This window comes from Parasteatoda tepidariorum, chromosome 7 (genome assembly GCF_982258835.1).
Source record: "Parasteatoda tepidariorum strain Cologne lab strain chromosome 7, Ptep-v5.0, whole genome shotgun sequence".
NCBI lineage: Eukaryota > Metazoa > Arthropoda > Arachnida > Araneae > Theridiidae > Parasteatoda > Parasteatoda tepidariorum.
In genome coordinates this window covers 79,361,957-79,434,045 of record NC_141761.1, presented here as the reverse complement: position 1 = coordinate 79,434,045, position 72,089 = coordinate 79,361,957, and the positions used below count along the sequence as shown (strand labels likewise).

Below are 72,089 nucleotides of genomic sequence, written 5' to 3'. Positions count from 1 at the left end.
TTACCTCCAAAAAGCTGCCCTCTCTCCTACAGAAAATAAAATAATTTATTTCGTGCATTTAATACAAACATAACAAAAATATTCAATTAACTTAAAGTGTTCCTAATATTTAGAGAAAGTTACTAACTTTATATGAATATTAAAACACGGATTGGTTACATAAAAGGAAAGATAATACAATTTTAAACAGAAAAACACATATCAACAAAATGCTCTAATACCATTCACATCAGTAAATAAAAAATGTTGTTAGATAGAAAGAAAAAAAATTTTGCCACTACTGGTTGAACAAGACACCATATGTAGAATGGAAATTACTTACTTATGCATTAATTTAGCAATACATTTGGTTGTCTCAGCATGCTTTGTTGAATGAGTTTTTAGCAGAAAATAGGAAATGCATTATAAATAGTAAATAAAATGAGATATTGATATACTTAACAATGACACATTAAATATTCTTCTTAACAGTAAACAATTATTAATTTTTAAAATTATAGGGAAGGTGTGTAGCCTGAAAGGCAAATAAAACATTCTCTAAATTAAGAATCTATAAACTATCTTGAATTATAAAATAGAGAATAAAATAAAAAATTTTTTTAATTATAAAAAATAAAATTAAACAGTACATGGAATTAAATGTAGAGCTCAATGGCTGGAGAGCAAGAATAAGCTATAAAATGTCAAATATTAACATTGCATATTCTACTACTAGGATTTGGCAGAAATCTCTCAATGGATGTGTTAAAGATATAAATTCTTAAAGTTTTGTTAATAAGTAATGTTAGAAAAATAAGTAAAAATAAAAAGGGGTTAGTTTTATATTCAGTTTAATTAACAAGTAGTATAATATCAAAGATCAATTATAAAACACAGAGGAGGTACATATCAAGATATTGTCAGTAGGTTGAATTTTTGCTATTCGAAATCAATTTTGGGCAATGCAGGACAAAATAAGAATATGCAACTCAAATGTTAAATCAGTACTTTTATATAGATCAGAAACATGGTACAACTTGAAAATAAATACAAATAAGTTATACAGGCTTTTATCAACAAACGTATCAGAAAAATTCTTAATATAAAATAGTTTCATAAAATATCTAACAATGCATTATTCTAAATCAGTAAGCAAACACAAACAGAAATAGAAATCAGAGAACCCAAATGGCGATGGATTAGACACACTATTGAACACCCGAAAAAAATTCGAAGTAAAACAAGCGCTGGAATTGACACCCCAAAGTAAACAAAAGAGGAGCAGATCTAAAATGACATAGCACAGAGCTATTATGAATGAATTACAGACAATAAACAAAACACAGAGATAAATAAAGTGTTTGATACCAACAGGGTGAGATGGAGAGTCTAAATATACTCTATGCTCCCTATGAAGTGAAGAGGTAATATAATAATAAAAAAATAACATATCAAAATAAACAACATTTCAGTTATGTATACCTATTTATTTTACACGAACAAATAAAAAATATAAAATTCAAACAAATTAATATGTAAATTACAAAATAAATAATTTTGGTTTATCTGCATTTGCCCATTGAATGTGACACCTTTTTCAAATTATTAGCTGGATATTTAGGAGTATGAGTCAACAGAAAAATATATATTTTTTCATAATAAGATTAATAAGGTCTAAAATACAATATAATTTTATTATGACTGGATTATCAGGAGTATGCCATATTACGAGACAACAAACAGTCAAGAAATATATATCATGCAAAATAGTTTGAAAAATTGGTTTTCTTCAGCTCAGATATTACTGTTAGTAACTCACACAATGATAACAGAATTTAATCATGGCTGAAATTTCACCCCAAATGCAAAATACACGAAGAAAATAATAATAATAATATCCAACAAAGAATAGCGTAATACAATGTGAAGTAATACTTAATTAAATTTGTTCCTCTTTCCCAATTATTAAACCACTTTACATGTGTTTGTCATTTTTCTACAATTATTTGGCATTTAGACACCGAGGAAGGTTCTTGTTTATTAAACTGAAACTATATTATGTTTATTTATGTACTTTCTTTTGTGCTTTAATCAAGTTGCTTTTTGCTTAAAAAAATTTACCTTGTTATTCATGATGAGAAATAGCATAAAGTATGTCTTAGTTACACTACAATTCTAATTATTTTAAATAATGAAAAATCAAGAAACATATTAATCAACTGAACATGTTTCAAACACTCAAAAATAGCTGCCAATTTTCGTGACATGCCAGATTATTCATAAGAATGCTGATACCCTTATTAACAACATTAGTTCCTCACAACCTCTCCATAGCATGTAGAAATGCATTTTACTTTGTTTTGCCCCTCTTGGCCACTGAAGTTTTTTGCTTTGTTCTGTTTTAAACCTTATTTCTCTCGGTTACTGTAGTTTCTCTTGTTTTGTTTATTAATTTTATTTTCCCATTTTTCTTTGGAAATTTTATACTTTTTACTTCAAATCACTTTTGTTTTTTCTCATTCACATCTGGCAAGTCTTGATAATGGGTACTTATTTTTGAGCACTTGAAACATGTTGACTGTTATTTTGAATTTGTATATTTGTGAAGCAAATGAAGTTTTTAATCATTTAATAACTTACCGATTCAATTTCTCAAATTCAATATTCCTATAAATTTTTTAATAAAAAAGATTTACAAGAAAACATACATATGTAAGACAAAAAATTTCCTCAAGGTCTGACATCAGAAACTTAAATAAGTAGATAAAATTGATTTATTTTTTATTTCAGATGATCAGATTCATTTAGATGCAAAAACTTTATATAAAGGACTTATAACACACAATTGTTTTCAATAATGAGCAGGAAGACAACATCACATTTTTGAATACAGAAGTAAAATATAATAATTTGCATGAATTTTTACATAACAAAAATATGAAAAAAAAATAACTGATAAAATTTTCTAGAATTGATTTAAATATAAAACTATTTTGTAGGGCAATATAGTTGTTTCATTAAAAACATCAAATTAAAAATTTTAAAATATTTAATTTTCTAATACTAGTAATAAGTTTTGGTGAGAGAAATAATACCATTTATGAATTTTTTTTAGGTTCAAGAGACTAGTTTTAAAGCAATGCAAAATTTTGATAAGAAGCTGATTGGGAAAAGACACGAGACAACTTTAGTTTTTTCGTGATATTTTTTTTGGTCATGATTGTGTGGTGTATAGAACAATTCAATGAACGAACACCAATATGAACCAATTTGTGATCATTCAGAGCACTCAAATACTAAACTGACCTAACTATCAAGATCAAAATAACATTAAAAATAAACAAATTTTTTTAGATAACTAAATTTATAAATAGAAAAGCATTGCTTTTTACTTTATTTCTTATAGTTGGTTTTATTCCGAATAAGACTATAATGGAAAAAAAATACACCGCTTCCTATAATTTTTAATTTAATATGCAACTATTTTATGAACACACACACACATATATATTGATTAATTAGAAACATTTTCAAGAACTCTAACAGGTTTTACACATGCAGTTACAAATTTCCACTTCACAAAAAGTCACACACAAGTAAATTGAAAGGAACACATATTACAACACACATGGCACATGAAATTAACATAGTAATATAAAAACACATCTGAAGTTTCTTTTAGTTGTTCTTTAAATGTGTAAGCATGTGACCTTTCAGAGAAATCTTCTGAGTGAAACTTTTATTGCATTTGCTGCAAGTAAAAGGACGTTCACCAGTATGTATTAAAGAGTGCATTTTGATATTAGTAGAGACATTAGTGGAATAGGAGCAAAATGAACAATGAAACCTCTTGGGTGTATTCTCGTGATGTAAAGATGATACCCGAGATGAAAAATGAAAATTAGATGCGGCCATTTTGACTCTCTTGACTGCTAGAAAAAAAAACACATAAAAGTATTAAATATGAACTTATCAGAAAAAGTATTATAAGAATTGGATTCCATTATGTTCTTCTTTTTAACATAAATGATAGAAATAAAATTTACCTGGATATTGAATTATCCAGATCAATATAAGGAAAAATAAATCAAATAATGTGGCTATTGTAAATTAGTGTACTATTTGCAATGTAGTAAATGCAGTAAAAAACAAAGATATGGGGCTACATATTGCAATTTTATATCTAATAATATGCAACACAAAATGAAAGGAATATCAAGTTGCACACTTAGATACATAATGAACATCGTTATCAATAAAGTTGTAAAGAACAACTTATATATTATGATACTGTTAAAAATCAATAAAAAAAATATTTTCAATTTTGTTTCATTTATTTCTTTTAAACATGGCAAAAAATAAATCGAATAAATATTTAAAACACTTGAAATTGTTTGAAAAAAGAAACAATACATAGAAACAAGAAAGTAAAAGAGTGTGTGACAAAGAGTGCATCCAAAATAAGGGCATGGGTCAAAATATATTAATATAGCAGCTAAAAAATTATATTTTAAAAGCTATATATTTCTTGCCAAATTCATGTCAAATATTTCCATTGAAGGCTTAATTTTTAATCTAAAGATTACCAGTTACTGCATCAATTTCTTAAAATCTTTAATCTTAGTCTCTAATGCACAAAAACATTAGTTTTATTTATGTATATTATTCATGTAAAATCGTATTTAATGTTTAAACATCTGAATCAATAAAACTTTAAAATTTTTATTTTGAAATATCATAAGAGGACTGAATATACAGCTCACTTGGAAGAGTATTGTCTTTTGGAATCAATATAGATAAAAACTGTAGAGTTAAAAAAATTATGCAGGCCATTCAGATAATTCCATAGATAATTAAAACATCAAGCAATGTCAGAATAGCTATTGGTCATTCAGAATTCTTTTTACAAAGTTAAAAAATCAAGAAAGATAACTTAATCAGCAGTTTTGAACATGTGAACACGCAAATCTTTACAGGACAAAAATAAAAGAATTTAATGTTTTAATAATCCATTAACATAGGTCAGCAATAAATATAGCACATACAGCGCATGGACATGAAAACAACGGACAATATCAGCAGTCTTGAATTTTTACACAACAAAATTTATTCTCTATAAATATTTTACATTATTAGATTAACTGAAACAGTATAAAAAAGGTTTTACATGTCTTTAATATAAATAATTTAGTATTCCATTTAAATGCAGAATAAATACTGGCATACAAGGAGATACATAATCTGATGCAAAAATTTCTATTCTATTATTAAAACACAGTACTTGATATACTATAACTAAAAGACATTAATTTTTTCATAAGACTCTGAGAGAAGAGTTTGTAATCTTTCTCATATTTTTCAATTGACTAGAAAAACTTAAAAAATTTTTATCTCAAAAGAGAACAATGAAAAATAAAATAATCAAAATGCATACATAAAAAATGAATAAAACTTACATGACTTAAGATAAATCAAAGATATGACAAATGATTTTAAAACTTTTAATAGAAATTTAACAATGAAAGAAAAGCTATTCATTCTAATTTTATAAATATTAGAATAAAGTTTTAATACAGCAATCAGGACATTGTAAACTAGTCTCAACAAAATAGATCCATACTTCTTAATTTTGAAAAGAAGTATTTTATACATATAGTTTGTCTATGGTAAGAACTCCTCTCGCCACAAAGTCTGGGGCCGTCTGCTACTTTGAAAACAAGAATAGCACATTTCAAGGAGGATAGCTTCTTTTCACTCTAGGGCTAACACAGAAGACAGAAGAAAAAGATTCCTTATCTTTCGCTGACCTGAGCTGAAACCTGTCCTAAACTATTACCCCCCATCCCTACTTGAAATAGTTATACCTTGTTAGACACCACTGGTCCAGACGAATGGCTAGGGGAGATCTTACTTTAGACAAACTATAATTCAACAGGACTGTATGTGACTTAGTTTAGGAAGTTATTTACAACTTAGTAGCCATAGAATATTATACATAATTTATAAATGAAACAATTTTTTAAATTCATTTTATTTATACGCAACAATTACTTCTAACTTCCATTTCAATAAATGTTCAAAAACATGGCCAGGCTGAGATCAAAAACTTCTCAGAGGTTTATTATGAAATCGACCCACAGTAGATCAACTCGTCCCAGATAGAGACAAGAATCTCGTCCTTTTTTTAAAATGGATATTTTATAAACAAAAAAACTTTATTTAACCTATAACTAAATAACAAATGTTCAAAAAAGTGTAACTTAGAAATTTATTTAACAAAAGTGGTATCAACTTATCAAATAGAAATCGCAAAAACTTTCCTCAAACCTATTCATTTATTTAATAGACTCGTATTTCATGGACACTATTGCCATAAAATTATAAAGGAGAATTTGGGGTCCTTATTGTCCCGAGGGCCGTCAGCATCATTGGTGGAGAGGGGAAAGACAGTGGTTATATGCCCTTCTTAATAATGAAAAATCTAAAAAGTGCCCTTGAATAATTCAGACAAGTTAAGAAATTTTTTATGAATCATCCGACTTAAATTCACCATAGTTAAAAAAAAAAGAAAGAGATAAAAATAGTTTTTTTTTTCAGACATAAGAAATTTTTTTCTTATATGAGAAATTTAGATAATTATTATGACTGTGTATTTTAATTTCGTCCCTTTCAAAAATTTGATACTTGCTATGCCCATGGGGTTGGCACTTTTCTCAAATCCCATTGACTTAATTATTTTGACACAAAATGGCAAGCAAAAAATTACACAAAGTTACAAAATTTTTAAATGATATTAACTTTTTTACTTTTTAAATAAAACTTATCAAGGTTCAAAATGGCCTTAATTATACTTCAATGAAATGTATACAAATTGGAGTTATCTTACAACTTGTAAAGTAGAAGTAAATTATAGCATCAATCAATTCAGATTATCAGCATTTGACATTCAAAAACAAGGATAAGAAGGCAAAAATTATTGAGTATAAATTAATATATCAAGTAAAAAACATGAAAAAGTAAAGTAAAACAGAACATTAAAAATACTTGCTATATTAACAAAAAATGCATTCCTACAAAAAAAAAAAAAAAAAAAAATGCATATAAGTATAAAATAACAAGAAATTTAACAATAATTTATCACAATATAAAGCTAGGAAAACAGAAAAATTATTTTAAGGTTTTAACATGTGAGTAATTTCATGTTGTTTCATATTGCCTTTTTGAGAGAAACATTTACCACAAGTTGAACAAGTGAAAGGTCGAAGTCCACTGTGAGTTAATTGATGATTTTTCAGATTAGTTTTAACATTTGTGGAATATGGACACAAGCTACACTTAAACTTGGCATGAAAGAATTCGTGTCTTGTTATAACCTTGAAAAGGCCTTGTCTCACCATACTATCGCCTTCGAAATTCACAACTGAAACATATACACATATAAAAGTTAAAACACATTTATAACTTAATATTTACGGAGCTGGTTATATAGGATTGTTGAGTGAAAAAATATACATCATATATAGGTGAAATAGTAATGTTCTATAGTATACAAAAGCAACACTGACCCCATAAGTTTTCTCTAGCAGCTGTTTTAATTTTCATTATAAATTTCATTTAAGAATGACAAGTCAATTTCAGAATTTGATAAAAGAAAGTATGCTCAGGCATACAATTACTTAATACAATAATACATTTACTGCATACAAAAGGTGAGGTACTCATGAGATAATATTTTTATATGTTAGAAAACTGGTCAAAGGTACTGCAACTGACAGGGGTGAGGACAATGCTAAGACACTAAATTATCTTTATTGAAAAAAAACTTTTCTTAACAAACTAAAAAAACTTGATGTTTATCCATACTATACTTCCCTAATCACAGATTCAAAAATTTATTTAACAAATCATTTCACGTTTATACAATTACTGCAACTGACTCTTAAGAACTTTTGGTGCCACGCCATGTAACATGGGCATCTGTGATTTACTCAAAGTAAAGAAAATTATCCATTTTTAAAGTGTATTATCAATGGGAACGAAAAATGGTTTTTCTACGATAATAATCTGGTCAATACAAAAAATTTTTAGATAGTAAAACTATTACTTCAAATAAGGCGGTAAAAAATAACAGCAAAGAAAAAACATTTTATGCACGGGAGATCATGCTATTTGTAGTTGTGGAATTAAAATTCTTTAAATTCAAATATATTAAAGTATGAATACATTTTCTTTTTCACCACAAGTGAAATTAATTTCTAGAGCTACAAAAATTCTATAGTTGGTGGAAATGGCGAAAATTCATTAATTATATAGTAGTATAAACGATAATAAAAAATGTGGGCACTCAATCAATGATAGTGTATATAATGCCGGGCAGATATAAGTTAATAAATATACAAAATATACTTGGTAGAATAGGGCATTAAAGGGTTTAACTTGGTTAAGGAGTTTGTTTCTGGTTATCTCTAAAATGTATCAATGTATGCTGCTTCATATTGCTTTTTTGAGTAAATCCTCTTCCACAAATGGAACAACTGTAAGGGCGTACACCAATATGAATCAATTCATGATCAGTCAAATGAGTAGAAACGTCAGTGGAATATGGGCAAAATTTGCATCTGTGTCTTTTATGAAGCTGATCTTCAGTTTCTGGCATATGGAATCTTCTAGATCTTTGTAAATTACTTTCAACCCATCTTGTAACTAAAACAAAGGTTTATATTCTAATATTATTTTGAAAAAAAAGGTCATTTAATATTTATTATAATAACACTTTATTTATCATAAACTTGAACAAAACTTTAAAACATTCCTAAGTAAACACAATTTGTGAAGAACATTTTTTTTCACAGCAAACCCTCTTTTGTTCTTCAGCAAACATATTGAATATAAACGAGGAGGGGGGGGGGGATACGTCAGCAATTAGTTCTATAAGAAAGTGTGTAATAGCTCATACATAGAAATCACGTGTGAATTAATAGATTTTTTTAACTTTTCATGAAACATATTGAATATTACATATTTTCAAAACTGTTTAATCACTAATCATTTTTGAAACATTTTCCCCCCACTAATAAATGTTTATTTACTAAGGATAAAACTGAATGCAAACAGTAAAAAGTACATCAATATTAACATAGTTATAAAGACATCAGATAAATTTATTTTTTCCAGAGTGTAAATAAAATTATAGCCTCATCTAAATATTCTTCAATTTGAAATACATTTTTAAATGTTTTCTCCTAATCACTATGTTCATAATTGTTATCTGACAATATTTTTTTCTCAATTAATTAAAATTTATGACAAAAATAATCAGAATTTTATTTATAAAAAAATCAGAAATTTATTTATAAAAATTCAGAAATTTATAGCCTCAGTCACAACTTTTTTATATAGATTTAAATCAACCATAACTTTTAGAAGTATTTGGTATATGTAAAGTGATAAATTAAAACAAAACTTGCTAAATGAGAAAAAAATTGAAAATTAAGCTTTTTTTGTACAAGAAATTTTTTTTTTTTCATATGTTATAAGTTTTAGGATAATAATTCATCAATAATTTAAAAAACCTTAAAGGCTAAGACAAAAATAAGAATTCAGAATGCAAACTAAACTTTGTACTGGTTGCCAAAGTTTAGTTTTTTTTAACGGCATCAGAATTTTTGACATAATTTAAACAAATGCATTGCAACTCACACTAAATATTGAAAAAGTTTAAATTGACTCGAGTTAGGCAGATATTTATTTAGAAAATTTTATTTAAAAAAACCCACAGATGTACAAGAATAACAATTTACCAAAATACAGAATTACCAGAACAAAATACTGGTTAAATACTCTTTAAATTATAGGGATGGGCAGTCAAATGAACCATAACACAATTAAGATATCATGCACTTTATCCAACCTCACAACATAATTTTTAGGTTATAAGATTCGTTTTAAGTATTTTAGTTCATAGAGTATTTTAGAATATTTGTTATAATTAAATTGATAAAATCTTGAGACTCCTTACACATAGAAAACAAATTTAGCTTCATAAAAAGAAAGTCAATCCGCAACTGCACACTAGTCAGGTTTAAGGTGCTATCCTTTTAGACATAACTTACATTTTTCACATAATTAAAATGAATTTAAAAAAATTTGTAAGGCCATAATTTCGCGGCAAGAAATTATGGCCTCATTATTCACTTAATTTTATAAACTTTAATTATTTTTGTCATCAAATATAATTTATTGAGCAATAAATAGTGAAACATGAAAGTATAATTTTAAAAAAATACTATAATAATATTTAAATATAAATAATAATAATAAAAAAATATCTTATTTATTTAAAATTAAAAAAAAATGTAGGTTATTATTTTATGGAGCACTATATTAAGTTTAAAATTAAATATCTCATGTAAAAAGAAGATAGATTGGCAAGCTTTTTGTGTCCTTTTTTTTTGTTATTTACATACAGAAACGTAATTATACAAAAATGAGGAATAATTAAAGAATAATTTATTTCTATAAAAATCTATCAAGAAAGGGTAAGTATTTTTTCAAAGTTTGAAAGTAACATGAGTAAGTGAATGCTGTTTCATATTTCCTTTGGTAGAAAATCTTTTACCACAAGTTGTACAAGCAAAAGGACGAAGTCCACTGTGTGTTAATTGATGGTTCTTCAAATTAGTTTTAATATTTGTGCAATACTGACACAAATTACACTTGAACTTGGCATCAAGATCGTAACTTGTTACAACTTTAAATGAGCCATGTTTCACCATACTATAATCACCAAACTTCAAAGCTAAAAAATTAAAAAGAAAAAATTTAAGTTTTAAAATCTAATACCAGTGGATAAACAATCTCAAATTTTTTTAAAGGTTCATAGCAACAATCTGGTCATGGATTCCAAATAAATATCATAAAAAGGGATATTATTTGAACCAATATTAAAATTAACTACAATATAAAGATGTTGCAACCATTTAGTAATTGCTTTATCACTGCTAAACTAGTTTAACAATATAATTTCATATTTATAATTTTCATGTAGTCATTATTTTCGAGAAAATTTTTAGGATTGGAAATTGTAGATGTCTTTTTCAAGATTAAATAATTTAAAGGATATTTTGAAACAACAAAGATTCAGACTAAACATTTTTGCACATAAAAGTCTATTTTTGGATTGGGGTCAGTCTATCTCAAAACTAGACTTTTATGTATCCTCTCATGAACTTGAATATATTTTATTCAATAACATCTTTAAATAGTCAGGTTCCGCTGTAACAAATGTTTATTTTTATCTTCTTCATTAGCAACAAGAGTTACTGTTTTTCATCTTAAAACGATTTAATTTAAATTAATTTTATAAAATATCAGTAGAATTTCTATTTAGATAGACGTGGCAATCGGGTAGTTTAAAAAAATAATCTATATGGTTAGCATTATAAGAAAAGCAAGTGTGATAGGATTGTTAAAATAATATGATGAATACAGGGGGGGGGGGGGAAATACATGAAGAGTGGATCGAAATTCGACTGTATTTCGAAAAAAACTTTGAGAAAGTTCATGCTTTATTCTGGATTAACCAAAACTTACTTTTTACAATACTTTCAATTTCGAAATACCAATGAGTTGAAACAGAATTTGTCATGAAACATTTCTCTTGCTTTATAGGATCCTTCAGGAAAATACCATATTTTTACTAAATCTCAGATCGTTTTTATTCTAAGCTTAAGGATCTTGAAAGAGATATATCTAATGAAGCTAAATTGAGTAGAATAAAACTTCATTGAAAATCTACCACATGCTCGACCTGACAGTTCTCAACACAACTTGAATATTCACATTATTTAATAAAAATAACCATATTTTTTCACACTTATTAAATTTGCATTTTTAAGAAACATAAGTTGAATATATACAGTAAAAAAATAAAGGAAAAAAAAAGAGTGACATTCTAGGAATATTTAAAGTCTTTTTTATTAGTATAAAAAAATATTAAAAACATCAAAATATGGAATAGAATGAAACAGAACAATGATTTTTTTTCATATAAAACTACCATGTTAGGAAAAAGTTTCAAAGTCTTAACAAATGGATAATTTCATGCTGTTTCAGATTGCCTTTTAGAGAGAACTTTTTACCACAAGTTGTACAAGTGAAAGGACGAAGTCCGCTGTGCGTTAATTCATGATTCTTCAAATTAGTTTTTATGTTTGTGGAATATGAGCACAAGTGACACTTGAACTTAGGTTGAAAGATTTCACGCCTGGTTACAATGTCCACCGAGCCTCGTCTAGCCAAACTATTATCAAACCTTATAGCTGAAAAATCAAAATATAAAACAATTAAATAATCTAGCAAAATTTAAAATCAGTTGATGATAATAAGCAACTTTTAAAGAACAATCCAGAGAAGACTGGGCACAAGATATAGAAGATGGTGGAGTTAGAGCCAGTTTAGGTATCTAGTGCAATACAATAAAGTAAGGATTTGTTATTCAACACTGTATATGGAGTCCACTGTAGGGAGCATCAGTTCAAACATCACAGTTGAAAGCAGGTATGGTATTTTTGAGCATGTCAGACCTATCAGTGTAGTTGTTATTCATTTTTGGATGAAAATATTGAAATGCAGCACTTCTGAGCAAAAATTTAAATCATTAATATTTTAACAAGCTTTGCAATTCATGTACACCACACCTTATCCATTTAAGAAAAGTGCATTGAAAATATCATAAAATAAATCCAAATAACATTTACTAACAAAATTTCCATAAAATTTTTGAAGTCAGTTTTTTTGCTTTTGAAAATTTTGTTGCTTTATTGAACTCAAAAATTACTGCTCTAGAAACAAATTGCAGAAATTCTGCCATATATAATATTGCATCAAATAGTAAATATATCTTTAATAAGTTATTATCACTTACTATAAAGATTTACTTAAATTAGTAATTAGTGCATAATACAAAAATAAGAAATCAGACATCACAATTTTGCTGATGGTTAATTGTATTTGATATCAGTATTTTATATAATTTGATCAATATTATTATTACAAAAAGAAGTCTAAAAACATTTGGAAAGAACTAGAATGTTTAAATTCATTTATTCAAAACAAATGTCTAAAAAATTTTTGAAATAAGTAAAATATTAAAATAATCTTTTAAAAATAGTAACAAAATTTTACAGGGTGCGTAGCCAAATCTCTGAATCAAAAATAAGCACTTTTTAAAAACTTTTCAAGCACTTTACAAAAATTTTTAAGCACTCAAAAAATTCATATTTAATCAATGATATTATTGAAAAAGAAAAACTTTTTATAAACACTTTTAGCGTTAAAAAAAAAACCAAAAAGTAAATCGAAACAATCAGTACTTTCCCACATCACCGAGTGAATTCAACTTGACCCTGAACTCGGAACAAAAGTACCCTTACCCCCTACGTCAAAAAAAGTGTTAGAAGTAAAATAAAATAAACAAGAACAAAATTAAAATAAATTAAAAAGAAAAACATTTCATAAGGATCTGATATTCTCTATCCCAGTTGGAGCACTCGGGTTTCGGTTTCAAGTGTGCGCGCATGCGCAAGTCATAACGTGGGTACGACATGAAGTCCGTGTGAATGATTACGTAGCGAACTCCCCATTTTTCATAAAATGCATGGGATTCACCAGATATCACTAAAGAGGAAGAAAAAAAAAATTCGGAAAATAAGGACTTTTTAAAAACGCCAGCTGAAAAAAGCACCTTTAAAAGCTTTTAAAAACGAAATCCCCAAAAAAGCACCTTTAAGTACTTTTTACAAATGCTACGCACACTGTTTTAGAAAAATGAAGACAAAAATGCATTGAAATGTACTACAGTACAGAACCCGTTATCTGGAAACCAAAAAACCGGAACGAAATTCGGTAAATTTTCCCGCCATTTTTAATAAAAAAAAAAAATTTCCCCATAAGATTTTAGGATTTTTCGTTCTTTTTTTAAAGATGTTTACCATACCATCATTTTGGAAATAATAATTAGTGTATTACTTCATCGTTTTTTCTTCTTTTTAAGATTATTTCCAATTTTTTTTTTTTTTTTTTTTTTCAGTTGGATTTAACAATAAAAAAAACGGCATTTTGTAACGATTCAGAAAACCGGAAAAATCAGTTATCCGGAATAGCAATGGTCCCGATCGTTACGGATAATCGGTTCCCTACTGTACTATCAAACAACTTTAAAATTTTAAGTTAAGAAGAAAAAAGAATTACATGCTAGTACTAATAGAAAATTTATCACTTTTTACACATTTAACTGCTTATGCAGTTGATTTCTCTCTAGGATGCAAATTGGTCTTAGTTTATGTTAATGAATGGAGAAGCATTTGGCAGTAAGGAGACTTTTTTATAATAATTATTACCAAGTATACTTCAATAGCTTTAAAACTAAAAACAATTTAAATATATATATTAACAAACTAAACAATTTATTTTCATATAAAATATTCAAGATAAATATAAGTTTTTAAAAAGGTTTGAATGAGTAAGTTCATGCCGTTTCATACTGCCTTTCGTAGTGAATTTATTACCACAAGTTTCACAAGTGAAAGGACGAAGTCCAGTGTGTGTTAACTGATGATTTTTCCAATTGGTTTTAACATTTGTAGAATAAGAACACAAGTTACACTTGAACTTGCCATATCCTGCTACTTCCTTAAATGAGCCACACCTTGTTCCACTAACACCTTTGAAACTCACTACTGAAAAAAAAAATATTAGAGAATTAAAAAAGATGAATATAAATGCCATTTTTTAAGCTTTTTGCTGGTGGCATGGTTTTTTGCAGATAGCAAAAATTTAAAAATATAATTTTAATTGAAATCTGATCTACTTTTCAACACTGGTTCTCAACTGAGAAAATTAAAACCAATTTATACAAAAAAAGAAAGTACACAAGTACATAATATTAAATACCCTAAAAATATACTTGTAATTCAGAAACAATGAAAATAAACAATTTTACTAACAGTGATTTAGTAAGAAACTATGATGATTAAATGAGTGTTAATTTTTTCTTACAGTTCAAGTACTTTAAAATAAATAAAATTTTTAAATATTTACATAACAACCTCTTGTTTGTCTACAATGTTTAATTAAAAATCCATGTTGATAAAAATATTTTATTTTCAATGTAAAATACATAAACAAATTTGGGGACATGCACTTGAACATTTTTTTTTTACATTTTGTCATTGATAAAATATTATGTTTCTGGAAATGCCCCTAAAGTTCTTACAAAAAAAAAACTTAACAAGCATTTTATTTTTGAAAATAAGCACTACTTATCATAAAAATATGATACAGCAGTCTCCACTTAATGTGATCACGTTTGGACACAATGATTTCAATGACAATTAACTGATTGATAACAATAAACGAATCATGAAATTTAATAAATTAATCAATTTAAGCTATAGATATCAAGTTTGAAAATAAAATTAAACAAAACAACTCATTATATTATGTACTGTATGTTTCCTTTAAAACATAAAATTTAAACATAATTTTAAAAAAATCATCAATTGTTAATTGTCTAAATTTTTCCAAGAAGCTCATTTATAAATTGTTCATGCTTTAAAGTTATTGAAACAGTATTGTACTTCCCGTCTAAAAGTCACTCTTGAGTTGTCATATTTGAAGGATGTTCTATTATTTCTTCAGTTTTTTAGCAGAGCTAACGTGTTTTAGAAAGACTAAAAAAAGAAGTTCAAATTTTATGGTTTAAACCTACTAAAAAAACTTTTATTAGAACTAATCTTTTTCAAAAATTTTAATAACATAAAAAACATATAAAATTGTTAGTTAATTACTACATTGATGTGATTTCATATTAGAAACAATTTGGAGCATTAACTTGTGCACTTTTGAAATAGTTGAAGCAACAGCTTCTACCTTGGAAGTGTTAAGAACAATATTGTTAAACTATTTTGAACTACAATTAGAAATCAACTAATTTAATGCAGCATAAGTGAATGAATAATATAAAATTAATTATAAATACTAATTCTTCAACTTATTAAATAAAATATAATAATTACTTTGAATAAATTGTAGTTTTATATAAAATGACTAATTTATTTAAAAATTTAGTAGGATTTTAAAAAATTATAATACTGAATCAATTTAAAGCAAAATTAGGATGAGTTACTGATTGAATAATGGGTTTAGAACAAATTCAGAACAAAATGCTCCGTTTTGAAGAAAATATGGAGCAGCAAATGCATTATTAAAATGAATAAAATTTTATCTATTCATGAAATCTGTTTTTAGCTATTTATTATCTATTATGAATGCTCTTTAAAGAGAGAAAAACTAGCATCGCATATTTTACTTATGTTATTTTACTTTTTTGGTCATTTAAAAAATACTAAAAAGTCAATAAAGATTGGCATTTTTTTTTATTTTAAAAAAATAAAAGCTGGTCTTTTTCAGGAATGCCTTTTTGCAACCCTGTTTTTTGATCAACTTTTTTGCAATATTCTGCATGAGAGAAATGCAGGTTCCCGCTGAATACTAGACTTAAGATGATTTTCAGAAAAAGAAATAAAAACACTAATAACATTGAACAGTGTAATAATCACAGAAAACAATAATTTTAACATACAAATGAATAGCAAAAATATGGATCGAGTGATTATGATAACAATAACTGCGATCACATTAAGTGGAAACTACTTTATTAAAATCTAATTAGTGCCATCAAAATTTGAAAAATGAAGCAAAGTAGATTGAAAAAAACTATAAAAATATGCATACTTTATAAAAATATAAAAGAAGGTAAATAAAAATTTTAAGATTTATATAGGCCAAGAAAATGAAAAAATTTCTCCCTTGAACAATTTGTAGTAGTTTACATTGAGTCTGGAGCATAATAAACAAAACAAAAACCAGAGATTTTATAAATGAAAGTAGAAAATATGCATTTTAAAACTACAACGAAACTAAAAAATGTAGAAAAATAACAAACAATATACAAATGTAGAAAGAAAAATTTGAAGTACTTCACACTTGATCTGTACATATAATATATAGATGAAATACATATATAATATGTAACATAGTAAAAATTATCAATTAAAAAGTGATTTTAGAAATCACTGGCAACACAAATTAAACTATAATTTAATTAGAAAGTAAACCAAAACAAAATTTATGGCATAACTGATCAACATCACTAAATGATAATTATGGCCTCTTTTGCAATAACAATTTATAGGACAAAAAATAATTATGAAGCAATTTATTAGAACAATAAAAATCCATAGTAAATAAAAATGACAAATTAGTCATTCAATTCCAGTTAACTTATAAAAATCTTTATCTTTTCTTAACTCTTTTATTATGTTGAGTTCAATTAATTCTTAAAAAAAATTCTAGAAAACAATTTACTAATTGGATACTCTACAAAATCATTATTGCTTAACTTTGCTAAAGACAAAGTAAAAATGGCAAACCTCTTTTTTTTTTTATTAAGCTATTTTTAAACTAAGAATACTTTTAAATTATTGCTAAATACTTACATAAAAATAAATAAAGTAAAAAAAAAAAATAAATTTATTTTTCTTCAAAATTTTTCATATTAATTTTTTTCACTCATTAAAACTTACAAATTGCAAAATTTGTAAAGCCATAAATGTCTATTGATCTGACTTTGTATGATGTCTAAGTAAGTGGGTTTTCATATTGCCTTTTTGAGTAAATCCTTTGTCACAGATTGAGCATTTGAAAGGATGAAAACCACTGTGAGTTAATTCATGATTTTTTAAATTAGTTTTATAATCGGTGATATATGAACAAAAACTACAGTGATAAACTTTAACTCTTCTATAAAACTGCTCAGTCTTTGAAGAATTCAATCCCTGGCTTAGTGGTAGAAATGTGTCTTGCAATAAAGCTGAAAATATAAAAATAAATTAGGAACCAAAGCAAAAGAGAAAGAAAAATAAAAAAAATGTAATTATGGTATAATTAATTTAATTATCTAAACATAGAAACAAGTAGAATTATCTGCAATAAACAACATGATAAGACGTAATAAAAAAAAATAAACATATTTAATCTGGTTGAAGTCATTATGCATTGTTGAAAGACCAAATAAAGACAGACCTAGATTTTCTAACCATAATTTTAAATATACGAAATAAGGAAAAACTTTTTGCATTAAAGACAGTACATTTTAATGAAAAACATCAAATTTTTTACACTTTATACTTCAGGTGAATAATAAATTGGGAAAAAATAAAGAAAATTTTTTCATACATTTTTACCATCTTCATCAAGACAATAGATAAGACATTCTGAAACTGTAATATGATTTGTAAAAAAAAAATGAAGTAATCAATTAGATGACATAATAAAGTTAGTGTCCACAATATGAATGAGGCGAAAAGTTGCAATTTATGCAATTCTAATAGAAGAGTACAAGTCACCTTTTAAGCAATATCATATCCTTGCTGACATAATATAACATAGTTAAATTTCAAAAATGAAATTAGCTTACTTTTTATATATGACTCTTTGATCTTATAATGTATCATTTTAAATCATAAACCATTACACTTGTAAAATTGACATTATTAAGTTAAGGAAAAATTCTTATCAACTGGAAAATAAATATGTTAAGGATTGTAAACATATTTCACTCAAGATGCAAAATTATACAAGATAAATAAAATTTTAAAAATAATGCATAAATAAATTACACAATTTACATGAATGAATTTCTTTTAAATGATATTACAAAAGTTTTTAAAAGAATAATATACATTATGGAATAATATATATATTACAAATGAATTACTGGGAAAATTAAGCACAAAAAAAAAATCAGTATTAAAATCTATTAATTCACAGTTCTTGTTCTACCGTAGCTAACCTTACACACTTTAAAAAAAAACCTTGGCAAAATTAACAAATATTACACTTTTTTAACAAACATAAAACATGTAGCCCATTTCTCTAGTTTTTGATGACAGAACTGAACTTTAAAAAAATGTTATTAACCTCAACAGATAAACCAAAATAAGCAGAAAAACCAAATAAACCTAAATACACATTATTTCAAAATAATGAAATATTTATAAAATTATTTTACTAAAAACTTGTAAAAACAACTATTTTTAATTAAAATTATTTACCTTTGTAAGAAAAAGTGTGATGGAAATTTCTATTACTAGAAATTATTTTCAAAACAATATTAAACACAAACTTATCCTGAAAAAACTAATTGATGAAAAGTTTAAAAAAATTAACACGAAAAAAAAATCACATTTTCGGAACAAGACTAAGAAATCGGAACAGTTTGGCAGCCATGGTAATTTCCTATTCGATAACATAAAGAACCTGTTTTTTGGTGCAGGAAAGCCGGCATTCAAAAGTTTGGAAAAGCTGTGACTAATGCTCAGAGGGTTAATGGGAATAGTGTTTGGTAATCTATTTCCTTACATCTAAATAATTTCTTGCACAGTGCACGCTTTGATTCTCTTAAGATAAATAGAAAAAAACATAGGTTAAAATTATCATCAGTTAACACATGGAGATAAATTTAATAACAGAATGCATGAAATAATTCCGAAGAATAACAAAGCAGACAATATTGTAGCCATATGTTTATTTCAGTGAGGATCTAACACTTTTTGGATATAAAGATGACGACAAAGTGAATGAAACATAGTAAAATTTGAAGTACTTATTTAACCATTTTTTATCTTCAATTTTATAAATATAAGTGCAATAATATATATATATAACAGTAAGTCAATTTTATTAATAAATCCATTAAAGCAATGTACTTTAATTCAGAATAGATAAATCATGCTGAGAACCACCTTATTAAATCTGAGTATTAAAAAAATCAATTAAATTTAACATTTATAGAGATGTTTGATCTTTTTCAAAAATAAATAATTAGAAAAAAATGAAAATGAACCAATTTACCAAACCAATTTAGTAACATTGTACCTAAATTTTTAAATTATATAAGCATGATATGAAACAGTGATGACAGTGTATGAACTTAATGACAGGAAAAATGTTCAAATACTGACAATACTCGATTATTTTTCTTCTCACATTTAAGCAATTTTTGCCATTATATTCAATTTGTAAATAAGATTATTCTGCATTTCTGATTATTTAAATTTACATTAAATAATGTTTTCAACTATTTTTTGTGTACATTTATCAAACAAGCCTTTGGAGTATTAAAACAAAATATATGTGTCAAAACAGAATCATCAGTTTTGAGATTTGTCTTTTTATAGAATGGTCTTTGTTTCATATATAATCTACTTTCAGCTTGCAATAAAAACATAGTAATGGAAAGCAATTTAAAAAACTAAAAAATAAGTAAAGATAATAAAATTTTCATAATCAAACGATTGAGGAAAATAGTTTAATCGAATAAATATATTTTCTTAAATTGAATTAACTAGATGAAGAAAAAAACCTACAACTATAGTAAATATGCAAGATACTGGAATAAATTACCTTTTACTCGAGTTAACTAAGAACCTGTAAAAGTTAACGATTTCTATTCAGACCCCAAAATTCAATTGTAACATACTTTTTTGTCACTGCAGGGGGGATCCGAATCTTAGAGGCCCTCCCCTTGTCTAAACTACAGCTAGACATTAACATTACAATCGATGTTATTAAAATCCCCATCCATTATAAAAAAATTTGTGGATATCTCCATATCGGAACCTGCTTATGCCAACTACAATCAGCAAAACACGAAAAAAAATTTAAAATCAGATTTTTTTTTTAAAAATTCAAAGAAGTTTGCCCGGTTGCAATACAAATTATAATTTTCTAGTTGATCTACTTTTGTAATGTTCATTTTCTTTAAAATTTCATACAGGCTACTTCCTAGAAGTTGCCACAGCTTGGCAATTATTTTGGTGCACATACTGATATGGAAATCTTCTAAACAATTTAGAAAATATGAATACTTCAGGAATAAGAAGCTAATATATGTATTATTTTCAATTCCCTACTGAAAGAAATGCCTTTCCTAAAATATTATATACATTACCCCAGCTTTTAACTCTCAACAAGCGTGACTACGGAGACCTCTAGATAGTCACAGTTCCCTTTAACACCTTAATTACAGTTGGAGATAAAACAAGCATTTCCATTCTTCCAAAATTTAAACTTACTTCAAAGCTCCACAATGATTATTTTCAGTGAATCCCATCCCATGGTGACATCTATGGCAATGGCCAAGCGGTCACTCTACATCCTCCTTGGCTCTTACCTACTTAGGGCATCAATCTAAGGTTAAATCTGAAATTTCAAAAGATTGAAAGACTTCTTCCTGTCACCACTCATTTGCGGGCAAAGAGCCGGGTTTGTCGCTTGCTCTCAACTGTTATAGAGCCTCATAAACGGCATTTTCAAGATTGGCAACTAGACGCACAAAGTCTCTCGTTCTTTGAGGTCAGGAGGATCTTTGCAGTCTGCTTTAAATGTCAAGCACAGCAGGCCTCTGCACAGTGGACAGTTAGGGTATTTCCAGTGGAGACCTATACGTCCCCTTCTGGTTCTCGATTTTCTGAGGGTTAACGGTTTAATGGATCTTGTCTAACTTCATCAGACAGTAGGAGGATAACTTTTAATTCATGACAAATTTTATTAATTTTTTCATTTTCTTTATTACTTTTTCGAGCACCGTATGTAAATACAAAAATGTATAACAGAATAAATTTATTACTCTCGTGATTTTTCTGCAACTGATGTCATTATTTTTTCATACTTTACCATACGAAGTGGCTCGTAAGAAAATGATCAATAAAATTTTCACATTTAAAAATTATGCGAATGCTATAATTTTGGAGGAATATCCTACCGGAGATAGAATAATTTTATGAAATAATTGGAACAAACTAGATATCATTCTAAGACGTTTATTTACTATTTTTACTTCAGCATCAAGAGTGAAATCACAATTTTAAACAAATGATATACCGAATAAATCATTACATTATCCAAAATTTATATATACGTCAATTAATTAGCACAACATATAAAGCAACTTCTCATATAAAAAATAAACATTAAATAATGCAATCAATAGAAAGATAACATGTTTATAAATATAAGAGATTATAAAAGACGATATTTAATTATATTTCAGCAAGAGAATAAAAAACAATAAATAAAGTGTACTAGTAAATTCAATTCAAATTAGATATAAACATTACAACGAAAAGCAAGTTTTTTTTATTTTTTTTTCTCTCTAAAAAAAAACAAATCTTTCCGAAAGTTTAGCTGTAGGCAGCAGTAATTAAAGCTGAGGCTAAATAGATAGCGGATTTTCATACCGGAAAACAATTCAAATCGTTATCTTTATATATTTAATATTTTAATCGTTATCTTTATGAAATTTTTCTATTTCAACCGTTCAAACCATCGAAGTTATCGACGTTCGTAACAACTCTAAATGTAAAGCAATTCAGTCAAACGATTTAAACCCTGTGACCGCTGTTCATAATTCGCATGTTCACTTGTTTTACATGTAAACAAACAAACACAGAGGAACAAAGCATGCTTCGTTCTTGAAAGCGAATAAGGTCAAGAAATTTAGATTTTATTTATTTTTTAAAAATCGAGAAATTCTTGTTCAGTTAGTTTAAAGGATATTTGTTTGTTATTTTCAGTGGTTTTTTAGAATGAGTACACAAAAAGGCAATACTGCCCGAACACGACCCCAGAAATACAAAAATTCTGAAAAATTTAATAATGCTAGATATGATAAAACTAAAAAAACTCAAATGATAAATAATTTAGAATTAATTGCTTTATGTCCTCGATGTGAAGCTATTATTTCTTGGAAGATAAAATATAAAAAGTATAAGCCTCTAACAGTGCCTGGAAAATGGTTTGTAAACCTAATACCTTATTTAACTTTGTAGTTTAGATCAGTTCCTTATTATTACTGTGAACCTACCTCTGTGAGTTGTTGTATGTAATTTGTGATATATTATTACAAAGATTTACTTTGTGATATATGATTTACTTTAACATATTATAACCTTGAAGCACTGCCTTGGAGTTGTCGCTGAAGATTTACTTTGTGATATGGTACCTGTTAAATATAATTTCTTATAATATCGTTTTTTATATGCAAATTATTATTACTTTTATTTTATGTGAATTGTAGTTTTAAAATTCTTGGTTGAATAAGGGAATATTAAGTGTCTATCTTTCTTACATGTTCATATTACTTAATTTTGTGATGAATTTCTCACTAATCTACATGGAAAATTGTAAGCGGTTTCACTCCTCCTTATGACCTTTCATCCCATGTCCCTACCAAAAAAATAGCTGCCTTTCACTTATGCTTCTAAAATTTGTTCAAATAGTTATCTCATCAGGGATATACTCGTATCAGGATCTGTTGCGCCAACTACAATCGCAAAGCTGCCAAATAGGTTTTAAACTTGCAATTTTTTTTTTTTAAAAACTTGTAGATATTTACCCAGGGGTGACTATGAGTTATACCTTTCAAGTTGGTCCCTGTCTGTGATGATTTTAGTTTATTGCGGGCCGCTGCCCAGAAGTTACCAAGACTTGGCGATTATTCTGCCACAGATCAGTATATGAAAATCTCCTCAATGAAGAACTCCTTTACTTTAAGGGTGTTGCTGTAGACCTTGGTTTTTCTTTGAATATTTTTGATTCCATCTGTAGAAAATTAACCACACAATCCCTCAAACTTTAATAATTTCATTACCTTATTATCTGATTATCAGTCTCCAATTTGCTTAGATTTTGAACAAGTTGAGTTTAAAGTTGTTATTCCCCTGTAAACATACTGAATTTCACTAACCTTAAGGACCTGTTATTGATATTAATAACTGGAATTTTTATCAAATTCCATTCAACATGGGCAAATTAAGTGTACCCTTTAAATTTAAGATCACCAAAGATGTGTCCAAAATCAGGATATTAATATTGCTCTACATTGTTGGAATTCACTGATCTTCACACTGATCTTCAACTTCTGAACTTTCAAATTTTAAATTGTGATTTAGTTCATGCTCTTTCTAGTATCCTGCTCTTTTCCGATATTTGGAAATTTATTCTAGTTTAATCTTTGTAACTCTAGGCTTTCACCAAATCCCCTCATAGGTGTTTTTTTAACACCCCATGTTGTTGTTTTTTTATCTTGTTCACACTTGTTTTTCTGTTCCTGAAATATACTTTTGTTACAGTATAAAATGTGAAAAGAAGAATGTTAAAAGAGCCTACAATACAATCTGTCTAGAATGCAGTGAGGAATTGGATGTGTGTGCTAAATGTGGTGAAACTGTAGAGCATTCGGAAGATATAGATTAATGAGAACGTGGTAAGTAAGGATAAAATAAAAAGTTGATTGTTAATAAGTTTCCTACAACTCAAAAATGCATTTCTTTTTTTTTCCCTTCACGTATTTGTTCTATTTATTTTGAGTAGTTGATTTATTAAAAATAATAAATTAGTTTTAGTTACTTAAAAAAAATAATTTAATTTGCTAATATAAAGCTTTTTTTTTAAAAAAAAAATACATATTTTAGCTTAAAAAGATTTTAAGAAAAACAAAGAGTGGTAGAATAAACAATGTAACTGAACGATATATATATATTTTCATATTTATAATTATAACTTTCATTATAATTATAACTATAACTTTCATTAGAATGTTTTTGAATGTTGCTATTGGTACTAAAAATTGTGATTAGTATATTTCATTTTCAAAAATTGATTTACCAACCAAATGTACAGTTCTTAATATTAAGTCTTTAAGACCCTAAGTTTTTATTCAATTCAGAAGACAAGAGAACTGTTGCAATGAATTTAACATTAGGGTACAGTTTTACCAGCAGTCTGTCTAGGGCAAATTTACTACCGTTTAGCGGTACCTTCACAAATTCAACTTTAGGAAAAATGGTTGTTTCATAAAATACTTTTAAAAAAGCAAGTTCTAAGATTCTCCTCCCCACCTCTTAAAATTTTGTTTTTGTATCCCTGCAAAAAAAAAAACTATAAATACCTGGTTAATTGTGCATTTTGAATTTTAATGGAACCCTCCCAAGGATTGCTATTATGGCAAAGTAGAAGAATTCGCTTCCCTCCTGGTTTGTAAGAAGAGCACTTTTTCTCCTCATACCAAGCTGAGAGCATGCCGGGACCCCAAAAACCATGGGTTTTGGGATCCCGGCATGGTTAAATGGAAGAAAAGAAATGTCAGCAATTCCGTTCCTTAATTGAGCTGGAAGAAAAGGCACTAGTATCATGCAAACCTTGTTCACGTGTTTGGCCAGATAGTACAGTGTGGTAAGCCTAACCGGTTACTTAAGCCATATTATAGCTATTTTTTTCAATGAACGACAAATGAAACAACAAGGCTCTCCCTCTATAAACTTTTACTTATAATTTTTTCGAACAGACCTTTATTTTTTTATGAAATATTTTTTTCTCATTGAAACTTTTTTCTGTATAACCAAGTCTGAAATGTTCTCATAATAAAAAAAAAAAACTTTTAGTGCTTTTACTGTTAAATGCATGTTTTTATTAAATTCAAGTTAACATTTAACTATGGACAATGATTTTTATCGATTTTTAAATTTTGATGCAGTTTTAAGCCCAAAATTTTACAATAGCAAAATTGTTTTTGAATATATGAGGAATGATATATAGGAATTTACCAATCATAAACTATTTTTATTTGTAGTTACAATTTTTGTAGCTACTATATTTCCTACTTTACCATATTTTTGTGTTGATATTTTTATTTAATTTTCACAAATTATGACTAAATTTTCACGAAGTAGAAACCCTTTTTAAAAAAACTTAGACCCCTGGCCAGCAAAATTTTAGAAAGAACTCAAAATCATTTTTCAGGGAAAGGTAAAAGAAAAAAAACTTCATTCAGGGAAAAAGCTGTTTTTGTTTCAATCATTCAAGGAGGGTTCAAATCCTATATACTTAAGTATTAGAAAGGAAAAATTAACAAAGAAATATATTATGCATATGAATTTGATTTATATACAGATGTTGGTCAAATAAACATTTAATCTCCATAATGAAACAAAATGTCTATGTGACCATAAAAATATGTTCTACTGGCAAAGATAAATTTTAAAAAGAAAAGAAAGAAATTAACTGAAAACAGGGTTGGGTTTTTGACGTCAAAAAGTGGTTTTTGACATGACAAGGGTATAATACTGGTTTAAACCGTCAAAAACCCGTCAAAAATGTCAAAAACTGAAGTTTGCCAAGAAAATATATAAACTTCAAAACTACCAACAGTTGCCATGCATTATATTGAAATTTAATTATACTATAGGTAATCAGCAGGTTTTAAAATATTTTTTAATTAAAATTAAGGTAAAATAACAGATTTAAAATCTCAGAAATTTATATTCAAATGCATGTGCAGAAAAATTTTGCACAAAATTTTTTTAAATATTTATATTTTGAAAAAAAAAAAATTTTTTTTTTGATACTTAAGAAAATTAAAAGTTTATATGCATTTTTGACATATAAGGAACATATAACTAATATTTATAAGGAACTTACAAGTTATGTTGTATAAATACAAACTTGATACAAGTGTATGAAAAAAATTTTTAATGTTAGACCGAATATCTTTATTATCCAGTATGTTAATTTGAATTTAAAAGTAGTTATATTTGGGAATAATGATAAATATAATTCATATTGTTTATTATATTTATTTATAATTATTACACTTATCATTTTAAAACAATTTTTACCTCTTAATTTTTTTCCCCCACTTGTATTAAGAATACAAATTATGCATATCTTGAAAGCAAGAAGTAATTATTCAACAGCTGAATATTTAGATATTCAACAAAACTATATAGTATTCAGCAAAATGAAATTCACAAGTATTTGGATAAACTAAATTTTCAGCATAGCAAATGAATAGGCTGAATATACTGTAAATCGACACTAACTACTCTGTGTATTTAACAGAAAGCACTTAAATTTGTATTGTCTTATGTTAAAATGAAGATTTAAAAGAATATTAAAAAAAATTTTCTTTAAAAGATGTCTAATAAACAAAACTGCTAATGTTTATCTTTAAAAATGTTTAAGAAGATTTAAAAGAATATTAAAAAGATTTTTCTTTAAAAGATGTCTAATGTACAAAACTGCTAATGTTTATCTTTAAAAATGTCTAATTTTTAGTATAATCTATACTATACACTAAATTTGGTTAGAAATAAATTTCTTAATGATATCACTGCAGATTTTCAATAACACATGAAAATGAATACATAATATTACAAAAGATGTGAGCTTTCAAAAGTACAAGATTTTGGTTACTATTCAAAATATAAGTGTTTCTTCAAAATTTAAAATTTATTTTTTCTAGAACATATTTAGAAACACTATCCTTTATAAAAAAATTTATAAATTTTATGTATTAATTAAATTTCACATATGAATATATGTTTTTGACATTTTTGACGTGACGGTTTAAACCATGGTTTAAACTGTCACATGTCAAAAACCTGCCAACCCTGACTGAAAAATATAAATACCAATCAATCAGACAAACATTTAAGAAAAATTTGAACTTAAATAATTGTGCCTTTGTCGAAATATTGTTTGTTTAAACTTTTAATAAAAGTACAATATCAATACACTTGAATATACAAATTAAGTGAGATGTTGTCTACCTATCATGCCCCTTTATTTTATATTGTATAATAAAAATATTGAAATGTAATTTTTGATTTTTTTTTTACTTCATTAATGTTTTTTCCTTTCTTACTTAGGTGAAATTTGTGTTGCAAGGAACTAAAAAATGTAAATATTTTATTAGTGTATTTAATTCTTTTTTGTACAATCTGATCTGAATAAATAAATTTTTTTTTAAAAAAAAATGAGTAAATGCTTTACTTTGTGAACATTTTGAAAAATTATTTTCTTTTCAGTTCCACTGAAATGTTGATGCCATTCTATTACTGATAGAATTAATGTAACATTTTATTCAACAATATTCAGTTTTTATACATTCAAATCAATTTTTTATGATTAAAATATTAAATTGTATTTAAGAATTAAAACAGATGCATAAGGATTGAGTGTACAGATTAATGCTTAAAAAACTGAATGTGTTTATGCCATTCCGAATCAACTCATATAATTTAATATCTTTCATTTGGAATTTTTCACAAATACATTAAATAATTTTTAGAGAGTTTAAGGAGTGGTGTACCTAGTATCTAATTTGCAAAATTAATTTTATTTACTAGATAATTCCATCTAGGAATTTGTGAGCAAATAGACTATTAAAAAAGCAACCCTGAACATAAACTAAAAATTTACTTTATCAATAAAGTAAAAGCTTCTCTATTTACATATATTTAGAATTTTATGAAGCAGTTAAACAATTTTAAACATAATCAAGAATTTCTCAAAGATTAATAAAGCTAACTTTACGAGAAGTAAGACACAACCAATAAGCTGTTAAAAAAAGAAGTATGCATGTTCTGATGATAAATTAAATAGACCCTATGAGCTAAGAATCAATCTTATATTGAAATTTTGTGGAAAAAAAACCTAACCAGCTTTTTTTCCTCCTTCAGTCCCCCCGCCCGTTCTGTTTTGTAGACATTTTAAAAAGAATGCAAACGATAATAAGTATATTTTTTTTTATCATTTCAGCATATTTTTACTTTTTGAAATCAACATTTTCTAAAATAGCTCCTTTAAGTTTCCTTTTTATTTATTTATTTTTTTTTTCAATTTTTATAGTAAACCATAATTTTTTTCTAACGCAGAGGTAAAATGAAACAAAGTAAAATTCATTTTTGAAAAATTAACATTTAAGAATTTAAAAAAATTTCGTTTATTTACAGTTTTTATTAAAAATTAAACATTGCAATTATCTATATTATGTAAATATACTACACTGAAAACATATTTTTTTCTAAAATTAAATGTTAATTTTCGAAACACAAACTTCTGAAGAAAACATAGCATGATATATTTTTAAAATTCATTTACACAACAAAATATTATTTTTACTATGCACCTTAGTTTTATTTAAATAGAAATTTTATTTGAAAACAGTTTTCATACAATATGCACGGAAATTTTAAACAAAAATTTTTATGAAAATTACTTATTTACTCCTAATTAAGTTTTAACTATTCATTAAATGAAAACTTGACATTCACAGAAAAAAAAAATTTCAATACTTTTTACATTAAGAAAAATAGAATCTTTTATAACAAAAGAGAAAATTACATTATTTCATTCTCAGGATGCCTCAAATCCTCTGAGACGAGGCAAGGCAGGTGAACGCATGGTTAGGGGGGTGCCAAATGAAACCCAAATTTAATGTTCTTAAAATTTTTAATTTCCTCCTTTTTTTTACTTATATTGTTTGCGTGAAAACTATATTTATAGCTTTATTTTTTTAATTATATATTCTTAGAATTACTCTCTTAAGTTCAATGAGAAAATGAACATCGCACTGCAGAAAAGCTACTTGTTTGACGTTGAATAGAAAGAGTTCATTTTCCAAGGGGTGTGAAATTTCTATTTAAGTATGCTAAATGATAATTAAAATTTCTATTTAAATAAAAACCAGGAGAAGGGCATATAGAGAATGCATTCATTCTTTTAAATTTGAGCGATATGTCTTGTTAATTTTATGAAAACGGGAGAAATTGATAAAAAATAAAACATCACTTTGGAAGTTAAGTTCTCAATCAATAAAAAAAAAATTGTATTACATTAAATTACTCTATAATCAATAATAAAAAAAAGAATGACTTTTTTTAACGCTATGTATCGATGTACCATTCATTATTTTACAATATATGGTCCTTTCAGCTCAATTTTTTTATTAAAGAATAATTTCCCTTTTTGTAATACATTTTAAAAAATAAATGTATTTTAAAAATGTCTTTTGTACATTTTAAATTATTATTTTTACAAATATAAAAGAAAAAAGAATTAATTTTCTTAAAAAAAACTGAGTGCGTTCAAGAGAGTGTTAGATATGGGTCTTGGATATGTATTACATGTGAACCTATTTGTCAAATGCAGTCTTAATATAATGTGAAATTTTTGATATAAATCTTAATATTTAATGTTGAAAATACTCCTATTTCGTCTCAAATTTAAATATTTCATCCAAATCACTGCGAATTTTTGAAAAATGGGGGTAAATTAGAAACAAGATTTCATATATTTTGTTCTTTTGATATATATTTAAAATAGTAATTAAAAGATTTTCACGGAGGCTAATCTAAGACTTCTTTTTATCCACAAATAATTGCTGGATAACTTCGTTATTCATCTGATTTATCTAAAAGTTTGTTATTGTTGTAGTGTTCATTCATGTAGATTTTTATTTATTTATATACATAGTTTTATATACCTATATTAGTCTGAGTAGAGAATATCTAATCTTTCCCTAAAATTGTTTGATAGCAATAACGCTTGGGAACAAATTTTATGTTGCATTTATACAAATACTTGATCTTGTCTAATTTGTAGGGATTTCAAATCTGAAAACATCAGAATTAAACTCATGTACGAAAACGTTATCACACGCCGCTATAAGTGCTTCCTATTCCCAGCACAGGAACAGTTCATAATAGCAAAATCCTCCTAGCTGCTTATGACATCATTTTCAGACATAGGTACCTATGCAATTTTAATCCTGATGATGTGCCCTAACTCCCCTAAAAGTTTGTTGCAGTATTTATGTGACAAAACAGACAAAATAATAACATTATTTCGACAAAATAAATGGCACTATTTAAATAAAAATAGCCATAAAATGTCATTAAAAAAAACTATAGCTTGGAGAGAGAAACTAATTATCAGCAAAGAATCTACCTGAAATCAGCAATTTGAAAATAACAATATCTGTTAAAAAAAATCTTATGTAACAGAAAAAGAAATTGTTCCCCAGTGTCATTATTTGATATTTTCCTATTACTATAACGACCATCCGTTCTTTTGTTAATGCATTTTATATGAGGTCATTTTTAATGGTTTTTATTCAGATAGTATACTTTTTAAATATTTTAGAGAACTGTTACCATGAACGATTTTAGATATAGCGTGTGAATAAAGTAAGAATGAGCAATGTTAGGAAACCACTGAATGGATCAGTGAACAAGTGTATTAACGAGTCAGCAATAAATAGCTTTGAATTTGTTTATTGGCCAGTCATTGAAAGACATTTTAGTTGAAGTGGTTAGTTTAGTGAATAGTCGAATCAGTGAATGAGTTTATAATCGCATAAAAATGTTTATAAACCTATAAATTGTTTAACAGCAGTCGACGACAGCAATTTTTCATTTTTTAAAAATTAATTTTGAACAAAATTATGACATATTGAATGCAAAATATGAAGAAAAAAAATTATCGAAAATAAAATCGCAAAAACAATTGATTTTGAGGAGTCTATAAAACTGTTTGTTTGCCACTGTTATAGCAAGAAAAAATAAATTTTAATGTTTCTGCTTATATATTTGTATGCCATATAAGATTATGTACAATAAAAATATTACCTGTAGTAAATATTCAATCTAAAATACTTGCATTGATATTCTCATTAAACTAACGGATTTCTTTTTTACCCTTGGATGCGTTGTTATTTATCTTGTTCAGATGTTTCCTAAATGAGCATTTAGGGTTGATTAAGAAAAAAGATACAGAATTTTAAAAAAAGCAATTTTCTTCACTAGCGAAACAATTAAAATTATTTTTAAGAAATTCCAATTCTTTTTTTTAAATTGAGTTTTAGTATCACCCAGGACGCGAAAATGTCTTCCGCTGGCACTGAATGTAGCCTTCTAAAGTGAATACATTAATGATCATAATTACATTGTATTTAATATCAAAATATATGTCATACATTTCTGTAAACTTTTGTGTTATTTAGCACATATGTATAATATTAGTATTTTAGGTAGGTAAGTTCTTTATTTACGTCATGCTAAAGCTGCACAATGGGCTATTGATGGTGGGATGATCCTCTGTAGAGAGGGTGGTTACTCCCCTTTGGAAGTTTGACAATTGTAGCTCTTTGATGGTGTTGAATCGATACTGATTCAAAACTATAAAATTTTATATAGAGCATATAAAATTACGTTTAATTAAAAATGGAAATAAAATTTGGTTTAAGAAGTTCACAAAATTTTTTTTTTTAAAAATTAGGATACTAATAAAACAGCTTAGAACAACAGCACAAAATTGAAGAAATGAATATTTTCATTGAGGTAGTGTCTGACTTTTACTTCTGGGGAGTTACCACAAACTGCGTTAATTCGAAGAACAATTTTTTTGGCACCATGAATACTGGTTTCCTTCATGAAACTCAATCCCATGAAAAATTTTCTACTAGCTGAGGGGTAGGTTGAAACACGATTCCTTTAGGAATTATCATTAGAATGATGTTAAACACTTTTGTGCTTGTATTTTTGTTATAATTTAATAATTAAACTAACCATAAGTGTTCACTAACCACCATAGTCCATAAAGTGTTCTTGATCACACAAACAATTCTATTTTAATATTTAAGAGGAATAGTACCAGTTTCTTTATAATACTAATTATTTATGGAGAATATTCAATTGAGGAGATAAGAGGCATGAAATTAAAGTAATTATCAGACAAAAATATACAAGATAAATATAATCAAAATTTATTATCTAATTAAGACAACAAAAAAAATATTAAATTATTTAAAAGCAATTTATGAGGTTGTCAAAAAAATTATGATAAATGATTTAGAAATTAATAAAACAAAAAGTAAATATTCTATTATATAATTTTATTCTTGATATTATTGTATACTTTAAATTTGAACAGCATTTATAATAGAGGGAGAAGTTTAATGTAATTTAAATTAGATTAAATAATAGATTCCAATCATTTTAGTGTGAATCATATTAAATCAAATCTAAATTAACCCATTTTATCACAACTGTTAATTTTTAATTTTTTTGAAAAGTGCCTTAATGATAAAAGTAACATTCTATTTAGTGTTTGAATTAAGTAGATATATTTTTGAATTTTTTTTAAAGTTTTCTAGCAATATTTTAAGTTTTTTTTTGTGTTTAATTAATGATTATTTAATGTTGTAAAAAATATATATTATCTCTCTCGATATCTTAATTTTAAAAGCTAAAACTTGATGTAAAAAGTAACAAAAAAATGAATAAATAAGAGTAGATATTGCCAGATATAAATCTTATAACTGGATCCAGATATAAAATGGATTCTTGAACTCGATTCCCTGATTTTTCGTTGTACTGTTTAGGAGAAGCAAGGAATCTGAGATTCCAGTTTTAGGTTTCCTTGAGGTAAGTCAATTTTGATTCTTCAGTTCATTGTAGGGCGCCTGATCTCAGAAAGGTTTCTTTTATAGGAGGGGAGCAAAAATAATCTACCAGGAATAAAGGTTTCGAAACATTAATTTTTAAAGAAAAATATGTCAAATTCTTTAGTATTTAGACTACTTATCCTCTATGTCATGTTATGAAATTAAAGGAATATGAAAAACAATTGTGGTTTTTTTTTAAATATTTATTATAAAAACTTTGATTAGGCTCTCCATGGGAGATTACAAATACATAAAAATAATTCATAATCATTTTATGAAAATATTTACAATTAAAATTCATTCTCCTTGGTCACCTCTTTCGCTCGTTCAAACTGCTCAAAAAATCTGAAAGAATAAATTTTTTAACAATTTTAAAAAATAGCAACTTGTCAGTAAGAGACAAAGTAAATTATATAAAATTAATAATTACTTCACCAACTTTTATGTTTATAAATTAAACAAATGCAATAGCTTTCTTTATAATTACCAATTCAGTTATTTTATATATTTCTTTATATACTTACATCCATTAAAAACTATTTCTTAGCTTTTTCTTCGTGTTTTTTTCCTTTATTCAGTCAATTTACAATTATTCTAAATATTGTACTAAAACTCAATATTTTTATGAGGTCTTATTATTTCCGATTTCATGTTAATTATTCTTAATTACTTAATTTTTGCTCTCTTTAACTCAATTTTTTTAAACGATATATGGAATAGTATATCAAGTATATGGTCTCTACATAAACTATAAAATTTTCAATGCTATTAAATATGAAATCTTGTTAGTACATGCCTGATTTTCTTCTTCAAGTAATGGGTACTTGGGGGCTTGTTGGCACAAAACTTAGAAAAAAAATCAAAGAAATATACAAAGACCTTAAAATGCATGATTTATATTGCCAATTCTGATCTCCGAAATTTGAAATTACTCACCAATGAAGACATAGTTCTTTTGAGTAATACTCCTATTTAAAACTCTTAACTGTCAGCTGTCCTAATATTTTTTTGGCAACATTTTGTAACTTGAAATTCTAGACTTGTAAGAATTCCAGGGCACCTTTTAGTTTGTAAAGTTCACAGTATTTGACACAGAGTTAACAAATGAATTGAATTGAAACTTACTTTTTCTTGCACTACTACAAGTTTTTTCTTTGCTAGGCACTAATGAAGTTACAATTGGAAATAAGGTTAACTGTTTATCACAATTGTCACCAACTTTTCTTACTTCAGCAGGATGAGAATCTTGAAAACAAAAGAAAAGAGTTTTCAAGGCTACCTTTGACAATAATTTTTTTTAATGCAATAAAAATTTTATTTTGTTAAAAAATAATGTATGAGACAAAAATCATGAAAAGAGTATATCTTAAGAGTAAGACAAAAGATTTTTTTTTCTTTGTGTATTTTTAAAAATAATAAATAATGATGCATCATAAAACTCAGAAATTTAAAAGCCTACGAAAAAAATATTAACATTGCATGCAGCATGATTTGCTGCTTTTTTCTCCTAGTTTACAACAAATAAATCCAATATGATAGCACTAGGTTTTATCCATTAATTAAGGTTTTGATTCATTCTAACATTAAAAAAGCTTTAGATCTTAATACTGGAATGCTGCTAATGCATTCCTAGTTTGCAACAAATAAATCCAATATGATAGCACTAAGTTTTATCCATTAATTAAGGTTTTGATTCACTAACATTAAAAAATTTTTAGATCTTAATACTGGAATGCTGCTAAAGCATGTCTATGTATTACGTTTTTTAAAAGCACTGTAATCAACTGATAAATAATAATCGTTTATAAATATTAAAATACAATTTCTTCATACATTAAAAAAAAGGAACTCCCATTGCCATCATAGCTTTTTAGAATAATTTTACTACCTGTTCTTCTTACTCTCATAAAAGCAATCAGATGAAGTAAATAAAAAAATTTGCATGGAGAAATATTTAAGAGATATTCTACATAGCTATTTTAGAAAAGTTTTGCTACCTGCACTCCTCACTCTCTTTTCGTAAAAGCAATTAGATGACGAAAATATAAAATTTTGCAAATATTTATTAAAAATGTTTTGCAGCCATCATTATTTCAGTTACTTAACATTAAGGTGAAAGTTCATTTTTTTCCTTGAATAATTAAGTTTAGTAAAAACTATTAGCTGAATTTTTTTTTTTTTTTTTGCAGCTAGGTATTTTTTTTAAATGTTGAATCACTATTAATTTAATAAAATTTTTCAGTTTAGCTTCTTCGATGTCAACGAAAACTAACTGCAGTAACATTTTATATGCATTTTAAGTCACATACTCATGTCAGGAAATAAGAACCTTGTTTAAAAAAAATTGAATTAGTATTTAAAGTTAAGGTTTTAGATTTTTCAGATACTCATTTATTTAATCCTAAAAGGTTAATAATAAAAAAATATCCTAGTTTCATTGAAGAAAGATTAATTTTTATTTTTACTGAGCACTGAATAAGCAAGTATAGAGTTTTCTATGAAAAGAAAGGAAACATTTTAGATAATGTTGCAACAATGCAATTTAGATGATAGAAAAGATTACTCACTTTTAATGGAAGAATAATTATCAGTCAAAAACCTATAGCTTAAATTATCAGACTGCTTGATACTCTGAAAAAATTTGGTAATATAAATATAACAAATTAAAATCAATTGAGACTTTAATTTTAATAGTGTTTACACAAACGTTTTAAGATAAAAATGCATATCGTATAAAAATGTATATCGAGATAAAATTATTTTCTATTTGTATATACTTTTCTCTAGAGATGAAAAAATTTTATGTAACTGTAGCATATGGCTAAGCGAAAATAATACACTGAAAAATAATAGTAGCATCTAGGCATTGCTACAGAATTGAGACTTTTTCTTACAATGTCTGCCAACTCCTACAAAAACTGTCATAGCCATATAACTGGATTTAGTTCTATATATCCTAAAGGTATACTATTTTAAAACTTAAGTAACTTTCACCATGTTAAATAAAATGTTAAATTTTGGAATTGTTAATGTATCTTAAAAGACACTAATTCAATCTAAGCTTTTAGAAATAGTGCCCGTTTTATGCTAAATTTAATTTACTTAATTTCAACTGCAAACTAAAATAATAACTTTAAAACTTTATTCTTTTTTCAAAAAATTAATTGCAATTACCAAATATTTAAGTTATGTATACAAAATATTTATGTCAATTACAAATTATTATGTAATGATGTTAATCAATATACCTTAAACTAAATATACATATTTTATTATGCTAACATTGTGTACTATTAAAAAAAAACATGTAATTGTGTGGTTATTAACAAATGCTTTCAGAAAGAGAATTGCTCAAACTGAGGCAATCCAACATCATAGGTTTTTATATACAAAGATGATTGTGCTCCTGAAAAATTCGGATTTTTCGCCAACCGCGATCCGGAAGTTTCAAGAAATCATCGATTGCATTTATGTATAAAAATTCTTGTATATTTTATTTAAAAATATTAGAACTAGAATTTATACTTGGCATCTTTTTCATTTGTATATATTTTTTTCCGGTAGAATAATAAATGTGATTAGAGATACATGTTAACTTATACATAATTATTCATTTATATTATGTTTATTTAGAATTTCATGTTGTAAAAATACCAATGATTTAAATTTATTAAGACATTAATTTTTTGAAATGCGTTATCTGTGCATGATTTTACACAAGAAATTTTCAGGATTTTTGAATTGGGCTCATAATCAGCCTTGTATATATAATTTGTATTTTCAATAAAGTACAAGAATAGCGTATTCAATATTGAAAAAAAATTATTTTTGTCCACTAGTTGATCCTATTATGATATTACTATTAAAATATATTACGATACCTATATTACGATAAAAATTGCACAACGCAAAATAGCTTTGATATAGTGATTGAATTGTCATGTACTTAAGATCCAATTTTAATGGATAAAGCCTAACCTTAAATATGCAATTTTTCTCTGCATAAAATTTTTTTTTGGTGCTGGATTTAGATTTTTGACTGTTAAAATATGGGAGGAGTGACAGCAATCTAGAAAATATGACCCTAAAAGTTGAAAGAGGGCAGTCAAAAGTTCGGGCTCCAGTATTGCGTATTTCAATTTTGCTATTTAAAATTATGCGAAAACTTTTAAACCATTTTTTAAATTTCATTCATCTAACGATAATTCATTCCATCGTAAAAGATTGTTTTTGATTATTTTTATCATATTTTATTATTTAATTTAATAAGATTCAAAAAATATTTTAATTGTAAAGCATAAACATATTTATATAATTTTACATTGTGTAATTTGAACTGACTTTTGTTGAATAGTTTTTGAGAAATGAATGTTTAAAAATAAGGAATTTTCAAAATTTCAGTACTAAACTATTTGGCTTAAAGTTTATAATTAGGCATTTAAAATTTTATAGTTTAAAATGAAGCAAAAATATGCATACCTTAGAGTACCAATGAGAAATTGATATTATTTAGTGAGAAATTATTATTTATTTAATTTTATTTATAAGTGTGGTGGAAAGTATATACCATAGGATCGGTAATAATAGATAGGGGTGTTCAGTCAATAATAAACACAAAATAGATCAGTAAAATACAAGTTTACCATTACAGATTAAGCACTTTCTTTGCCGGTTGATCACTATGTAGATCAGTTAAAAAAAAACAACCAAAGGTAGATATTCTATGTAACAGTACGTTCAGTTTCTTTGTTGAAAATTAAAAAGAAGACACTTGCGATGTTTTTTTTTTTTTTTTTTTGAAAGCAATGCATCACTTTTAAAGACAATCAAAAATTTTCAAACAATGAAAAGATAACCTGTAATTCTCTCTGTAGAGCAGTAAAACACCGATAGATGAAGATAGCAGAGAAGCGAGCTTTCAGCAAGCATTTAGTTCACCAAATAGTTTAAACAAATATGCACAATAATGAAAACGAAACACGAATGCAGGAAGCCAGTTCTAAATGCCTCTTACTTCGGTAATGCCTCTAACTTCAAGAAAAATATAATAAGAATATAATGTTCCCCAAACAAACTGGAATATCGGCTTTTTGCTGCGGGGAAAAAAATCCCGAAAAAATAAAATATTAAATGGAAGCAATCATTTTAAAAAAAATTCTCTTAAAAAAAAGGAAGCCTCTTGAAAAAAAAAACTCCATTATCAGCTCAGCTTGGCTCGCTGATAACAGGTCAGCTAGCCAGCCCAAAGAAAAATTAAGTGACGAGAAATGGCGTTTTCACAAGAGCAGGAACATTCGAGCATCCTGAAAAGAAAGACGATAGTTGAATGAGAGAAAGGCACCGGACTAATGAGTTGAGCCTATCAAGGAAACTGGGACTCACCATCATACCAAATATGGTAAGGAAGAAAAATCTCTGAATAGTAGGCGGTGTCACATAGTGTAAGGGAAAGCACATGAACTGGTTTGAACCGGTCAGAACATGCGCCCAAAAAGACAGTACATGACAAATCTCATAGGAACAAAGCGAAATGAAAGAAAAAATAAAACAAGATGGGGAGTAAAACTAACCTTGAAAATATCGAGTGAAATTACCTTGACTCATAAAAAGAAGAAAGATGATGAAACGCTTTAAATACAAATTTATTAGGATGGAGTATTTAAAATTTAAATATACTTAGAAGGAGAAAAAAAAATTGTACAAAAAAAGATTTCATTACTAAAAATAAAAAAATCGTCACATATCACCATGACATTTAGTATTAAACAAAAATTTTTTGGCAGTTTTAAAATTCAATAATACTATGCACTTTTAAAGAATCTTAATTTGTATCTTTGGATAAAGGAATTTTACAATTGTGTGCAAACATTATTTTTTTAATTCTCTTAAATAGTTCTATAGATATGGAACATACACAAAAAAGAAAAATTAAAAATAAAGGGTCCAAACTTTTTACCACTCTTAAGATCAAAGTCTTAGGACATCTTTTCTAGATCACGTCTACCTCTATATTTTGAGTGTCAAAAATTCAAATCCATCATAAAAAGTGTATGTTTATTTAGAAAAAGTATGTTTGTGTTTGGTACGATTGTGTTCGGAAAAAGTACGTTTGTGTTCGAAAATGAAAATATCCTCTGCATAAGGATTCGATTATAACATACCAGCATATTACCTTAATGATGTAATTCTTAGATCAAAAGGTATTAAGGTGTTCTGTTTTTTTTTTCTTTTCCTATTTTATTTTGTACACTATACACTAAATATTTTAACTCCAATTTCAAAATAGATCTACTTAAACCTTTCCAGAACAGCATACTTTAACCAAAACAGTTTATCACCTACTCACTATACATGTATGAAATTTTTTGTCCCAAGCCGAAAATATTTATTCCTTTACGAATTTACTTTAAATTCATGTAAAGTCTTAAAGATTCTGGTAAGCAAAAGTTTGGAAACACAACATTAGAGCATAAAAAACAAGTTATATACAATGAGAAATTTTTATATAGGAATATGAAAAACAAAACATTTGATTAAATAAACTTTTGGCAAATAAAACAAACATTAAAAAAATAATAACAACAACTAGAAACTGTACAAGAAATACATGTAGATTTATAATTAGCTTATTAAATAATATCTTTAATTTCACAAAATTTCCTTAAATAAAAAATGTGAATTATAATAAACATGTTGAAGAAACACATCCACAAAATAAAATTTATCTAAGTACATGTAAGCTTTGAATTAAATGTCTAAAAAAGAAAATACACAGTTGAAAAAAAAATGAAGTAATATACCTTTTTGGAAGCACTAGTATTTGGACGGGAAGCTGGTGTCTTAGGTTTAAAAACTAATTCACCTCTATTTGAACATTTCATATCAGAACCAAAAAATGTGAACAAATTTCTGGTCTAAAAAATACAAATATTATTGGCTGTTAGACATAATGAGCTCTTTAAATTTTAATATTCAACACAAATTGTGTTTCTACAATTTTATGTGCATGAAACACAAAAATAAGGATATTTGAATCCTATAGAGCTGTTTATTTGCAATTCCTAGAAAGTTTTGAGAATAAAGTATTCCTAAGTAAAATTTTATTTACAAAAACACGCAAATACAGCACTTTAAATTGTCCCCTTTCCTACTCACTTGCAATATAATGATTATATTAATGCAGAAGGACAATAATACTTACAAGTTTTAGATCTGGATTTATGTTATCTGCATCAATGGGTGGCAAAAAACATTCAGACTTTTTGGGAAAGTGAGAAACAACTGAAGATGAAACAGTCTTAGTATCAGTATGAAGAGATAGTCCTCTTAAGTAGTCAACAGGATCGTTTATGTCTTCCTGAACAAAATATAATTAAAGAAATCTACTTTAATGGTTATAAAAATATGTTATTATTAAATGTTAAAATTGGAATTAGAATTGAAAATACATAGAATAAAATTCCAATAAAGAACTATTGTAAGAAATTTTTCTGCATATATATACCAGAGTCATTGGTTATATAAGAAAAGTTCTAAAGAATTTGGAAAAATGTCACTCAACTAAGGTTTTTATTCCATAAAAAATAGGACATTTTTTATTGGTTGGAAAAACATATATAGATTTTATTACATTCTTTGGTTATTGCCATTCAAAAGGATGACTTTGGTTAATGAACACATATTTATTTAAATTAATACACTCATCTTGATAAAATTAAGATATGGAAACAATTCCCGCAACAGTGGCCCAAGAAGATGGAGGTAAAGGTTCTATTGTTTTGTGACCAATGGAATGATTGTGGTTAGCACTGCTCGCTCAGGCTGCCTTTACGTGTAGGATAAGCTGGTACCCATCGATTTGAAGCTGAGTGACCTTCAAACTGCCACTGGGAATCAAACCCCAGTTCTTCACAATGATAGTTTAATGCCTTAAACCCTGAGCCATTGCGGTTCTAAATATATATATATATTACACAATATCCAAGAAGAGCTTAAAATAAAGTTTTATGACAAAAAAATCACATTAAATGTTTATTTTATAGAAAAGAAAATCAAAATAGAAATTGAAAAAGTACAGAGTTACATTTAATTTGTATAAAATTACAACGTCATGCATGAAATTAACAGGAGAATCAAAATTGATTGAAGTTATTTTGGCTAAAAAAATCATACTAGAGAGTAATATCCTCTCTTCTTTCAATTTGTGTTACCTAAACTTAGCATAGACTTAAACTCACACAAGCAGATCTAAAAAACTACACAAAGAAATACTTTATCAGTATTATGAGAAAGATCTAAAAGCAAATAATAGGATTATAATAAAAACTAAAGTTTTTTAATGTCTTCGAGATTTGGTTTTCTGTCTTACTTTTAATATTTTACATTGAACATTTTAAATGGCAATAGGCTAACCATATAGCAGAAGAACTGAGAATTGCTGAACTTGCAGCATCTTGAACTGGTTAACTAAAAGGTAAACACAAACACAGTGATTGAATGCTATTAACCCTTTATAGGGCAATTTTTATATAGTGCTGCTACTTTAAAATATTTTTGGGACTTGAGATTTATTTATAAAAAGATATTTATTGAACTCATTACTTAAAATTGATTTTTAAAACATTCTTTTTTCGATTTTGGTGTAATTTATTTTAAAATTTTACCTACTTAAAAGAAGGGACCACAAAATTTTGAACTTCTTTGCTTTTAAATAACCACATTTATAAATTCTGCGTTTATAACTACAAATAAACTTGATGAGAAATGATCAAATGAGCAGATGCATAAAGCACAAAAGAATATTGCACCCCATTGTTTGATTCTCTTCTGAATTCCACACTTATCTTTACTATTACATTCAGGTAAAATAAAAAAAGTTCATTTTTTTTAAAATTTTCATTAAAGGGTTAAAAAAAGCAGTAGATTAATAGTTTTGAAAAGCTATATTCATGCCGCAGTGCATTGGTAATGGTTGAATAAGATGATGATGATGAAATATCTAAACAAATCAAAATATTGAAATTAATCTAAAAGATCTCGCATTGTGTCACTTGAAGATTATTAGTGTACACAAAATAATTGTGCTGTGCTCACAAAATTATTTTTGTAGTCTAGATATAAAAAATTTTACCTCCAAAGCTGGAAGATATAATGACATTTTATCCATATCCTCTTTTTTCTGTGCTTTTTTTGAAAGAAACTGAACCTGTTTCAGACAGTTGGAAGTACTTGACACTTTACATGTACTTTGAGAAAATAGATTACTTGCATAAGAGGAATGTGCATTGTTTCTTCTTGAATGGATTTCAGAATTTGGTCTTGAAGATCTTAGACTACTCCGGCTAATAAAATGAAAATGTTCTTGCGTTTAATTTTTTTTAAATAAATAATAATTGACATTTAAGAAATAAACGATAAAAAAATATATATATAAATATAAAATACCTTTAACTAAATGCACCTACTTCAAATTATCATATTAATGATATATTTTAAAAAAATCAGGGAAAATGGATAAAAAAAAACTGCTTAATCTTTGTCCTACTGCAACTTGCTTTCTAATTATTAAAATTATCTATTTTGGAATTCTAATTTTGGAATACTAATTCTTCGTAATACTGTGAAAATTTTACAAGTATTAGCAAAGTAAAATATTACATAATCTTAATTTAAAATCATAAATCTCAAATAAAAACAACAAACATTTAGAATAAAAGTATAGCAAGTGTTATGTAAAGAAATTTGATACACAAAACACTTAAAAAAAATTGAAGTATTCTCAAATTATTTTCACTGTTAATAATTGCTAACTAAATAATATGGACACAAAAATAAGCAATCTTAACTACTTTCAAACATCTTTTTAATATAAAAAAAAAAGATTTAGCATAGGAAAAACTGGAAATTAATAGATAAATTAATTGAATAAATATTACATAAATTAAGCATTCCAGGTAGTTAAAACAGTGCAATAAGATACAGTTTAGAAAAAAATGCAAAAAAATTGAAATTCCTTACCCACTTTTGCACTCTTTTCGATCTTGTAAAACTTTAGGAGAAACTGATAAAAAGCTACTCAGTTTAGGAAAATCCAATACTGACAAATTAGATCCTTCTGTTTTTGGCCTTTGATTTGTTGCAGAACGTTTTTGATCAACTTGAACAGCAAATATTGGTGGTAATTGGATATCTTCAACTTTTTTATCTATGAAATATCTTTTTATTTAGAATTGGAAAGCACTGTCATCAGTAGCTTTAATTATAAAATAGAATTTTTTACATATTTATAAAAAATATACAGGTTATATCATTGTGGTGTGGCTAAATCAAAAAGGGGAAAAAGGGGGTGACTAACATTAAGTCAACTTAAGATTAAATGCAATTTAGAAAGTAATTATGTAAAGGCCGAAAAAGATGATAGTGGCGTACATTGGAAGTGGGTACAAAATTTCAGGTCAGTGCAACGGAGGAACATGCTGAAAAAAAGGAAGGAAGAGAAAACAACTTATACAGTGAAATTACTCACCAGACTCATAGTTAGGGATGCGGAAAAACATATTTATTGACTACTTAACATTGTAAAAAAACAAGAATGCTTGGCAAACATGCCAACACAGAAAAAAATCGGCCTAAGCCGAAAAAACAAACAAACACAAATTGAGAGAAAAACAACAACTGACTATTTCTTCGTTATGAAGATAGGGGAGAAAACTCTCCCCAAAAAAAATTACACTTTTACGAATATCGCATTGGTTGGATGGAGAAGGATCAGCGGGGCAAATCACAGAGCTGCAAATATTAGCCAACTGGCGAAATTAATTGTTAAGCTCCATGCCAAACATGAAGCAGGGTTGTCAAAAGTGGTGACACACCTGGAAAAGAATTTTGTAGAATGTTCTGAACATTCTTGGCGCCATCATAAGATCAAAAGGGGCGCTTTGCATTTGATGCAAGCCGAAACGTGGGAAAGCGGACTTGGTGTCACTCCTTCTCGATCCAACAAAGGGGTTTGCTGACTGGACATACATCTTGCTGTCAGCAAAGTAACAAAAGAAGGAATCTTCTTTTAAAGGAAGAACATAAATGCAGAGAAAGATTACTTTCCCAAGGTTACAAAATAAATTGAGGCTTAAAACTTAAATATTACAGAAATTATTGAATACTGATAAATAAATAACATTAATTACAAGTGTAAAAAGAAGAAATTAAAAAACATACAATTAAAAGTTTATCACAAATTTAACAGTTACAATTATTTAAGCTGTTTATTACATTATTAACAAATTAACAATTACCAAATGATTATTAAATTAGATGAATGATGATGATTAAATAAATTAGATGATTAGATAATGAAATTAGATAATTAGATTAGAATTAACAAATTATTTTAATTAATATGTAGTATACCATACTACAATCATGAAATTATTTCGTTAAATATTCTCATAAAAATATCAGTAAATAATATGATATTGATATAGTTATTTTTTTACAAAATATTAAATATATTTTAAAATAATATGTATAATTTAAATTCCCATAAAGTTTTAAATTTCAGTTGTAAACTTATAATATAAATTCCTATAAAGTTTTAAATTTCAGTTGCATAATTCTTATATCCTATGATTGGCATTCATCAAATGAAAAAATAGTTTTTCATATCTTGTTATAATGTACAGTGACCGAAAAAAAAACCCATCCCAAATAAATTACGTTCTGAAGAGTAGAATTTCACATATACTAACTACCAATATCAATGGCTCAAGAGACTTACCACACAAATGCTAATTATTAGGTTACAAAATTAGAAACAAAAACGTACTTTGTTTGAATAAACATATCTTTTTTTCAGTGGATCATAACACAAAAGAATTTTTTTTACTATCATCATCAGTAAATTGCTTCAAGTATAGTATTGTTTAATGTGATTTAATCACTTTGTTTCAGTTTACCCAAAATGAATCATAAGATAAACTGACAAAATAAGAAAGATGCTTATAATAAATTTTATATATATATATGAAAAAACATTGTTCAATTATAAAAGAATAACAACCTGAAAAATATCCCCAATGAAAATGACTTGACAAAGATTTAAAATTATTGATGACTAATATAAATGAAGAATCAACAAATAAATATTTAAACTCCAAAGTATCACATTTTAAGGCATAGCTAATCTTTTATGTTAAAATTGTTTTCCACTTTAAATAAATACATAAATTCTTACCCCACTTCTTGTCCTCATGACAATTTTGAAGAGTTTTGAGCACCTGAAATAATAATATGAAGATTACAAATGAGAATTACTTTTAGATTTCAATGTTTAGTATCCAGAACCAATTCTATTTTCACAGTTAGAAAATTTTTAATAAGAGCAACCAAACTAAAGAAAAAGAAAAAAAAAAACTGAATGCATAGTTTTAAAAAATTTAAAAAAAAAAACAAAAAAATATTGTATTTTTTCATAATATTTGAAGTAATTCATTAAACAGATAATTGTTAGCTTTAATTATGATCCAAACAAATTAAATAAAAATTAGTTAGGCACTTCAATAATAATTTCATTGCATTAAATTTAAATATCCTGATACCAATATGCTAATGAAATGGTACCCAATCTCATTATGAGTCATAAGATATGGTGAAGATGGCCATTCCAAATGATAATTTTTATTAAATAATTTCCCTTTTATGGGTTCTGTTCATTCAGGACATTAGTTTAAAAGTTTTTGGTGGATAAAAAAAAATATTCCCTTTTACTCTTGCAAGCATAAAAGCACGAGTTTTTAATCTGAAAAGAAAAACCAGTTTATAAGGATTTGAAAAAGTTCCCCTTTTAATTCACTAAATAAAATTTATGAGGCTTTTAATTAAGTCTGTTGATGCATGCAATGGAATTATTTGGTTCAGGCTATTGTACTAATTTTGTATTTAACTCATTTGTGATAATCCCTCATCCACTTATGATAATGTAAAAATTAACTTAGCTATAAAAAAATTGGCAATTTAATGTTTTTTTATTATTTATTTCTTTATTATTTATTTCTTTATTAAATACTTAAAAAAAGCAAAATTATTTTGATAAAACACAGAAATATTTCAATGTAAAAGAAATAAATTTTTATCCTTACAAGTTTTATAAGAAAACATGATGAATAATTTGCATGAATAAAATGGTGTAGAAATTGATGAAAATAGAGTGTGAGGAAAGATAAAAACATTGGAATATTTTTTAGAGTGCTAAAAATCATTAAATTAAAAAAAAGAATAAAAGTGCTAAAAGTTTGACTATTTAACAGCTTGAAAATTGGTACAATGCTAAAGTTAAAAGAAGTTAATAATAGAAAACATTTCGAAAAAAATAACAATCAACTCTCTTTTTTTGTAATAATTGACCCTATGCAACCATTTTGTAAACAATTACAATAAGTTGTTGTGTACATAAATATATTTTCAATAAAAATCTTTCCTAAAATCAATTTTAACTGTATTTTTAAAAGATACAAAATTTCCTTGATTTTCTTAGATTAAGTGGTAATGTGCAAAAAAATTAGGATTAACTCTATCAGTCATAAAATGCAAGATATTAACTCAAATTACAAAAAATAATTCCAAGAGAGGAATACTTACTTTTGGCCATATGTGTTGTGCTAATTTCTCAACAATTTTTTCTTGTAAGTACTCTACAGAAATTGGTGTTTCAGTCTCAGTAACTTGTTCTTTTGCTTGCAAATTTTCTGTATTTTCATTTCTAATCAGAATATATTTATTAAAAATTAACTAAATAATTTTGTATTAGTTTTAACAATACTAAAAATTAAAACCAATTAATTCATACCATGATTACAAATTATATATATTACAATTGTAAACCATACATTATATCACTTAACCTAAATATATATTTCTCTTATGTGACACTATAAACTATGATATTTCTTCATTTATTAGCATAGTTATAGTTATTATTCATTTTCTTAGGTCGTTTTAATTAATAACTTAAGTTAAAATATTTGTAATACGTTAAGAATAATATATGTTCAGATTATTTAGATTCATTTTGTTAGGTTTTCTTAAATTTCAATTTAAGTAGTGTTAAATAGTTTGTTTTAGGTTATGTATTTATCTAGAATAATTTACTTTTGTTGAATTAAAAATTTTATAATGAAGTAATTATTTAGATTTATTTTTGATTCATTCTAGAATGGTTGTAGAAATTTCAAACATAAATGGTGCTATTGTGCTGCATACTGTCATACCAATTATTGGTGACAGAGCTTGTGTTTTTCAAGCAATAACATATATACATTACAGAATACTCAAGTTACATCTCGAGAGATGCGTGAAGAAGTAGTACAGAAGGTAATGGAGTTTTGGGATAAGTTTTTTTTTATCTTATCAAAAACAGATGGAAATAATTTTAATACTTTTGCTACTTTAAAAGCTGAAATTTCATGAAAACAAACTTACAGGGGTTTGTGTGATTTAAGGGCTGCAGGACAGACTTTAAATTATTAATAAAATTCAATACATACAGAGCTTTGACAATATTGCAGACATCTCTTGAAAACAGTTAAATTTTAATCAAAGTACTCCTGCGCAGGTAAAAGCATGGGCAACAGCTAGACAGTGAAAAAGTTTTAGTTAATATGTTTATAACTAATTAAGGTGTAAAGTTTGGAGGAGTGGGTGAAAAATTATAATATTTATAAACTATTGTGCTTTGCATTTGACTTTGTTAATGTTTATATGTTGTGCAAGATAATTTTGAAAGGTGACCAAGCTGATCGACAAAGGTGGCTAGTGCGTTTATATTTTCCTACAATGTATAAAACTTGCAAAAAATCCCTCCCCATCTCCCCCTCTATTTAATGAATTAGATTAGCTAAAACATGGCAATAAGGAGAGGTTAGTTTACTGATACTACAAGAGTACATAGCTTCTAATTGAATTAGCAATTTTGAAAAATGAACAGTATATATTTATTACTTTTTCAGAAAAGTAGAGTTATCTTCATCATCATAATGACTTAAAATAATTTCTTCAAAAATATCTGGTTCAGAAGAATCAGGTGCAATTTCAAAGTTTGTTTTTCTAAAATATTTTTCAGGTGCATGGATAGCCATTTTCTTCCCTTCAACTTGCAAACTAAAATAAATGCATAAATTTAAACTTTTTACAATGTTTAGATAAGTTTTTTTTTCCGATACAAATTTGGATGAAATTCTTTAAATCAATTTATTTATTTGCGAAAGACAACTTACTAAACTGCACAAAAATAACATTTTACTTACTTCAAAATCATAAATTTTGTGCATGTTTTCATTTTGCTCTACATCAATTGACAATGTTGAAATAAATTGATGATGGATTTTAGAAAATCAATAAGATTCACATGTGATAAACTATGTAAATCTTAATGATACATATGTTTTTATTACTTTCAACCAGGTCTTATAGAAACAATGTAAGTATATTATGAGTTAGTTAATCTTAGATTAATTTAAAAAACTACTTTTTCACATTCTTTCAATGTAAACAAGTTCAAATTTACACTGCCATGTAAGACAAATAAAACATAAAGTAGTATTGAAAAACAGTGTGATATTGAAAAGATACAAATATTAAAGATAAAATAATAATTAAAAACTGTCAATTGTATTGCAAAACTAATTTCCAAAAACATATCTAAAAAATAATCTAAATTTGTCAAAATGTATTTTTAGAACATGCTATATGTACCTATTTACTATAGTAATAAAAGAGATATTTTAATTTACCTTAAAGATGAACCATTACTATTAATACATTCTTCTCTAGGACAAGATGGAAATATATGGTCTTCCCTTTTGATAATTTTTTCTCCTTTTATCCTATTTAAAAGAAAACAAATAATTAAATGCATTGCAAGTTTAATGATTTTATTTAAAATTTATTTATACTAATCACTGATAATTCAAAGAAAAAAACTGAAATAAAAAAAAACATAAAAATCTAATTTACAGAAAGCAATAATTAGAAATTAACAATTATATTGAGAACAAAGTTGAATAGTCTATTGAATATTGATTAATTATATAAAATAAACTTTTTAACAAAGTACAAATTATTTTTAAATTAATATACTTGAATATTTATAATACTAGAGCCCAGTGATATTCAAGATAGTCCCTACTCTGCCACAAGTAAGTGTCTCAGTTTTCATCGTGGGTGGTAAAGTAGAGACTAATACTGAAGCACTTTTCTGTTCTTCAATTTAATGGAATAATTTTTAGAAACATTCCCTGTGGCATAAATGCAGCGACACGGCGACATTGCCACAGAATGTTACTGAGTTTTTGCAAAAAGATTTTTATTTTAAAAAGTAAAAATAATTACTTTTCATTTGTACAGAAATTTACACATAATATTTGAGCCATGCACTTAGATAATCACTTTTTGGCACACTAAATTTACGCTGATAGTATCGTAAATGGATGTAATGTTTCGATTGTATTTTCGGCAGTTATTGATATTAATATTCACATGGATCTTTAATATCCCAATATATTTCAAACAATATGGAAAATTTAAATCGTGCATTTGAGTATTTACTTTAAAGCAAAAATTCGATCAAATTTTTGGCAGTTATTGCTATTGATTTCTCATAGTTTTTAAATTCAATATTTTTTAAATGATATTTACTATAACCACTTAATCTAAAAACGAAACACGCATTTGAGGAGTTGGATTCACGTAATTTCGTTGTCAATCTTTTGTTTGGTAATTTATTATGCGTTTTCATGATTTTTAATTTTTTTTATCCTGATGATTATTTACAAAAGGTGAAGGAAATAATTTGTGCCCCCTCCCAACAAAATGCGAGAATATCACCCATAATATTAGAATAAAAAATTATTATATGTTCTTTTAAAAATAAATATAGTTTTTTTTGCAAGCAGAGCGCTTTTGTTATTTTAAATTAGTTACATATATGTTTGTGATAATTGAAAGTATCTTGCCAAAAGATAATAGTACTTGAATATTTTGTTTATTTTTTTGCAAATAGCTCGAAAAAATTCTGCCACAGGGAAAACATTGAAATGGAAATTTCTTAAAGCATTGTTCAAAACATTTTCATTTGATTATCATAACATTATTCAATGTTCATATTTTATCAGGAGCCACAAGTGTAAACACAAAATCAAGCAACATTTTCCTTTACTGCAAAGCTGTGACGAGCAGGACAATGATTAGCCAGTACAAGATCATAAAGCAGGTCACAAACTGAAGATGCAAGTGGTAAGTAAGAGGCCTAATTGAAGCAGGTTTCAATATTTTTTCATTAGAATGCACACATCACCTCCGTGGCAACCTAACACAAAAGTTAAGAATCTGGCACCTGATTGCCTCTTTTTTACCACTTGCTTTCTCAGTGTGTGGCCTGTCTTAAGATCAGGAATCAAGAACTTATGAATATTCTTTCTGGAATCTTCATGAGTATCTTGAAGAACACAGTGGCTCTAAGACTTATGAAAATAATTTATAAGTTTAAAAATACTACACATTTAACTTGTAGTAACTCAGCTTAATTAATATTTTAAAGTTACTTTTCTACTACATAAACCACCATTACTGTGAAACCAGAAGAAGAATAAAGTGAGAGGTACATAAGTGAATGATAAGCATTCATGGGAACGTTACTTTAAAAAAGTAACAGGTAAAAGTTTTGATTCTACAAGGTTACAAATAAAAAAGAACAAGTACAAAACAAAAAAAGTAACGTTTTTAAAGTACATTTCTAGGAAATCAGAAATTTAAAGTACCCTTAAATTTCATATAAAAATGTGAGAAAAATTTTTTTTTGTTAAAAGGGCATTACATTTTAATTTCAATGTATAAATCTTTGAAATGCAAGAAAATCTTACAAAATTCACTGAAATAGTTAATGTTGAAAATATCTAGAAACCAAAATATAAATTAAAAAATCAATGTTTGAGTATGAAAAAGAGTTTTAAATTATGTTAATTTAACCAATTAAACGACAATAAGTAGTTTAATTAATTAAACTACCTATTCTTTAGAAATTTTGTTTTTACTTTCAGAATTTGTAGGAATAAATTAATTTGCTGAACGAATTTGTTAACATTATTCTTTTTAAAAATAAGTAAAATAATAAATAAAATTGTATTCATATACTGGTAATCCCTTAAAATCCATTAAATTAAAAATTATAATTTGTTTTTATGAAAGGTAAAAAAAATAATTTTAAAATGAATTAAACAAAGGAGAAGTAAACAATGATACTTTTACTGACATCACCTGCGGGCGAGGAGGGAAAGAAGATATAGCAGAAGCAGAAAAACTCTCAATATTAGTTAATATAAATAATAACACCTTATTACAAAAAATCCTAGAAAAAGGGAGTACTAGGTTTTGGTTCATCAAATAAATAAATACCTATTATTTGTTAATCTTCCTAGATTGTATAAAAATACACCAAAATTTTAGAAAGGAGCAGGTTGTTTTAAATTTGTCTGTTTTGTTTTTTATCTACAGTCAAAATTGGCTTCAAAATATTACAATTTTTCTGAGATTAATTTTTCTTTTACATTAATAAATCAAAGACCGTCTATATGAACTATTTAATTACTCCAAAACTAATTCGAAAGTTAAAAAAACTGAGACAAATTATTCATTATCAGAAACTATAGCTTAGTTTCAAAACAACTATCCTTCTGCTACTAGTTTATGATAAACTGAATTACATCACACAAAACAGCAATTTTTATCTTTGACATAAAATAAATAAATAACTTAAGACTACATTAACATTTTGATACCAGAATTTTTTTAAATATTTCTCTGTAAATGTGTAAAATTTGACATACTTCATTGAACAGTTTTTGAGTTATGATAGAGAAAAGCATGCTTGGGAGAAACTTTTGAAACAGTGGTGACAACAGCAGCAGTTTTTGAAGAGAATATTTTTTACAGCATTAAGTTTAAAAGCAAAGTAGACCTCTATAATTTCAAAACAGATTATAGCCATTTTAATAATATTACATAAATTAAAAATTAGGAGAAGCTGAAATTTCGTCTTGACATATAACTTTGACCTTGACCAATCATTAAAAATCAAATGATATTTCCTTTAAGTAATTTTTAGCAAAACTTCTTTAATTATATCTATATAAAAATGCTGAAATAATTCAACTTTCATAGATAACACATTGTTAAATAATTACATGAATTATGGCACTTGAAATCGAAAAAAAGCAAATAAATATTTTCTTAACTTACCAAAGTTGAACCTAAAAGTAGTATTTACTATTGTGAACAAGCAACTTTCATGAACAAACTCTTATGACAGAATGACCAAAAAAATATGGTTATCCTGATGAGGTAATTTGAAGTTGAAAGTTATATTTATGTGTGATTGTGTATTAACAATTCTTAAGAAAAAGAACCCCATAAAATTTCCATAAGGAGAAATCTGCGTCTGAAATTCAAACAAAAAAAACCTGAAGACAAGCTATGCAATGGGTGAGAAAATTAGAAGCTCAAAAAGGAGTGAGGCAACACTTTCCCTGAAGCAATAAAGAAAAGATGGAGTGACATTTGAAATCAAGACACATATATATCACCTAAGTGGAACAAACTTTTTCAAGCAGGTGATGTGTCGTTAATTTCCAGGAACTTACAGATGATCATGCTTTAACCTTCAACCTCTTTGTGCTCCCTATTGTGGTCAGATGGAACAAAAAAAAAAAAAGAAAGACTATTTTCCTTAGAGAAGGGCAAAGGATGTGAGAACAGTGGACAGTAAATTAAACTTTAATCAAAAATCAGAAAAAAGTATGATTTCTTTTGACATTCTTCTAACAAATACTTGTTCTCTTTTCCAAAAAAAGTAGAGATAAATCAAATAAAAGTACTAAATTTATAAAGTAACGAAGTACAAGTAAAAGCATTTAAGTAAACTTTTAACTTTTAAACTTAAGGAAGTAAACTTTTTACTTTTACTTTCGTTACAAGTAACGGATGTCTTTTCACTTTTACTTTCTTTACTAGTAATGAATGTCTCTTTACAAGTACTTTAGTAACAAGCAACGAAAGTAAAAGTATTACCATGTATAGGGTGTAAAAAAATTAAATACTCCTTTCTATAGCCTTTTTAATTGAAATATACAAAACATAAATGACACTACAAGTATAAATACTACAGTTAAATAGATATATTTAAGAAATTAACCTTAAGTAAGGAAACTTGTCAGACCAATTACAGCATTCTTGATAAACTTCTTCACTGATAAAAGGAGAGGGTTTTTTATCATATAAAGCATCTTCCACAGCTTCTAAGGACTTGCTCACTTTAGTAGAGGACTTGATGTCAAATTCCTAGAACAATTTTTGAAAACAGTAAGTACAAAATACATTGCAACTTTTTCTTTCTTTACCTAGCTCTTCTTAAGGTGAACTTATATATATTTTCACGAAAAAAAGAAGAAGCTAATATCGAAATTTGAGGACTTGATGTCAAATTCCTAGAACAATTTTTAAAAACAGTAAGTACAAAATACATTGCAACTTTTTTTTTCTTTACCTAGTTCTTCTTAAGGTGAACTTATATATATTTTCACAAAAAAAGAAGAAGAAGCTAATACAAAATAAGCATTTCAGTAAAAACTAAAACTTTATTTTTTCAAAAAGCAAACACATGTAAAAACACATAAATGTTTTCATCAACAAAAATTTTAATATATGTACACTTTAACTTTTATTTAATAGCATACCATTTAAATGCTTCAAATAATATGTATAATTAAAATACTTCATATTTATAGAATTCTATCAATAAATTCAAAGTGTTAATTTAAGTGTATTAGTGGTCTAGTTTTTTATGCTGTATAACATTTACTTGATCAGTTCCGGACAAAAATAAATTTGAGATTCTATAAAATAAAATCCCTTGAGATTTTTATTTCGATCTTGTTAAGAATGAAAAAATTGTGCTTTTCATTTTACCTTTTTCTATACAGAATTGCTTCATAAAAAAAAAAAATTTAACAAGTTTTAAAACTTTTGAATTTATTAAAAATGAAAAACATAGTATGTAAAAATTCCCTTTATCAGAAAGAATGACCCCTCTGCAGAGGATCCAAATTGTGATATCATGTCTTCGGATCATCCTCAGGGATATTTCCCAGACCGTCCTTAATAGCCTATTGTGCAGCTCTAGTGCGACGTAAATTAACTACAACATATAAGAAGGAAAGGAAAAAATCCCTTAGTCACTAAATAGCTTGAAGTTTCAATATTACGAATAACTAAATTACTAGTAATTTTAAATTACATCATTTATAATAATTTTCAACAGTACTGAAAGCATTGATTTTTTTTCATTTTTATTTTGAATTAGCATGGTTTGTTTAACCTTGTTACTTGAGAGCAGGAATTTAAAAGTTTCAAAAAGATCACAACCTTGTTGGCAAAAACAGGATCAAATCAAAACTTCTCAAAGTATAACTGCTAAATTATAAGATCGTGGCAAAGATTTTAGGAAGGAACAGCAGGGAAAATTTTCTAAAAACTAAGCTACTATAACAAAATATGAAAGAATAATTGCCAAACTAATGATTGAATCATAATTCATCATTTAGGGGAAAAAAATTTCTTAAACTTTAGAAACTAATATTCCTACAATGAAACTTAAATATTCCTCATCATTGTTATGTATTTCATTTGACATTTAATTGTTATGTGAAAGTAGAAACAAAAAAATAAATATAAAACAAAACATAATTACCAACAAGATAGGTTTTTCACAATGACCATAAAAGTGGGCAGTGTCAAGATTATTATTTTTTTCTTTCTCTAACTGCACATACTTCAACACAAACTTATTTTAAAAGCACCAAATTTAATGATACTATTTAATTATTCCTTTATATACAGTTATATATCAGGTTGTTCGGAAAGTAATTTCGTTTTTCCGACAGAGGATTTAGTAATATTTTTTTAACCAAACTTCACACTTTAGTCGCATTATCATTATATGTTTTGAGAGCTGATATAGCAAGGCTTGTGTGTGAAAAAGCTCAATTAATTCTACGCAGTAGCTTTTGGTTGGAGCCCTTTTAAATATGGAGAGCAATAAGAAGCATTTTCGTCATATTTTACTTTTTTACTGTAGAAAAGGTAAAAATGCTGTTCATGCCAGAAAGAAATTAACTGATGTGTCTGGAGAAGATGCATTGACAGTACACCAGTGCCAGAACTGGTTTGAAAAATTTCGATCCGGCAATTTTGATGACGAAGATGCACCACGTTCTGGAAGGCCAGTTGAAGCTGATAAAGACATTAGTTGATGCAAGGCGAATAACAACACATGAGATCGGTGAGAGGTTAAATTTATTGAATTCAACTGTTTATGATCACTTGAAAGGCCTGGGTTTAACCTCGAAGCTCGATATATGGGTTCCCCATGTTTTCACGGAGAGAAATTTGTGTCATCGCGTTGACGTCTGTGATTTGCTTCTCAAACATCACGCAAATGATCCATTTTTGAAGCGCATCATTACTGGGGACAAAAAATGGGTTATCTATAACAATGTCAAACACAAGAAATGGCGAAGCAAAAAAGATAAACCGGCACAAAGCATTTCGAAGGCCAATATACATCTAAAAAGAGGTGGATACTGTCTGTTTGGTGAGATTTTAAAGGAATAATTTTTTTTCTCCAGTTTTTACCGAATAACACAACAATTAATTGTCGTCAGTCGGACAAACTGAATGATGCACTTCAACAGAAAAGGCCAGAATTAATCAACAGAAAAGGTGTAGTGTTCCACCAAGATGCCACTGCTACACCCACCATATTCTCCAGATCTAGCTCATTCGGATTATTATTTGTGTTGGTCACTGCAAAATTTTTTGGACTGTAAAACCTTTACTTCAAATGAAGAGGTCAAAAATCACTTGGATCAGTTTTTTGCCAGCAAAGACCAAAAGTTTTATGAGCGTGGAATCATGCTACTACCAGAAAGATGGCAAAAGGTGTTGGACCAGAATGGCCAATATATAATTTAATAAAATATTTATTCATTATACGAAAACTGTCTTTCATTCCCCCTCCCCCCCAAAAAAAAATTTACTTTCCGAACAACCCAATATTTTCATGACTTACATCATTGTGCCAAGAACCAGAACTTGCAGACCTGTCGCTCCCATCAAACAAACTATCATGATCCTGATTAAAAAAGTTGCTTTCAGAAAAGAAATGTCTTTTCTCCCTTGACCATAGAATTTCAGTCTTTTCCTCAGAAAACAGAATCTCATTTCTAAATAAATAAATTGAAATTCAGAAAAACTAACAATTAAAAATAAAATTCAAAACTTTTAATACACACAGGTTTCATGAGTTATATGCAATTTAATTACCTTATATAATTCATTTAATTCAAAAGAATTTAAATGAAAACAGTCTGTCAGCATCTATGACACGTATGGCTGCAATAGATATCGCGTTTCAATAGTGTTTAGCACAAAAAAATTTTTTAAAAATCATGGAAAAAAAATTTCAAAATAACTGCCTAATTAAAATAAATAAAAAATTTGAAAATAACATTTATTATTTGCTTTCAGTTTTGATGCGTATACTATTAGAATCTTTAAAAATTTTCTCTTCTAAAATGTCCTTCCCTTTCTACATTGCCAAAAGTATTTATTGATGAAAGTTAAGTCAGGTCATTCATATTTAATTTACACATTAACCACTCTAGAATTATTGTATAATTTTTATTTCTTCCAAAATCTATTGAAGACATTTAAATTTGTTTTAAATTTCTAAAAAGAACTATACAAAATTTAAGGTCTCAGAGTTACTGAAATCTAGACTAGTAAATCAGCGAAAAATTGACAATTAATATAAAGATACATATCTATGAAAAGAAACTGAATTAAATATGAAACTTATCAAACTGAGTTATAAAAAGTTTAAATTTAATGTTATACATTTACTTAATTATTAGGATGATAAACAATTAGAATAGGCTATCAGATTTTATATAGTAATTAGTACAACCATATTTCAATCTTTTCATTTGGTGAATAATGTTATTAAAATTAGAGAAGAATTATTTAAGCTAGCAACTAGAGTGTAAATACAACTTTTTTAAAATATTGAAAACTAATTAGGAATAAGAATAAGAATGTTGAGAAAGCAGTTCTCAGAAATGCAAGATCTATCCATATACCAACTAAAACATAAATAAAAAATCAATATAACATTGCAAACAAGCCTGAAAAAATACAAAATTTTTATAAGGGTACTAAATTAGCTTAGCTCATTGATGGCGGACGCCCACTGCTGTCGGCCCTGCCCGTCAGTGTTTGGTTTGACGCCGCCATCCTGTGTGTTTGGACTCCCTCTCAGTTTTTCCTCCTTTGACAATCGCCTGCGACATGTGGTACTCTAGATCAGGGGTTTCCAACTGGCGGCCCGGGGGCTGCACCCGGCCCGCGAAGCCTTTTTTTGTGGCCCGCGAACTAAAATACATTAGTTGTCATTTTTTTGCGGACAATTTTCGTAAAAAATCTATATGGTTTTAAAATACTTTTCACGTTAATAAAAACCTAATTTCTTCGTTTCTGTGAAATTTAACATACCAACGGTGCAAAAAAAATTATTTCTCAGGTTTTGCATCCAAGAAAATATTTATTCAAGTACAGAAATAATCGTCTATGTTGCTCTCTCTTATTTCATTTTTTTTGTATTTTGTGAATATAAGTTAGCATGTGTGTATCAGAAATTTTCTCGAAGAAATTCTCTGATTTAACTTTTTGAAACCACTCATTTTGAATGAAAATAATTACGCACACATTTGTAAATTTAAAATGTAAATATCTATTCTCTGGTGGTTGCAGCAGACAAACTTCAATTTTCTCATTGAACATTTTGTGTGCTACTATGTAAGTTTTTGTAACAACCTTTTTAAAGTTTTATATCTAAACAATTAGATATCTGTTGCACATTAATTGTTTCATACATAGGTGCACATTAAAGTTATTGTAGCCTGAATTTTTATTATTTATTTAATATTTTTAAAAATATTATTAATAACAATTAAATAATTTTAAAAATCTATTTCTTATTTCAATTTGTTATTCAATACTTTTGTTTTGTACAACTTGGTAAAAATCTGACAGTAATATTTAATGTTCCTTCAAACATAAAAGAGTCCTATATAAAATTTTGATAAAGTTGCGGCCCGCCATTTGATTTGTTTTTAATTGTGGCCCCCGGCCTCATGTAAGTTGGAAACCCTTGCTCTAGATCTTGCGTGACTCAGGGCCCTGTGCCAATCGAGTTCCTCTTCTTGGCCCTCCGCGCTGTGCTTGGTTTCTGTGCTTCGGTGAGGCATCAAATTTCTTGCCGTATGGGCCAATTGGCCTGGGTCGCCTTAATTACTTCTCTTAGCTCATTTGTTAACTTTAAAAAGGTAACTAAAACCAAAGTTGCGATTTAAACAGAATTATATAATTAAAATTCTTTTTAGGATTCACAGTGTGTGCACGCTAGAGATAAGACATGATGAGCTCAAGTTCTAGCTTACACACGACATTGGTTCAAGTTTGCTGAAAAAAGTTTTAAAGCTACAAGTAAAACACTCTTGCAATGGTCCATTGTGGATCATGGAGGTTAAAATTCCACAATTTCATGACCAACAACATAATGGTGGGGAAATGATCAGCACAACGCACTGGCGACATTTCTTTTTTTATTTATTGATCTGAAACTGAATGGTCTCCAAGCCACAGCTAGGGATAGAGTAACAGTTCCTTTTAATAATAAAATAACACAGTAGCATTAAATCTAATTATTCAAAAATAAATAATATTAATTAATCTATCTTAAATACAAACATGTGATTTCTGGAACAAGAACTATAAACTTTAGATGCAGAACTAGAAATTTTATGGTTCAATTGTTTTGCCCTCAAATGAAACTATTTTTTCAATGTGAAGCTTTTTTTGCTTTTCAAACAAAGTAGGTTATTTCTGTTCAATTATTTAATTCTGTTCAATCATTTAATAAAATCTGATTCAAAAATAAGTAATATTAATTAATATATCTAAAATACAGACATGTGATTTCTGGAACAAGAACTATGAACTTCAGATGCTGAACTAGAAACTGTAAGGTTCAATTGTTTTGCCCTCAAATGAAACTACTATTTTTTCAATGTGAAGTTTTTTTATATTTCTTTTCAAACAAAGATGGTTATTTCTGTTCAATTATTTAATTAAATACCCAACTATAATTTTCATACACAAAAATAAAATTCATAAAATTTAAAGAAAGGAAGAAAAAACGTTTCGTATCTAATAAATTTTTAATTAATGACAAAACCATTAGGATGAAATCCCATCAGGGCCGGATTAACCTATAGGCACACTAGGCACGTGCCTAGGGCCTACGAAATTCAGGGGCCTACAAAAAACTTGGGAGAAAAAAATTAAAAAAAAAAATCAAACGTAGTGGAATCAGAAAAACAGTTTTGTTTTTCTGATTCCACTGCGTTTGATTTTTTTTCCTTTTCACGATAAATTTCGCACTCAATAAATTCTTTTTATTCATAAATTTTATCATTAGGTTTTTTTTTTTTAAATTCCGTTGATCTTGCCTTGTTCCGGGTTTTAATATTTATGCTAGTGCCTTTTTTAACTATCATTTCGGTTCGATAATTTTCAAGTGTTTTGATTTAGATTAATAAGTTTTCCTTTTATTTTATTGTCCCCCCCCCCCCGTTTAATTAGGTATGAAATATATTGCGTTATTTAATCATTGGTTTTGTTTATATAAGTTAATTCAGGAATTGTAATTATTTTTAAAAAATAAATATGAGAATTTTGTATTTTTTAAACTTGTTTTTCTTGTCTAAACCTGTAAATTTCTTATTCTTTTAAATGTTATATTTCTACCATTTTTTTTCTCTTTAAAGTTAGGAGTACCTTTCTTTTTTTCTCTTACTTTATGCATTACACTTGTCGGTATTGCAGATAAAGTTCGATAAACAAATTCGTAAATTAAAATCCATATAAATAAAAGTGTAAAAAGAAAAATATGCAATAAAATTTCAGCATATATTTTGAAAAGAGGGGAGGAGCGGGGGAAGGAGGGGAGTGCCCAAAAACGGCTATGCCTAGGGCCTACGAAAGGTATAATCCGGCTCTGTGCCTAGGGCCTACGAAAGGTATAATTCGGCTCTGTGCCTAGGGCCTACGAAAGGTATAATCCGGCTCTGAATCCCATGAATAGAATAAACTGCCAATTGATAATATTATGGAATCATTGAGAAAAGTGAATACTTGAATGCGTAATTCGAATTTCAGATGCAGAAAGTAAAAAGAAAGAAAGAAAAATCAATAGTAATGATCAATACATAACTGCCAATAAAAATCAATACATAACTACATAACTGCCAATGATAAAAATCAATACATAACTGCCAAAAAAACGACCAAAACACCATATGGATTTACAATAAAATCAGCCAAAGGTAAGATTGCTGGTAAAGAAAGAATAAATAATTTGCTAGTAGAATATTACAAAAGAGAGCAATAGTGTTACTCGCATCCAGTGTATCTGCACCCCTCAGTGTAGCATTAAGTGAGTAACAGCTTTCGTCAACCAAGCCCAAAGGATATGACGACTTCAAAAATGTGGTACAACCCCATTCTTGATCCTATTCCCATTTGCAGATTTCCTCTGCAAATTGAGCAATTATTAATGGACAAGACTATCTCCAAAATCACCTTCACCATAGAGGCATTTCTAACGCTTTGAACAACCTTCTGTGTTACAAGGGAGAGGCTATGAACTCTAATCACTTGACAGTTCCCTGAGTAACAGTACTAATTCTTTGATCATTAACTTTCACATTAAGGCTATTTTGTACTAGGCTGCTAGAAGAAGAATGGCTGAAATGACCAGCTTTGTGAGGTAGGAAAAGAGAAATTATAAAAATCTTATGAAAATAGTATTATTAAGAGAAAGACTTATAAAACTCCTCAAAAATTTCGTCGAAATAAAAATTTCAAACAGCATAAATCCATTATTCAATGTTCCTGAAATTCACAGGATTCAATGAACTAAGTACATATGCCAGAAAATGTTCAAAAACTTTTATCTAATATCTTTTTAGAATTTTGACCTTTAGCTGATGCATTAAATCTCAGAAAAGCTGGGTTTGAAAAAAATCCTATAGGTCAAGGATTACAAAGTTTTGAAGTCAGAGAACAGAGTGAGCTAATTTCTAGTACAAACAACATAACTTAGAACCTAAAATATTGCAATAATAGGAAATTAAAAGAACATCAATATAAAAATGCATAAATAACATACTTTTCCGGATATGAGCTCCAATTTAAAATATCATTTTCATCACAGTTGTCAGAAAAATCAAGGAATGAGTGGCTAAAATTTGGGATAAAGAAATAAAATAAAATTATAAGATATTGACTCTTATTGATAGCTAAAATGAGAAAATTCTTAAAAAAAAAAGAACATTTATTTTGGAAAAAAATTTTTTTTATTGTTCTTCTTGTGAATTCAACAGGCAAAATGTGCTAACCAAACAAATCTGCACATTTCTAGAACTAGGCAATTAAAAGCAATTATAATTATACAATATCCAAACCATGCTATCGTACAATAATTCCATGCTATCTTACAATAAGCACAATTTCACAGATCTGCTTAATGAATCTGCAACTCTATGCGCTCAAGACTGAAATGTAAGTGACCGTAATGTATCTCACTGTAAGACATCAAGTGTTCGTTCATTGCTTAAAAAATATTTCAAAATTTACAATGAATCATAAAATGATCAATTCATATTTCTAATTTTGCTTGCATTTATTTAAATTAAACTTTGTTTACATCTTCCAATTTTAAGAAAACAGGTAAAAATTCTTCTTTGTTTTTAATAATGAAATTTAGCATGATAATTTAATTTGCAAAAAACTAAAAAATATTAAAATTAAAAATTTGATTTATACATTACCTTTACACCCATTTAAAAATAATGATGCTGCTAACAAAAATAATAACTTTGTTAGGAGCAGGAAAAGGTTTCAAACTCTTGAAGGTTAGGATATTTAAGGTCTCTTATGATTATGAAATGAATTAGAGAAAAGATGACTTTTTGACTATTTTGAAATACCTGTTACTGAAATGTGTTGGTACATAATACTTATAACACCACGTATGGCTACTATATGAAACAAAAGAATAATCAAATTCTAATGAATTGATATGCAAGTCTTTTGTTGCAAGGTATATAATGAGCTACACCAAATTTTATTAAGGGGGTGATCACAAATAATTTTTATTATTAATTTTTCAATTATGCCTTCCTTTAAACAAAATATTTTTGCTGCCATTAGAGTTGAAAATAAACATTAAAAAAAATAGAAGACCAATGTCATGGAGGAATAGAAATTTGGACTTATAGGACTAAAACTCAAATTAAATAATTTTCCCAAATTCTTGAGCTATTTTAATTAAAATTCCTCAATTTTTCTAGATTAATTAAATTCCCTATTTTCTCTGGCTACAATGATTCATTTTTTCATGAATTCTACATTTTTTCCATTTGTTTTATGTGGAAAGTAATTTTTTTTTTCACAAAATGTGCCAAATCTCTATATAGTTTTAAAAATCTTAATGTTAAAATAGAACATTATAATGTACCATAAATTTTGAAACACACACTCGATCAGTAACGATTCCACCGAAAGCTTCCAGCAGATTTCCAGAAGGTTTCCTTACAATTTTGTTGCTTTTACAATTTTGTATTATACTTATATACGAAATTCAAAACAGACATTTGAAGACTCCCTTTTTGGCATGATTTTACCATAAGTCCCTGTGGTTTCGTCAACTGCCGTTATTGCTTCCATTTAACTCATATTATTTTAAATATCTCGACGTTTCAGTATAAAATTATAATGTACTACGATTGTCGCATTTTCGATTCGAAACAATTCCAACATGAATCAAACATGGATTTAGTCAATAGCATTTTTAGCAGTTATTATTATGGATTTCTACATGATTTTTAAAATGTGTATGTTTTAATAATATTTTGCCCAGCAAATATCCAATCACACATTTAAAGAAACCTTTTTTTTTTCCTTTTAAAGTACTTAATAACTGACGATTTAACTATAAATACACATAGTATTGTCAATAGCATTTTTGTCAGTTATTGGTACAGATTCTCACATAATTTTTTAAATTTCGATTTTTTAATGCTATATTGTTTTATATGGTTAATTTTGAATAACAAATGTGAAGAATCAGCTTAATGCACACAATTCGTGATGATTTTATTGTAAATCCACATGGTTTTGTTGATCCCATTTTCAACTAATATTGCTGTGGTCTTTCACATGGTTTGTAAAATTTTGATTTCTTTTTGATATGATACTAACAAGGTTCAAAATTTTTGAATTCAAATAATCATCATATAATCTGCACTAGTTTTGACAATTTTATTTTAAATCTACAATTTTCTTAAAAGACGAGAATTTAGCACATTTTGAAACCAACTACATAATTTTTTTGGTGGTAGTAATGATTCTACGTTAGAGAAGCAGAGTGAGAACCAAAAACGGTTAGAAACCTATGACCTATAACATACTTTTCCGTTAAGTAGCATAATATGGAGTAGAATAACAATATTTGGCAAAATTAGTAGTGGCAACAAAAGAACTAAATATAATAAATTATCATTAAAAAATTGCCTACCAGTCAGCACCAGTTAGGTGCTTTTTTCTAAATAAATGCATCCTATGTATATATTGTTATAATTTAATAAATAGGAAATTAAGAATATTTTATTTCATTCTAAAAACTACTTTATTTTACGCTAGTTTCTTAAAATTTTTGGTCATTTTAGAAATCAATTTTGTATTGTGTACCATATTTAGAGAAAGGCTTAAAATGCCCTGCCCTACATTATAAATATCATCAGTTTACTTATTTAAACTATAATAATACCTATAAATAACAAATACATATTTTTGCATTGCATTATTATTCCACAAAAATTTAGAGAAAGCATTATTGATATAAATCTAAATCAATATAGACATGAAAGAATAAAGTAGCATTCTTAATAGAAAAAATATGACAAACATTTAATCACTACAAAAAAAACTTACAGATCAAAATTATGTGAATCTTGAGCCCTTTTATTCATAATTATTCTTGATACTTTTGATGAGCTAAAAAGAACTGATTTTGAACATTTAAAGTACCACTCATATTGGAACTGGAAGAGAAAAAAAGCACTTAATTAAACTAAATATTTGTAAGTTTTTTTTATCATAAAAAATAAATACAGTTTAAAATAACATTCCCATAATAAATAATGGCTCTATGAATTTTTCTTTGTTTTTTAAATTTCCATTTGCTTTTAGGCTAAATTTTGGATATTGGGATAGTTAGTTTTAAAATTTTATTTCAGACACAGTTTTAAAATTCAAACAGTTTTCACACAATGTTCTATTAATTTTACAATATAAGCAGCTTGTAAGCTTGTTCTAATAGAAAACACACAATATTCTTCTTGCAAATTGTTAGCTTTATAACAATTATTTTAATATAAGCTATAAAATTTTAAACGAGTTTATGTTTATTTATATCTTTAATTAATGAACTACGCACAAAAGTCATGTCTGTCTTATGCCTTTTTAAATGTACCTATTTCTATTTTTATAGAGAAAAATCAAACTTGTACAATATTCATCAAAAAATTCTTAGAATGTACGGATTAAATAACAAAAAACTATTGCATTTAAAAAATTCTCTTACTTAAAAAAAATAAGTATTAATCTATAGAAAAGAACTAAAATACACACAGACTACTGTAAAACTGTTTAGAAATAAAACTTAACATGTAAACAAAAAGTAAAGGATATTTATTTATCTGCTGCGTTACGTTTCCGGCGGTTTACTTTCGGTGAGCTTAAAAGATGCGTTTAAAAAGCTTTCAACTACCTAATTTTGTAATATTGGTAAACCGAAACTTTTAAATTTCAACAGATTATAGGATTTCAACTTTTAAAAAAAAAGATTGTTTGTAAAGTTCAACCTTTTAAACTCGAATTAAATCTAGTCGGTAAAATAATTTTAAACTAACATATAACAAACGAGTTATAAAAAAACTCGTTCAAAGTTTTGACTGATTATGTAAACAACTAAATAATTTAATGTTTATTTCTTCCGGCTTGAATTCTATTCTCATACTGTACTTTTTAATTATTAAGATCGTTTAGTTTTATTATAATTGATTTATAAATAATCCCAAAAGTCTCTAAAATATATATTTTCTTTTTTAATTCTTATGGAAACTAGTGTTGAAACCTTGCCTAATGAAGAGACATTAGAGGAATTATTTAAAGACAGATTTACTGCAAATGATAGTAAGTATGTAGAAGTTCAATCGAGGAAATTACCTTTACCCCCTGTTGTTCATCCATGGAGAGTACCTGGAAGAATCTTTCATAAAAAATGGTAAAGTATATTTTAATTTATTAGCTTACAATCTTAATTATATTGATAACATTAAAATTGGAGCAAGTTTACGCAGAGAAAATCATTAGACAGGGTTACACAAACTTCAATTTCTTAAATTACAAGTATTTGAAAAATTGTAGAGTTGCGTTGCCTGGGAGAGAAAAAAAAGATTAAATTTGAGCTTTGAAAAAATTAGTTTGAGCAGCCTGTCAAACTACCTTGATCTCCCTTTTTGCAATAAAGAACTTTGACGGAATATTGTGCTGTTATTTATTTAGGAGATAATTCCACATCATCATCTGTTGTGCCAATTACAATCGCCAAGGTGCCAAATAGGTTTTTAACTTGCAAATTTAAAAAAAAAAAAAAAAAACATGTAGGTGGTTGCCCAATGTTGGCTAAGAGTTATACCGTTTGAGTTGGTTCCTTTCTGTGATTTATTTTATTTCTCGCCGGCCGATGCCTGAAAGTTGCCAAAATTTGGCTATTATTCTGCCACAGATTATGATACAGAAATCTCTCCTTTATTTACTTTGTGTCCACTAATTTATGCATTTTATTAGTTGACAAAATGTGACATACCTAGTTACAAAAATTATAAATTTATTTTTTTAATGGATATTATGTGTTGGGTGATTTATTTGGTCTACAAAAATAAAAATCAAGTTGGTACTGGCCCTTGTGGCAGAATTATTTTGAGCTATCTGCAATTAAACTCTCTAGCTCTAATATCTTTCTACATGATACTCGTAATGCTAATAAACATATATGTTACTAACGAAAAATAACAAATACGCTGTGTTTACAAAAAAAAATTATAAATTTCTTAATTGAACATGTAACAATTTTTTATTCTAATATTATGGGTGATATTCTCGCATTTTGTTGGGGGTAAAAGGCACATATTATTTTCTTCGCATTTTGTAAATAATCATCATCATTAAAAAAAATTAATTAAATATCATGAAATCCGTAGTGGTAATTGATCGATGATAGATTGGTAATAGATCGATGATGAAATAACGTAAATTGGACTCCTCAAATGTGTGTTTCGTTTCGAGACACACATTTGAGGCAAAAAATATTGGATTTAAAAACTATGGAGAAATCAATAGCAATAACTTCCAAAAATTCGATAGAATTATTGCCTTAAAAAATAAATACTCAAAGGCACGGTTTGAATTTTCCATGTTGTTTAAAATATATCAGGATGTTTAAAACCATGTAAAAATCAATATCAATAACTGCTGAAAATACAATCAAAACATTGCATCAATTTGCGATACTATTGGGTAAATTGAGCATGTCAAAAAGTGATTATCTAAGTGCATGATTCAAATATTACGTGTAAATTTCTGTAAAAAATAAAAGTAAAATTATCTGTAAAAGCAAAATCTTTTCGCAAGAACTCTATGAAGTTCTGCGACAATGTCGCCGCGATCTGCCAGGGAGGTACTGACCATTTTCAAGCATTAATATTCCTTTTAGCATTTAATATATGTTTTGTTTTATATTATTTTGTTTCTATCTTAGCTTTCTATAAAGAATAGACAGGCACTTAAAGCTATAGCATTTAACTGTGTATATCATGAATTAGATTTCTATGCATTAATACTTAATGTCTAATTCACCAAAACCTGATCTTTTAGCAAAATTCATTAAAATTCTTTTTTTTTAAAAATTGAAAATTAGCTTGTACTATCCTTTTAAAAGTCAATCCTGTGCAATTAATTTGCAAATTAAATTTAAAGAAAAGTAAGTTATCCATAAATATTTTCTCTTAAAAGAAAGCTTTCTTCTTGTTGAATAGGATCATGTGCTGACAGTGACTTGGTTTTTACAAATTAGTAGCAAATATTGCTGGTGCTTAAAAATTCTAGTAAAAAAAAACAGAATACGTACAAGCATTTTTAAAGCTTCCTGGAAATTAATTCTGTGTAGAAAATGCAACATAATCATTAGTGTGTGACATAAACCAATAAAATGACTACTAAATGGTTAATACTAGTCCTTATATGAATATAAAAGTTCAAATAACAATATTTTTTACTATTTTAATGCTACAAGATATCTATATATGTTTCATTGTATAAAAATTATACAATAAATCTAAAGTAATAGACAAAATACAAAATTTAGAAATTTTTATTTCAGGAATCTTGAAGAAAAAAACACATAATTTAGTTAGAAATGGTTGGAAAATGACCTATATTATGATGGCATAGATGCAAACAATTAAAGTGCGCCAAAAAGTTACTACTCATATTCGATTACGGTCTTCCAATAACATCGTATTAAATTAGGGAATTTAAAAAAGTAATAGCTAACTGTAGGTAAAAAATGGGCACATTTAAAATGGAATCATCGTGATTTAAAAGCATAAAAAAATTATTAATCAAATTAGAAATTCTAGTATCTAAATAACTTTGAATTTAAAATATTGGAATGCTATGTACTAAAAGCTGGAAAAAAAACAAAATTATGATAACTGAATAGAAAATATTGTGAATTAATGATAGAATAGTTGCAAATCAAGTGCATCAAAAAGTGATTACTCACATTCAAAATTCGGGTGTCGCAATATCTTATTTAAAATATAGTAGGCTGAAATTATAAATAAATAGAAATAATAAATAAATAAATTAAATTATAAATAACTGTAAAAAATTATTAGAAAATGATGGTACAGCAGAATGGTCTCAAACCAATCTAGTCGAAAAATAATTCCTCTCATTTGAAATTTGTGTGTCTTAATAATATTGTAATTAAATTTTAAAAATTATCCGGAAACAGCCTATTAATTGGGAAATAAATGATAATAAATCAGTCGAAAAAGGACATGGATGTTGCACAATATGGAATCGTGATTCAAGCTCTTTAAAAAAAGGTTACTCTAATTCGAAATTCGTGCATCATTATTAAAAATATCAGAATTCGAAAATTCACATGGAAAGGATTGGGAAAAAATGATTGGAAAACCAAACCAAAAAAGGTTATAGCAATATTGATACTGTGTTTTTCTGTAATTAGCATCTGAATTATTTTTACTTGCAATTTTCTTCATGCTAGTGGATGAAATTATAAATTGAAATTTATGCAGAATATAGCCAAGGTTAAAATAATTTATTTTCATGAAAAAGATTATTTTAAAATAGCCACAGAACAAGAAAATGTCAGGAAATTGTTTGCTTGGAAATGTCAGGAATTAAATTAAAATCCCTAAAAAGTCAGAAAAAATTAATCCAGTTAAATTTGTGATGTTCCTAAAAGTCCAATATATTTTTCTTAAAATAAATTATTTTCAGTATATTTTCTAAATTTTTGTAATATAATTTCTGAACAGTAATAAGGCATATCTGAAAAGAAAATTCTTAAAAATAATTCTAACAGCTACAAAAATCTGGAAAATTCCATTAAATCAGTATAGAGAAGTCAAGGAATTTTTCATTTCTTGAGTTTTGGTGGTAGAGATGGGTAAGCACCATTTTTTTGTTTTGTTTTTTTGGTATTAGTTACAAATTAATATAAGTATCAGATACATATTAATCTTAATTTAACTCTTAAATAAAAACTTTGAGGAGAAAATTTTTAAGTTTAATTTCTATTGCTTTTATTAGATCTTAAAGTTTATATTTAATTTTTAAGTTTACCTAGAAATTTAATTCCTAGAATTGTAAGACTTAATGAAACAAAACTAAATGATGAAAATGAAACAAAAGTTGATTTGAACTGAAACAAAAGTTGAAAAATATTTTGTCAAATAATTAACATGTGTTCATTAGAGTTATTCAATGAAGTTATAAAAATATAATAAATCCATGGATATAACTATCATTAGTTCAAACATTAATAACATTACAAGATTAATAACAACTGAAAAATGAACTAAGTATTACCAAACAAAAATTTCAAGATTATTTATTTTTTAATTATTTAATTAACTGATTCAGCTCATGCAAAACCGTATTGGGAATCGAATTAAAATTAATTATTCCTCTAAATTCCATTTAAAAATCATTTAAATTGGAAAAATAATTTTTAAAAAAAAAAAACATTACAATTAAGGAAAACAATTCTTTTAATTTTTGTCAAAATACTTAGAAAAAAAGCTCACATGAAAATCATGGTAAAAACAAACATTTAAAAATAATTATAATACTTTAATAAATATAAATATTTGTGGAAATTCTTTCATAATTTTGTAAGCTGAAAACAAATTAATGAACTTTTTTTTTTTCAATATAGCATGAAAATGTAATCATGTAAAAATGTAATCATTATTAAAATCTGTGTTGAAGTGAACCTATATCAAATTGAAAATAACTTCCTTGCATTAGTTCGAAAAAATTTGGATTAATAAATCCACCCAATTACTAGGAGTAATTGTTTCATCCAAGTTATTGCTATTAAAATGATCCATTAGCTCATAAGTGATATTGATATGGAGTTAGTCCTGAATGATACAATTTCAAGTGAGTCCAAATTTTAAGAATGCCTACCATTTAGAGGTTTAAATAAGATTTAAAAGTTATTTTTCATTGTTAGGAGTTATTTCTCATAACTTTACACTTTAAAAATGAATTGATGCAAAATGTACTCATTATTTTCACGATGTGCTAGGTATTTTTAAATACTTAGTACAAAATATTAGATGCACAGATTTTAGCCCATCTTTAACTCCTTGTGGCAGAATTTTTTCTGACTTTCTGAGACCAAACTTCCCAAGCATTAATATATTTTTCTTTAAGATACTTTTTATTATAACAATTACTAATTTGAAGTAACAGAAACATTGTGTTTACAGAAGAAAGTATGGAATAAAAATGTATAAAAATTTTTATGTGTAAAGGTAATATTTTTTTAATTCTAATATTATATGCTCTTTCTCGCATTTTGTAGGCGGAAAAATTCACTAATAATTTCCTCTTTCGAATTTTGTAAATCATTACACGAATTCAAATTCGTAAATAAATTGAACGATTGAAAATTGAAATTCGTACATTAATTAAAAATCGTAAAATCCGTGCAGTAAATCCAAAATAAAGATCGACGACGAAATCACGCGAATGGGACTCTTTAAAAAAGAGATACTCAAATAAGTGTGTGTAAAACATGGTGTTCTTAAAAAGAAAAATGAAAGAAAGGACATAATTTCTAGAGTGAACTATCTTTTTAAACTTCCGCGATTTCTGAATTTTTTATTTTTGAAATTCTAGCTGAAGCCAGTCATTACGAACTTTTTTTTAAATCCCAAATGAGATTAGAAAAATCACGATTATTTATTTCCTCTCTGATGCGCAAGAAAGACATATTTAAAAAAAATCTGCTGAAAAAAAGAATTAAAAAAAACATTTTTCGAAAAATTAAGCAGAAAGAAAAACCAAAATTCTTCCCTTCCCAAATGAATAATCTTTCTGCAAAAACTCTGTAACGTTCTGCGACGATGTCGCCGTGTCACCGCAATTCTGCCTCTAGCTATTGGCCATCCTGTTATTTGAAAGCAAACTTTTTGTTTTGTTTTTTGTTCTGACATTAATATTTCTTACAATTGTGGAAGTTATTTAATTTTTTCTCATTTAGGGACTATTCATCTTCTTCACAAGATCATGGACGTTCACGACATGACAGAGAACACCATCGATCTCATTCCTACCGCGATCGCTCTGAAGATGGTGATCGAAATAGAAGAGAAAGGGGAGACTCTTCAAATCGAAACTGGAATGAAAGAAATCGTGATAGAGAAGGTTCAACGAGTCATAATCGAGATGAGAGAACTCATAATGAAAGAAATCGTTATCGATAACAAATAGAGAATGTCTGTATAATTTACTCAGATTGAGATTTAGGTCTCTAACCAATTTCTGTTCTTGATGATAAATATCATTTGAAATAAAGACTCCAAAAATGCCATCTTGCTTTTAATTATTAAATCAATAGCTTTTTATTTTTGAATGCTGATTTTAAAAATACACTTATTGAAAATTTATGTTCTATATTGTTTAAAGCTTTGTTTTCATTATCTTAATTACAGGGATGAGATTCTTCCGCGGATTCGCGGATTTCCGCTTTTTCTCAGATTTTTCCATTTTTCCCGCTAATTTCCGCCGAAATTTTTTTTTGCACAAG

The 72,089-nt window shown here is 26.9% G+C and overlaps 4 protein-coding genes across 9 annotated transcripts in view; 2 read left to right on the top strand and 2 right to left on the bottom strand.

The window, feature by feature from the left end:
• Positions 1 to 22,259, bottom strand: part of LOC122269538 (zinc finger and BTB domain-containing protein 41-like) — a 27,367-nt gene extending 5,108 nt beyond the window's left edge. The window contains exons 1-3 of one of the 4 annotated variants that reach the window (XM_087168123.1): positions 22,186 to 22,259; positions 14,547 to 17,911; positions 1 to 12,299 (exon numbers count right to left, since the gene is read on the bottom strand). The exon at positions 1 to 12,299 is cut by the window's left edge and continues 5,108 nt beyond it. In XM_087168123.1, the coding sequence (XP_087024249.1) occupies positions 12,055 to 12,299; positions 14,547 to 14,766 (465 nt within the window). In that variant the 5' untranslated portion in view covers positions 14,767 to 17,911; positions 22,186 to 22,259 and the 3' untranslated portion in view covers positions 1 to 12,054. Of the gene's footprint in view, positions 12,300 to 14,099; positions 17,912 to 18,276; positions 22,159 to 22,185 lie in introns of those variants that run through there. The other 3 variants (XM_087168122.1, XM_087168124.1, XR_006225249.3) reach the window with 3 other exon arrangements.
• A 167-nt stretch (positions 22,260 to 22,426) lies between these two features.
• On the top strand, positions 22,427 to 27,917 carry LOC107446680 (uncharacterized protein C9orf85 homolog). Its single transcript, XM_016061391.4, has 3 exons — positions 22,427 to 22,897; positions 24,234 to 24,367; positions 27,810 to 27,917. The coding sequence occupies exons 1-2, from the start codon at positions 22,689 to 22,691 to the stop codon at positions 24,355 to 24,357; spliced, it is 333 nt and encodes a 110-aa protein (XP_015916877.3). The 5' UTR covers positions 22,427 to 22,688; the 3' UTR covers positions 24,358 to 24,367; positions 27,810 to 27,917.
• Positions 27,918 to 33,567: 5,650 nt separating this feature from the next.
• LOC107446707 (uncharacterized) lies at positions 33,568 to 65,414 on the bottom strand. Of its 3 annotated transcripts, none has more exons than XM_087168115.1 (16): positions 65,259 to 65,414; positions 64,607 to 64,716; positions 61,782 to 61,853; positions 56,562 to 56,715; positions 53,628 to 53,773; positions 49,174 to 49,266; positions 48,383 to 48,541; positions 47,024 to 47,144; positions 45,621 to 45,663; positions 43,406 to 43,592; positions 42,519 to 42,729; positions 40,590 to 40,745; positions 40,189 to 40,302; positions 35,956 to 36,019; positions 34,514 to 34,633; positions 33,568 to 33,733 (listed from the first exon to the last, which is right to left on the bottom strand). In XM_087168115.1, exons 2-16 carry the CDS (start codon positions 64,642 to 64,644, stop codon positions 33,699 to 33,701), a joined length of 1,713 nt encoding a protein of 570 aa, XP_087024241.1. In that variant the 5' UTR covers positions 64,645 to 64,716; positions 65,259 to 65,414; the 3' UTR covers positions 33,568 to 33,698. The 3 variants fall into 3 exon arrangements, with proteins under 3 accessions (XP_087024241.1, XP_087024242.1, XP_087024243.1); XM_087168116.1 differs by having other exon boundaries at positions 65,306 to 65,399; XM_087168117.1 differs by lacking the exon at positions 40,189 to 40,302 and having other exon boundaries at positions 65,259 to 65,405.
• Positions 65,415 to 65,510: 96 nt separating this feature from the next.
• Positions 65,511 to 71,873, top strand: LOC107446709 (uncharacterized). Its single transcript, XM_016061425.4, has 2 exons — positions 65,511 to 65,960; positions 71,544 to 71,873. The coding sequence occupies exons 1-2, from the start codon at positions 65,791 to 65,793 to the stop codon at positions 71,764 to 71,766; spliced, it is 393 nt and encodes a 130-aa protein (XP_015916911.2). The 5' UTR covers positions 65,511 to 65,790; the 3' UTR covers positions 71,767 to 71,873.
• Positions 71,874 to 72,089: the final 216 nt, after the last annotated feature.

What these genes read in the sequence shown, in the direction of transcription:
- LOC107446709 (XM_016061425.4), top strand. Translation starts at nt 65,791, where the DNA reads ATGGAAACTAGTGTTGAAACCTTGCCTAATGAAGAGACATTAGAGGAA. An exon ending in AGAATCTTTCATAAAAAATG is followed by an intron (nt 65,961 to 71,543) that starts GTAAAGTATATT and finishes TTTCTCATTTAG; the next exon opens with GGACTATTCATCTTCTTCAC.
- LOC107446680 (XM_016061391.4), top strand. Translation starts at nt 22,689, where the DNA reads ATGAGTACACAAAAAGGCAATACTGCCCGAACACGACCCCAGAAATAC. An exon ending in CTAACAGTGCCTGGAAAATG is followed by an intron (nt 22,898 to 24,233) that starts GTTTGTAAACCT and finishes CTTTTGTTACAG; the next exon opens with TATAAAATGTGAAAAGAAGA.
- LOC107446707 (XM_087168115.1), bottom strand. Translation starts at nt 64,644, where the DNA reads ATGAATAAAAGGGCTCAAGATTCACATAATTTTGATCT. An exon ending in TCATGAGGACAAGAAGTGGG is followed by an intron (nt 43,593 to 45,620) that starts GTAAGAATTTAT and finishes GATATTTCATAG; the next exon opens with ATAAAAAAGTTGAAGATATC. An exon ending in CGAAAAGAGTGCAAAAGTGG is followed by an intron (nt 42,730 to 43,405) that starts GTAAGGAATTTC and finishes TCATTTTATTAG; the next exon opens with CCGGAGTAGTCTAAGATCTT.